Raw genomic sequence first — 72,089 nt, 5'->3', positions numbered from 1 at the left:
CAACAATCAAACGCAAAAGAGCACAACATTTAATAAATATTAGAGAGGAACGCTCAACAATCGTCATTTAAATTTGAAAACTTAAATGTTTGAAGTTGATTTCAGATACAATTTTAAAGATACTAGATACACATTCATACATACATACTTGCATTTGGTAATAAATACTTAGAAATATACATATTTGCTTGTTCATAGAGTAAGTAGTTGTTATTGCTGTTTTGCATCATGCATGTATTTTATGCCCTGCGTCGCAAATATTACTTTTAAGCAAATACAACAAACTATTTGTGTGTTTTTTAAGTCAGTCCCTCTATCCCCCTGTCTGTGTCTATCTATCTATTGCCTCATTGCAAAACTGCTTCATATTTATACACTTCGCTCAAGCACAAGTAAGTACTCGTCGTATGAGTATTCAAATCAATTCGCATAAATAATAATTATTTCCACTGTTGCTGAATATTTCGGCATAAAAAGCAGCAAGCAGCTCGAAATCCCAGACACATGTTGTAGTCGGTTGGTTGGTGTTTTTGTGCATTATTATTTTTATTTTATTAGTAACTAGCGTTTGCATTTCAATGCCATTTTTATTTATATTTGTTTTTAGCGGTTTATTTAATTAATCAACTACAAACTACATAAATATGTATCTACATACATATATACGGTTGTTTTTTTATGGAATTAAACTGAAAGTTACATAAAATGCTTATAAAGCAAGCGCCTACTGAATTGAACAAATATTTAAAAAAAAAACAATAATTTCGGAGTGTGTGTATAATCGGAGCTCAACATTGATTTGGTGGTAAATTATTTACAAAAAAGAAATCATTAAATTAAAAATGGTTTTAAGTTTATTAAGAAAACTTAATAAATATATTAAAAAAGGTTGTATTGTACACATTATAGATCAGTTATTTTTAATTCAGAATATCCACAATAAAAACTTGACATTACCAACTAATGGCTCACTGTTTCTAAAGTAACATTTTAACTCATTATTTGAACACTGTGATGTCATTGGAAACAAAATCTTACCACAAATACTTAGAAATAGTATTTACTTTGCAACTCAGTATAATTGTAGGATTTAGTGCAATAATTTGTTGGTAACAAATTCAAAATATTCCAAACTTTTTCTTACAACATTATTCTACACTGAAAAGTAATGCATTAAAAACAAAAAAAAAAAAAATTAATGCATAAAATCAGTTTTTGAAAACTTGTGACTTATTATGTTTTTGCAATAAATTTTCAAAGTTTTAATAAACAATTACGCAAGGCAACAAAATCGGAAAAAAACTAAAGGCTTTTTTAACCACTACACATTTGTGGTTCCAGTAGTACAAATATGGTCCAAATTTTAAATTCTATGTAAAGGTTTTTTATTAAAAAATGTTTAAGTATAATTTTTTTCATACGTTTCTCCACATAATTAATGATAAATCGGTAAGGGTTAGTCCGATGTTATTAAAATAAATTTAGAAAAGTTCAGATTTATACAACCTTTAATCCGTTTATATATTGCGTTTTAGTTTCGAAGTTATAATAACAAATTAAAGCAGAAAACATATTTTTTACGTGAAAATAGCTAATTTTTTTGTTTTAAAAAAATCATAAAAAATCGAAAACGGCAAAAAATTTCAAATTTATTACTTTTTCGAAAATCCACATGTAATAGGAACAATATAAATTATAGATCATAAAAATCGATGGATTCTTTTTGAATTTATTCATAATTAAGTGAATTCGCTCATTTTCACAAAATTTTAGTTTTTTGTTTGTTAAACATAATATTGAGTAGTTAATGTTCTTCTTTCGATTGATTGATTTTTGAAAACATTTTCCCCATGCTATGTACAAATTTTCACATATATATTACGTTTCCATCGGTTCAGTAGTTTCGGAGTTATAATAAAAAATTGTAGCAAAAAATATATTTTTTATGTGAAAATAGCAAATTTTTTTGTTTTAAAAAAATCATGAAAAATCTAAAACGGCATCTGTTCAGATTTATTGCTTTATCGCAAAGCCACATGTAATAGGAACAAAATAAGATATCGATCATAAAAATCGATTGATTCTTTTCCAATTTATTCACAATTAAGTGAATTCGCTCATTTTCACAAAATTTTAGTTTTTTGTTTGTTATACATAACATTGAGTAGTTATTGTTCTTCGTACGAGATTTTTTGATATTTTGTTTTTTGCATATACAACGATCAGCAACGTATAGAAGATTAAATTGGATTTAAAAGAGGATCACACAGTTAATGTTTATATTTCGTTAATCCCTTAGATATTTTTGCTTAAATCAATGGCCTTCATAGGTACAAGTTAGTCATCCTTCGATCCTTTAAGACACGTTTTTTATCATTTAAGTTCTCTGGATTCTGAAAGAAAAAAGTGCCAAAACATTCAAGCCAATTCCGCAATGAGGTGTATTTACAGAGAAAATCAAGGGTGTTCTCCTCTTCCCCTACACATATCCTGTAATTATATCTACATGCATTCTCAATTCATGTTTACTCATGCCTAGTATTGTCTTCAGAGTCCTGTTGCCCATGGACTTTCACAAGAATTTCGTCCGCATACAGAGAATTATTTTCAAGTTTAGCAGCTGCTACCGACATAATAGCAAATACCGTTACATAAATAATCCAAATTGGCGTATTCATTACCTTTTAACCGATTAGAATCGGTAGCCAAACTTTATTATTTCTGAATGTTTCTGCACCGAGCTTGAATATCTTCAAAACAGATATCTAATCCAGATACGCTCCGACTCATGCTAATTAAGTTTCAGGACCTCCAATATTATTGTGACCTGGTACCCAGCAAATCAGATGTTGCGTTTTCCGGAGAAATAATTTTCAATTTGACTCGTTTTTCTTAAAGTAACCATCGAGAATATCTTTAAAACGTTATTAAATATCTACGATTTACCAGAAACATGAGAATAGGGAACATGATGAATAGGTTGCCATAGAATATTTTAGGTCTGTTTCACGATGTCGAAAATAAAATGATTCGAACAAATTTGTATGAAAACTATTGGAAAGAATTTTAAAAACTGAGTGTTTTTCATACAAATTTGTTCGACTCATTTTTCTTTCGACATCGTGGAACAGACAGTCATAGTTTTTGCCGAAATTTGAAATTAATTATGAAAATTTGTATCCCATTATTTCAAGTATAGTTTTGGCTGATTTAATTTGTTTACATTTTACCGAATATTTCAAATACAATACTTGATAATTTAACAAACAATTATAGAATCTGTTATCAAAATTATATTGGAAACGCCATTTTTAAATAAAACTATTGCGCATATAAAACTAATTTCAACACTTAAACAGATATGGACTTGTAAATGTGTGCAATTGCACTCTCATAAAAAGCTTTTTTTATTTTTAGTTAAACTACTCGTACCAATAAACTACTCTGCATATGTATGTAAAATATATTGCCATTCTTCTCTAACTTAGTGCATTTAGCTAAATTTCCAATTAGTAACTGCACGAATGGATCGTACCAATGATCTTGTTGGTTGCTAATGATCGTTTCCTTAGTTAAACCCAACGAACGAAACTTGTTTGTGAAAAGCTTTAAACGAATGCATGCATTTTTTGCAAACTAAATAACTTCGTTGGAACGAATGATTACAATCGATCGTGTCGTTTTTTATTTAGCGAATCATTTAATTTGTGGTAATTTGTTGTTGTTGTTTTAATGCACACATGTGCATTTTAGTAGAAACAAAAAGAAAACAACAACCAACCAACCAATCAGATTAAGAGAATAAAAATATGTACAAGGTAAAGCAAAAAAAATAAAAAAAGATTAGTACAGTACAAACAAACAAAAATTGACCATAGAAGACCAAATGCTTATTTTATTTTAAATAAAAATTAAATTTAAAAAAATATATAAACACAAATGTTGCATTTTTTGTTACAACCCTTTTGGTACAAGTTTTAAACACTCTAATTAGTAGATGTTACAAATCTAAAGTGTCATTCTGAAAATGCATCTTCAAGCTGTGTCAATCATTTCTTTTTTTTCCAGTTCCTTTACAATTTTCAATCATTGTAATATTTTGTTTATGCAGTTTTAACAGAGATTTACAAAAACCCCAAATTGCAACCCCTTAAAAAAGGTTTTGAGGATTTTCACTTGCACATTGAGTATGCATAACTCACCCTTTACAACAAAATCCAAAATTTAAGGAGTGTGAGTCCAACCAATATTTAAAGAAAAGAAATTGGTTGCAGTTACATTTAAGGGTGAATTCATATTTTGGTTTTTAATGAAAACAAGTATAAATTAAGTTCTTTTCATAATCGAATGTGCATCAGCGTTTAAAAACGAGCACGTGCTGGGCGATAAAAGCGGCTGAGTGACAGAATGACTGACTGAGTGTGCGACGTAAACTGCTGTGCATTTTTCCATATAGAAAATTGCATTTAACTGGATATTGTTGTTGTAACAATATTTTCTATACAGTTCTTTTTTTTCTGGTTTGGTTTGGTTTTTTAAAAAGGTGTTTTCTATTTCTTTTTTAGAATTGTAAGTTTTTGAAAACTGTAATGATGAGGGGTTTCTCTGTTGTTATATAGGGGTTGAAATTTGGTTACATATTTTTTTTTTTTCTTTCAATTATTTGTTTGTTGTCACCGCCTTTGTTTTGCGGTCTTTCCCAAATACTAGTGTGTGTAAACTCTTATTTATACAGTGGCGCTTGTAACTTTAATCTTGGGTTTTTTTCAGTGTTTAAAATCTCTATTTAAAAATGAAATGCATCATGTGACTTTTAGACTAATTAAAATCCTTTTTTTTAGAATACAATGTGTTACATCTTGTTTTTTTGTCGTTGTTGTTGTTTGTAACAAGGGTTCTTTTTAGATTATTTTTTAAGATCTTTAAATAAACCAGTTTTGCTTTGTCAAATTAGTTACGTACGTTGCTGTTGTTGTTTTGAAAATTAAAACATAAAACATTTTACATGATTGGGTGACAATTTTTAAAATATTGGAAGGAACCTTGTTAAAAAAAATAGTGAAACAAATTAAGGATATTGTTTCAAATATAATTTCTAATACTATTTCTTTTCGACCTTATTTATTTTATCAATTAAGTGAAACAGTAGCAAATATTAAGGAATAATTCTTGGAAACTATTTCTCAACTCTAAATTTTTTTTTTTTTATTAAATTAATTAAATATGGTGAAATTTTCTATTAACACACAAATTTAGACAATTTTGCTGCTTCTTTGAAACCCAAATGTAAAAGTACTGTTAAGTCATCATGAAAATTCCCTTGTAATGCTAAAGATTCGAATAATGTTGCTTCCAAACTGTTTGCTGTTACTCAATCTGTAACTCAAATTCCAACTGTGGTTTCTCCAAATCCAACTCCATCACCATCCTCATCCTTGAATATTTTCAATTCTTCATCAAATTTCAACATAGCTCTTGGCTCATTCACCGTCTACTACCCGAACGTCTGTAAATCCATTTACGATAGTCGTAAGAACCGATCCAAAAATTATTCCTCCACGAAAAACTCTATTTGCATCCCGTTTTGGATAATATAAAGACAAATCTTTGCATGGAGTTCTACAACGATATAATAATCTATACACAGAGAAAACTGATCCATATTATCAACCGAATGACCGAATTTTACAGTTGCGGCTACGAAATTTTAGAAGGGGTAACAAAAGTTTGATTGCTTCAACCGAAATTCTTCTCTCTGTTTTCTCTGTGTAATAATAATGCCCGATGATAATGTAACTCTTCTAAATTCTTAGTATTCTAATCCAAAAAACTAATTGAATTATCCCTTAAATTTTAAATGTAGTCTGAATGAATATTAATATATTTCATTAATCTATATCTGTTATCAAAATGTTAGCGTTATGAATACAAAGTGAAAGTAATTTTATCTGCTAAATTTTGACATCATAGTCCTTACTAAAACATGGCTCCGAGATAAACCTGAGAAGAGGATTCCCAATTCTGAAATAATATGATACAGTAGAAATGGAAGATGTCGTATTTTTGATTGCAGTCAAATTTCTCTAAAAAAAAATTTCCATATTTTATATTAAGAAATGAAAACAAAATAGAGGGTGAAATGAAAAATGAAATGAAAAGAAATGCCCCCTTCCAAAACCGAAAAGTATTAATATAAACATGAAAAAAAGAAAAATGTAAAATTAATTTTACCTTAGAACCACCTCCCCTCCCGTGTCTGAGCTTAATTTGAGATCAGTCTCAAGACAAGAGAGTCCCTGAGATAGATCCTTAAGAGTCTCTTTAGAGCTATTATTGATGAATAATTCTTGAATACTATTTCTCAATCATATTTGAGTTTACAGGTTAATATTATGTAGAATACGACCGTAGCGGGCCAGCAAAAGGATTGCACTCAGCTATGTGTCTCCACTCTTTACATTATTCATTACAAACTAGTAATTATTATAAAACTTATGATACTTTAAAACACTTTCATTTCACTACAAAAGCAAAATAATTTCCTTATTTTCTGTTAAGAAGTTATAACAAAATAGTATGATTTGAGATCAGTTTTAAGGCCAGAGGGACTCTCTGAGATTGATCCTTAAAAGCTATTAATAACATGTAGCTTATTTCCTGCTAAAATTCTACTAAATGTTATAGAAAGCCGGAAAACCAACATCATCATCGTATGATTGAAGAAAATAGGTCACTTGGAATGTAAAATTTAATGATCTTTAAATCATTGGCAGTACAAGACTTCCGATTATTGCATATTATATTTTAAAATAAGATCAGGACTCTCTGAGATTGATCCTTAATAGTTATTTTAAGAGCTTTTTAAACAATTTTTAATTAAGTTGTTAATATTTGTTATCTATATTTAGTTTTTTTTTATATTATACTATTGTATAAGCCTAAAACTTATTGATTTATTTAATTCAATTAAATTTTACTTTTACTCTGCCTTCGTTCGTTCCGTATTTCTCTTCATCTTTCAAAACAAAAATTCTCACTTTTTATGCATTTCTTTTTCACTTGATACCTACACCCTGTGTGTATCCGAAAAATACATGTTTTACTTATATATTCCTTATTTACTTCATTTCTTTTCATAGCACAGCACAACCATTCATCCCACTCCAATTTTAACCTAAATTTTCCTTATCCTTCCTCCCTGCACTAACAACAAAAGGAAAAATACACAAAAAAGCTTTATATACTTGGAAAATGAGAAAGAAAAAAACAGCATTTATATGCACGCACTCACACTTAAACGCACATCCATACATATACAATAACAACAACAACAATGGGCCTCAAAAGTGTGTGTATGTGCGTAAACCCCCGAAAATGTAACTGGAGTATTTCTATTTGGAAGTGTGTGTGTTTGTGTGCGTTTGTGTATGTATATGAACAAAAGTGCGTTTAAATACAAAAAAAAGTAAAAATTGATTTTTCTCTATTGTTTTTGTTTTTTCCTTTGCATTTCTTAGTTGTTGTTGTTCCAGTGAGGTTTCGGGTGTAGAGGGTGTTTGTTGTTTCATTTTCATTGTGCGTGTGCGTTTTATGTGCAAAAAAATGTCATTATAGAATATTTCGTTTTGTTGTTTTTCCTTTTCTTCTATTGCTTTCGGAGTGTGTTAAATGTTTGAAAAACAGAGTTGGGTGGTGGGTTTAACTTCTTTAGGCTTAATAATACATTTTTGGAAATTAAATTTGTACAAGTTTTAAAACTTTAAAGGCTTCTTTGTTAAGTTTATGAGTATATTTAATGTTAGCTTGGACCACATATCATTCAAATTTGTGCCAATTTTATTTTAAACTATTGAAATTTTTTAAAAATCTGTTTTATTTCAAACGTTTTAATTACTTTTCCTTCAAATTGTAAACTTAACTAGAAAAATATTGAATCCTTATATTATTTTTATTCATCTAAGATAAAAAATGGTGTTATACATTTCATAAATGCCAAAGTTATTAACATTTTTGTGAAACTATCTCATAATTAATATTAATCATACGTCTGCAATATAAAATAGTGAAATTTAAATGGTTATTTAATTAAATGTTCTACAATTTAAAACAATTTATAGTTTTTTTTATTTAATAAGCTTTAAATGACTCTTTAAATGAACTTAATGATGATTTTTTTTTAAATCTTGGTACACAATGTTATTCAATTTCTAAATTTCTTCGTGAAAAACGAGACATATTTAAATTTTTTAAAATGTATTGTATTTAAATTATAATTTACTAATTTATTTCCCTTTTCTTTATCTTTGCAGGTAAATATTTGCTAAATCAACTAACTTATTGCATAAATTAAAGGTAAATTATCATTATATTCATAGATTTTGAAATCTCTAGTTCCCAAAAATTGGTATATTGGTTAATAATTTTCCTCCTAAAAATGGCCAGATACATTTGATATTCTTTTACGCTTTTAAAAGTCTTTAAATAGTACAAATCATTTTAAATTTGTCAAAGTTATTCAAGTTTTTGTAAAATTACACATATGTAAATTAATATTAATCATACGTACAGCAGAGCAATTTTTAATTTTTGATTAAATTTTATTAAAAATAATGAAAACTTTTAGAATAAAATATTAAATTTTACTACCCTGTTGAGCCTATAAAAAATCTGATGAATTCCCGGATTTGTTCATATATTTGGTAAAATGAGAGCAGAATAAAAACAGCAGCATATCAATAGTACTAAAATATTTTAAAACGAAAATGTGAAGTTACTAATCATTTCAAACAACATGCTGTTTTTTCTTATTAAAATGTTACCAATGTTTGAGAAATTCTGGATATAAATACAAGTAACATAACATTTTAAAAGAGTAAAAGAACAAACAATTCTTCTGGAATGTAAAATGTTCAATTGGGTTATGATTTTCTAAATCCCTATGATAAGAATTTAACTGGAATTCTTTTTCAGTCGATTTATTTGTCTAAATTAACAGAATATTTTACTGATACATCTCTACAATCTATTTCTTAGATTGTCTTTTAATAGCGGCTTCTATTTATATTTCAAAATGTTTAAATTTCTCACATTTGTCTAAATTTTTTCCATTTAACAAAAAAATTTTAATACGTTTTATACAACAAATTTAATTTTTCAATAATTTTTATAAATTCCCCTTTAAATTTTAATGTTATCTTGAAATCTATTAAATCGTTAATAAATTCACTTTAAAATTACCTAACAATTTTCTTATAAACTTCACAAATGACAAAGTTATTTAACATTTTATAAAACTATTCCACAATTAATATTAATCATACGCCTTTAAAAGAAAATATTTAAATTTTAATGGAAATGTGATTAAACCAAAACCTTAACAAAATAAATAAGTAAAATTGCTGGCTTAATAAAATATGGCCAAATAAAAAATAAATAAATAAAAACTCTGACGTTAAACCCTGCTAATGAACTTGATCGAAAACAAAATATTTTGTTAAAAAAGCAATTGTAAAATGAAATAAAACTGTAAAAAAATGGGCAAGGAATGTATTGATATATAAAAAAATATAAAAACTGTATATAGAATAAAAAAAAGCAGGAGGTTGGAATTTTTGTTTGAATGTTATTGCAAAATGCCTCACAAACATGCAATTAAGTCGTTAATACTTCATCGATTTAATACCCTAAACATTTTTTTTTTTGGCTTTCTTCATCAAATTTTGTATTTTTTTTATTTTGTTAATTTTTGCCTGTATTTATCTGTTTGGCAAAAAGGAGTTGGACGTTTAGCTGTTGTTGCTTTCCACCTTCATACAGCTACACACATGCAAAAGGATTAAAGTATTAACGCGTGCGGACGCAATGGATGAAACAAGTCACTGAAGCTTGACGAATACGTTGATACAAGTTTGATATGATCCTTTACAAAAAAAAAGGAATACAAATGAAAATTAAACTGAATAAATGGGTGTGGGAAAACTGCCAGGTTATTGATGACTGTGTTGTTGTTTACATTTGTAAAAATTACTCAGAGAAAAAAAGATACACAAACAGTTTTACTAGATACATAGATATGATAGCAATCCATCAAATAAATAATAAAATGTTTAAATAACAGTTAAAAAGTCACAATTTTAAACAAGTTACAAGTTGTTTAAGGTTATTTAGTTCTTTATCATTCCCACAGGAAACGGAAATGGTAACAAATGTTTAGTTAAACTATTATGATGGCAGACACTTGATTAGTTTATTTGAATTTGTTTTACTTACATTTCATTTTGCAATTATTTTCTAGACTTTGTTGTACAAATACCAGCCAGTTACGCATCAATTGTTTAAAATAGAGTTAAACTTCTATGTTAGCCCCTTTTTAGTAGAACAAACAAGAAAGCTTAGAATCGTATAAAAGGGCAGGCAGGAGCAAAGAAAGCAATGTTGTTGATTAAAAACGCAAACATCAAATCTATGTGTTCTTTACTTTCCTTGTTGTCCTTATCATTGCCCGCCTTTACAACAAACAAATCTCAATAGTCCCATTCTATTTGTTAAAAGCAGACAAAAGTTCCTTTCGGTGAGTGAGTGAGTGTTAGTTAGAGGAAAGAGTAGCTGCTTTTTCAAATCTAATGAAATCATAACTGATTTATAATATTTTTATTTTTTGTTTCTACCTTCTACGCACATATTGAACTAACGACTAAAACACCAGGTATTGTTTTTATTTTGTAGAAAAAAATTAAAAAAAAATATATGTATATAAGCCTTCATGAATACTTGCATGTGTTTGTCCTTTTAAGGATTGTTGAGTAAGTGTGTATGTGTGTGAGCAAGTTTGTTTGCAAAATTTTAAAAGGTAAAAAAACCAATCAAGACCATCAATAAAAGGCACGTCAATCATCACAGCCAAACCTCTACTCTATGCCATCTTTAGTTTAGCATACAACCGCCATAATGTGTTGCCATAACACCCTCACCAACTCCATCAAGTTGTAACTCCTTGAATTGAACTCCGCCATATATATTCATCATCGTTCAATAATATGATTGCTACAAATGCCAACTACTTACTCTTGTCATCAAATTGTTTGGTCAAGTTTGTTTTGTTCAACACTCCGCATTGTTTTCCCATACGTTTCCCTGCTTTACCTATCCCTCAGTTAGTTAGTTGCTCGCTCGTAGCTGTCGTATGTGTATGAATTGTCCTTATGCTCTCACTTCCGTTTGAGGTTTTTTGTGTTGCTGGCTTGTATTGTTAGCGGGAGACATCAGCATTTGTAACTAAAATTAAGTTTTGAAGTCTAGGTTTAATTTTTTTTTTTTTTTTGGTAGTGATGCGTAAAAAATAATATTTCCCTTGTATATTGTGGCCAGAAGCAGGGGTAAATGTCTAGTCTTTAAAACAACGTTTTTTCTGCTAACAATATATTTTGTAAATATTTGAAATTTAATTAAAATAACTATGCAAATTGATCGGTATTTGAATGTCCATGTTAAACAATACTTAACATAAAATATGGGTTAAATGTTAGTATGCAGTAAACATTTTAGTAAACAATACAAAAAAATCCTTTAAAAATTAAAACAAACAAGACCTTCAGCTCATTTCCATAATACTAGGTTCTTTGCTCCGACACGATCCAAGTCTCACTCGGCAAAGAGTGTCAACTCAACAATTATATATCAATAAAAGTCTTCCTTAAGAAATTGCAAACAAATATTTACTAAACACGCCTGAGGTAACCCCAGGCCAAACAGGAGTCACAACTTGTTTCCACAATAATTTGATCTTTACTCTGGTACAATCATAGCCTCACTCTGCAAAGAGCTTCAACCTCAAGGCCACCTTTCTACTTAGCAGATCATTAAGAACAAGTTTTCCCTCTTAAATATGAAGTGAATGCAGGAGATTTTCTGCAACTCTTTCATGAACTTGTAGAATTCCTGTTGATGGACAAATAATTTTCGTTGACTATCATTGTTCAAGTTTGCTGTCGAGGAATGATGACTCATTTTATGTTATAATTTTAATTTCTTCTACTTTAAACTTAGAAATAAAATTAAAAAGAACATAAATTTATTTTACAAATTTTCGAAATCTTTTCTTCAAATTTTGAAAGATATATATTAAAATATTAATATATATTATTATCCAAATTTGTCTTCTATTTGCAAGATTTTAAATTTTTAGAATCGCTTTATTTTTGTGGAAGATATTAAAGTTTTTTTAAATTTTGACATAAATTAATATTAATTATACGTCCAGGAGAACAATTTTTAGTTTTGCTACAAATTTGTGTGACAAATAATCAGCTATGTTTACGTAATTGTCGGTTGATCATATTTATATTAGAAACTAATATACTATAAAAGAAATTTGGAAATTGGGTAAGTGTTTTCTACTCTAGACTTCCTAAATGTATCAAATATATTATCTGTATGATATTGTCAAACAAAAGTCGTTGGAATTGTAGTTGTTAAATTGGAATATTGCTTTCAGATTTACTTTTACTAAATTCATACCAAAAGCAACGATTTCCAATTGTTGATCTTGGATTGCAACTGTTCTTTTACACAACGATTGATTATGAACTAATCCAATTTCTACTTAAAGCTCTAACATTAGATCTTGAGGTTTTTATTCCTGGATCTGTTCCTGTTATAGTTGATCATTTTTGTCGAAAATGAGTCGAAAACACACAGTTTTTAAAATTCTTTCTAATAGTTTTCATATAAATTTGTTCGACTCATTTTTATCATTTTTACTTTATTGAAGGCGAATTATTTAATATTTATTTAGAAACTAGAGTAACGTAAACTGTTTACAATATGTTTCTTATTTATACATTATCATTTCCCTAGATTTTCAAATAGTTTTCACTGTAACTGAAATTTAATTTTAAATTAATATGATACGAATATCCGAATCCTTCATAGAGATCATTAAAAAGAAATCATCTTATAACAAATCCCAATTTTGTTACAAAAAACTTAAAAACTAAAAATTACTTTTTAATTTTTTCACTTTCATTTCTATTTTACAATAAAAAACAATGATTTATAAAGAAAGTTTATCCTTAGACATTATTTTCTGAAGTATTTTCTTTGCAATACATTTAAAATTTTAAAAATTATGTTTATAAACAAAATTTTCAATGAGTTTTATATAAAATCTAACTAATTAATATTAATCATACGCCCTCGGTTAAAATAATTTTAATATATAATTTGTATAAAGCAAATTTTAATTTCTGGTTATATTTTTTTAATTTCTATTTATTAAAATAATAAATATCCCCAATTTTAATAAAAATCTAAATTACAAAGAAAGAAACAAAAAAAAAACAAATCGTTAAAACATCAAATTAAGCTTCATCAGCGAAAACAAATGAAAATCATACTTTATATTTGCACAAAATCAAATGCAAAATTAAAAAAAATAAATGAAATAAGAAATAAGTCTAGTCCATATATCACAGTTGCCAGTTGACTGATTTGACTTTGGTGCTTCACATAGTAGTAGACCATGTAGAGGAGGCCACAGCAAAAAAAAAGGAACACAAAACAACGCAACTAAAAAAAAAACAAAACCCTCATACAATAATTTTGTATACAAAGCTGACATCATGAGATTTTTGCTGCTATTCTTTATAACAGAAAATGAAAATTGAACATGTTTAAAAATACACAAAAATTTATTGTTGTTTTCTTTATTATTTTATTTCTGTGTTTTTTATTTTTTTGCAATCTAAAACTGCATACGGGAATGTGTGATAATATTTAGACATTGTGACATTTGTTTGATTTTGTTTTAACTAACTGGATTCAACATCCAACACCTCTTTTTTTCTACACTCCTCTCTTTATACATAAATGTATGACATTCAATTCTGTAGGCTTTAGCTTTTATAGAGAAATGTATGCGTATGTTAGAATATTGGGCTATATAAAATTTATATTCACGGAATTGTAAGTTATGCACTTGACTGATTTTTGTTTTAGTACATTGTTTTATATTCAAGCCTTCTCTATCCCCTTCTTTCCCAGTATTTCCACGCAATGCTAACGCTTGTCTACTGTCTTGTTTGTCATTCATACTTTACAAACACTAATTCAAACCCATCTACATCAAATCAAAATCCAATCCAATCCTGTATTTCTATCGATTGCAAAATGATGTTATTTTGTTGTCGATTTCGTTTTTTTTTTCTTTTAACGCAATATTGGCTGTAAAGCATAAAACGTTTTCAGTTTTACATTTCAATCTTAATTTAGTTTTAGAAATAACATTTACTTTTGCATTTTTTACGATTTTTTTCATATTTTAGTAAAGTGCTTTTTCAGCCTTAAAATTAAAGGCTTCATTCATGTTGTTGGTAGGGTGGATGAAAGTGAGACTAAAATATTTACATTTGCTAAAACAAACAGGAATTTATGATTGTTGAGTAAACAAGGATTTCAGAATAAAAAAAATTATAAATTTGATAAAAAAAAACAAAAAAAGTTCCTGTTTTATTTAATATTTAGTTAAAAGTTATAGCATTTTAAAGTTTACGTTTAAACAATGTTATTGCAGGAATTAATATCAATCATACGCCACCTGTTTTTTTTGAAAGAATAATTGAGTTTAATTAAAAATTTTAATTTATTTGACAACAAAGTTATAGCTATTTATGTGAAGTTATCCTTTAATTAATATCAATCATACGCCACCTGGTTTTTTTTAAAAGAATATTTAAGTTTAATTGTTTTATAAGGAAAATTAAACATTTTAACTATAAGCTAATGATTTAATTAGAAAGCATATATTTTTTATGAAACTAAGCTATTTTGGCTTAAAATAAAACCGTTTTTTTTTTTTGTAGAAAAAATTTATAGTTTTTGATGTTATTATTTTACTTTGTTTATTATTAATAATGTAATAACATAATAGTTTGTATATATATACTTTGAAAGATAATTTTGTCTAATTTTAATTTCAATTTGTTTGAACAAATTCATGTCAACGATAACAAAGTTATTGCTAATTAAGTAAAGTTAACCTTAAGTTAATATCAATCATACGCCTCCATGTTTTTAAAAATAATATTTGAGTTTAATTGAAAATTATAAGAAAAATTAAACATTTTAACTAAAAGCAAATTAGAAAGCATATATGTTTTATGAAACTATGCAATTTTGGCTTAAAATAAAATCAATTTTTTTGTTAGACAAATTTATAGTTTTTGATGTTATATTTTACTTTGTCTATTATTATTAATTATCGCCATAATAATAGTTTGTTTATATACATATGATTTTAAAGATAATTTTGTCTAGTTTTAATTTTAATTTATTTGAATAAATTCCTGCCAATGACAACAAAGTTATTGATAATTAAGTAAAGTTAACAATAAATTAAAATCAATCATACGCCACCTGGTTTTTTAAAAGAATATTTGAGTTTAATTGAAAATTATAAGCAAAATTTAACGTTTTAACTATAAGTAATTAGAAAACTTATATTTTGTATTTTGGCTTAAAAACAAATCCATTTTTTGATGTTATTATCTTACTTTGTCTATTATTATTCATTTTTGCCATAATAATATGTTTGTTTATAAATACTTTTAAAAATAATTGAGCCTAGTTTTAAGTTCAATTTATTTGAACAAATTCCTGTCAACGATAACAAAGTTATTGCTAATTAAGTAAAGTTAACCTTAAATTAATATCAATCATACGCCTCAGAGGTTTATTACACAATAAATCAACAAAACTATATATATTTTGTATCAAAATAGTTATAAAATATAGAAAATATATACTATTATGTTGTTTTCATTACAAAAAAAAGGAATATTTTATTTTCACAAATCTTTGATTTTCCATTTCCCTTAACATTGCATGCTTGTTATAATTTTATTATAAACGTGTCTTTTTGTTATATTTAGAGATTTTTATGCTCTATAAAGCTGTGTTCTGTCAATCACATGATAAATAAGAATTATAGAAAAAAAATCTTTCAGATAACAAGAAAATTCACAAATGATTGCATATTGCTACATATGTATTATCAAATACACATACATTTTTTTTTGTTACAAATAAAAATAAATTTTCTGATTGCATAAAAATCCTTTAAATAAAGCAGAGATTTTTCGAAAATTTTATAACAAAAATTATGTGTAATTATTTTATTTTTATATCGTTATAATTTAAAAATATTTCTTTTAAAATTTTTAAATCATAAGCCTGTATTTTAAGAGATTTTCTTTAAATTTCCATAATTAATATTAATCATACGCCTAGTATAACTTATTTTATAATTTTCACGTTTTATAGCCTTTAAATCCCCAAAACAAATGTAAAGAGCCTAGTTTCATGTGTTTTAAATAATTACTTGTAACAATATCTTGCCATTAACTGACTTATCTCTAGTTTTAAAACTTACTCGATTTCATTTCTTTTGTTTGGCACAAGTTTTTAAAAGAAAAACTTCAAAGTTTAATTTAGTAATGAACATTTTGACATTTTTCAATCATAAATGATTAAAAATGACAGTCTTAATTGTCAACAAATGATAACCTAACCTCACCACCACCATCACTCAGTCACTCAACTTCAAACTTCTCTCTAACCCTCCCTGCTGCTGTCCTAAATGGCAAAACGAAACAACAAGATTTTCTAATAAAAATTGACAATGTTTTTTTTTTTTTGTTTTATTTCTGTTCTGTGTAACAAAATGAATACGTTTTATTTTGCCGTTTTTTACTTAAAATTTTTAACAAAAGTTTATAGTCTGCGTGTACCACGTATGCTGAGAATAGAAGAATATTGGCACAAAACTTTCAAATGAATGTATGTAAGTCTGTTTTATTTGTATTTTTGTTCATTCTATATAGCCTGTGAAAATTGTAACATTACAACATGTCTGTTACCTTTTTGACATTTGATTGAGATTTGTTATCGGCGCGTATTCATCAATGATACATGCATCAAAGCCAGACTATATATGAATGTGGATATGAGAACAAGTCAAGACAAAACAAAACATTCAGGCATATATTGACCAAAATAACGCACATACTCTCTTGATTGCTAAACAGTCTGTCTGTCGTGGTGGTGGTGGAGCTGTGGGTAGAGGGATGTTTGGCCAAAGTATTGTACATGTTTTCAATACTTTAGTAATACGTTATTTTTTTTCTAATTTCATGTTTCCTGGCTGAAAACCTGCATTTATGTTTTTTTTTTGTTCGTTCCTAGCATCTGTTGTTGTAATCTATAGCTTTACACTCTACTGGTCTACAACGAACGATTGCAAATGAAAAAAAGTCTAAAAAAATACCTACAATAATTTTGTGTTTTATATAACTTTTTTTCAAATTGTTTGACATTTCTACACACACTTTACATTTACAGCAAGTTGTTTTTTTTTGTGCTTTATATGAATACAAAAACAAACGCAATTGGTTTTGGTAGATACGTTTTTGTTTAAAAGCAAAACTCATTGACTTTAACGAAACTAAAACGGGGAAAAAAAAGTTAGAGAAATTTAATTCTCTTACAACTACCTACTACATGTTGCCACATCATCATCCTCATCGTTGTGTATTCCAACTGATAAGGAATAAAAACACTCGCTTAACTTCAGCCAGCTACTGGCAGTTGTACACAGAAAGTCCATTGACTAAACAACCGTTTTAGTTTTTAACTACCGGCCACATACAGCAGCACTTCATCAGAGATATTTATGAAAAGTAGCCCTTAAATAAGGGTTAAGAGCCGTAGGTAGAGTTGGTTGTAGTCAGGTATTTTAATAGTGGCATTTTTGCAGTCAATTTTTAATTGAATAAAAACGTTTTAGGTAATAGGACAATCAAATTATTGCAAAAAAACTGAAAGCAACAAGAAAACTTCGTAAAATAATGCCAATGAAAATATTGCTTCAATATCTTGATATTAAAGTAGCAAAAGCTTTTAAAAAAATCAAAAAACTTTCTTGAATTCCAAAGTTAATAACAAAAATGTTAATAAATATAATAATTAATATTAATCATACGTTTAGCAGCACTATATTATTTAAGCTTAAATAATTCTTTAGCAAAACTAAGTACCGTGTTAAAAATTCATAAAACTGCTATTATCTTTACAAATTTATTTTAACTAAATAAGGTTTGATCATTTTAAATTCCTTTAAAAATGTTTTGAAAATTTCTCCTTTTCTTTCTAGTTATATTTATTCAACTTTTATTTTTCTCTATAACAGTTTCATAGTTTCAGCAAACTTTTTCTAAGATTTAAAACTTTCTGTTTTCTATTTTTGTATTTATGTGCCAAAAACCCTTACATATTAGCTGTTTTAGAGTAAGTAGCAAAAAAATATAGTGACAATGTCAAGTCATGACTTTCATAATACTTTTAACAAAAGCTGCATAAGAAAAAAAAAAAATTACACGAAAACAAAAGGAAATCTATAAAATATATTTTTCAAACTAAACTAAACTTATTGCTACATAGTTGTGTTGAATTTTATTTACAATTTATAAAAATAAGTTGTGTTGTATGAGAAGGGATGATTTTTAGATTTTCCCAGCCAGCCAGTCAGCCAGTATACATACAAATAAATTTTCTTTTTACAATTTGTTCAGTGATAAAGTGGTGGATTTTCTGGAGCCCTATCTAGCAACTATCTAAAGTTAAGTGGAAAATATTTTTCATGTTAAAAATAAAAGTGGAGGATGTTTTTTGTTAGCGGGTATAACACAAGTTGTTTGAGAATCCTTTGTAGGGCTTAAAATAAGTAGCATACATTTAGGCTGCAGTTTATAGTAAAAGTATGAAATGTTGAATAACTGGTTTGTGTGTTTTAAAATTTGTTTAAAAACCAGTTTAATAAATATAAAATGGTTGAGTAAGCTATTGAGAATAAAATTACCTCCAATTATTGATAATTTTTGGACTAGAATTGTGTATTTTGTGGAAAATACTACTTCTGCATAAAATAGATATCAGATCAGACATTGGAAATGAGACTTTTTTTAAACATTTCGTTAAAAAATTCTATATTATCTTTTCACTGGCATTTGTGTAACATAATTACAATTTATTCAGATTATGAAATAGCAGCAAATATATAATGATTGTGGTAATAGCAATGAATTATATGTCTATCGCAATCATTTACATTATTACAGTTTATCATAGTCTTTATTAACTCCTTATTCAATGTGGATTTATAATATGTATTTCTTTGTTTTATTGAAATAGTTTATCTATCTATATATATATAAATGAAATGCTCCATGTATGTAATGGCATCACGTGAGAACAGCTGAAGCGATTTGGCTAATTTTTTTTATTCGATTCGAAATTTCAACTGTCAACTGTAATAAAAAAGCTCCCTAAAGTATGCAGTACAAATTTAAATATTTTATTTGCGAATAAATAAGAACAGGCAGGTGTATGTGGGTTGGAGAAACTTGAAGAACTAACATTAGTAAATGCTACCAGTCGAAGCCGGGGCGGTCAACTATTAAATTCATAAAACCGATGACAACTTGGAGAAAATTTATAAGTTTGGTAGTATTACTCCAACATACAGGTTTTAATATATTGATATTTGGAGCAAGGACTTGAAAGTGTCGTCAATTTTGTGTCTAGTCAGATACCCAGTAAAATCTTGAAAATGTCATGACATTAATGCTTAACATAATTTGTTGTGACTCATATACACTTTATACATTACCTAGAAGTAGTTTAGTAATGTCTGGCTTATAATCTGGTACATGAATATATTAATTTATTATTCGATTCTCTACTCACAATAACAAATACGACTTTAAATTTTCACTGGTAACAACTGTTGTAAGTCCTTACTGATAGCTGGTATAGTCCTTACTGCAAGTCCTTACTGAGAGTTGTTATAGTCCTTCATGCAATTAGCTATTTTAGTGGCATCAAGGTAATGAATTTAAAGTAACTTATTGGAAATTAAAGTTGTTGCTTTCATTTTATTGCTCGAAAGTTTGCTTCCACAACCGCTTATATTCACTTAAAATAAGGGGTGTGACCAACAAATAGATAAAGTGAAATGAAATATTTTGATAAGCAGTAGATCTGAAATGATTACAGAATGTTGAAATTTGTTTATTTTTTCTTATTATCTAAATACTTATATTTATAAACTTAAAAAAGAAAACGTGTATGGGGGGTATATTAATAAAAGTTAATTTATCTTAGTTTTTGATGTTAATTGTACCAAATTAAATGCTTAATACAACTCAGGAGTAAATTTGTACTTAAGGAAAATCTGATAATACTTTTTGACTTCACCATACATTTAGTAAAATGTCAGGAGAGCAGAAATATATATCTGATTTAATCCTGGTAACCTTGGACCAAATGCATGAGAAGCTTAGGACAATTCACATTCTGTATATTCCAATTCACATTCTGTATAATTTTCATATTATTTTAAGTGTAAAATTTTAGTAGCTATTGTTTTTAGACTTAACTTTTTGTTACTATCTTATCACATAAAACTACAATATATATTTTTGTTTTGATAATTATTGTAATAAAAACTACAACAAAAAATTGTGCAAATGGGCTGATAATTTAGGCACTGAAAAACGGACATTTTACAATAATCTCATGTTGTTTAAATTTTGAATTATTTCGTGGAAGCTTTTAACAACAATGTTTAATATTAAAATATCAAAATAACAATTTCTTGGAAAAGTATATACATAAATCAAATTGAGTGTTTAGAAACCAAAAAAAAAACTATTAAGAATTATTACTAATTTTCATTTGAATTTTAAACTGAGTTTTGTATTAATTTGAAATGAAATCTTTTTCATATTAAACATATAAATATGTAGTTATTTATAATATTTTTATCTATGTTTTTTATTATATTATTTTCCATCTATGTCTGCCTACTTGTCTAATCATCCGTCATCATGATTAAATTCCGTAGTTATTATTTGAATGCATTTTGTTTATTAACATTATTTTTGTGTTTTTATTTATTATTATGGTTATTATTAGTTTGTTTTGATTTGGTTTATTATTTCCTATTTTTTCCAAAAAAAAAAATACAACGTATAAACAAAATATTTATCAAATTAACCTTGTTTTTTATAGTTTCTGCTTTTTGGCTGTATGTCTACGAAATTGTTTTTTATGCGTTTCATTTGACTGAATTACTGACTCGTGTTAATAATGCATTAATTTTTACGTTGTTGTTGTTGTTTTTCAGAATACTAGAGACATCTTCTTTGTCACTAGCAATATTTGTATTTATATACTCTGACGTTTATTATATGTATTTAACTAAATTGTTTATTTGCTATATTTATATGCATATGTATGCATATAAATGTAGCTGTCATCAGCAAAATCTTTTAATATCTGTCATCATAAAGTAATTAAAGTTTTTTTTTACATAAAAATATTTAATTTGTGAATAAACAAAAATTTCAATTCTAAAGAATTAATTTAATAAATTTCAAAAAACATTTTGAAATATTGCATAATGCTGAGAAATTTTTTGAAAATATCCACAATCAAAATTAAGCAATTATGAAATTAATTAAGAGCCTAAGATTTTAATTAATTTCATAATTGCTTAATTTTGATTTAAAATATTAGCTTTCTGTTTTTATATGTATAACACTTTTCAGTGAAGCGCCTAAAAATATGCCTGATATTTTTTTTGTAAGAAAATATAAACAAAAAACCTAACCTATGTATGAACTGTGAAATTTCGCCTGAAAAGGGCATTATATAATACTTTAAATTTTTAAAAAACACCCTTAAAATATTTATTTATTCTGAAAATTTCACTATTTTTTTTTTTGGAAAATTTAAAAAAAAAAATTGTTTTAATTTTTCTTCGTCTGTACTTATCTACACCTAACTCAGTTATTTTATTACTAATTTTTAAACAACATTGGAAAGGATGGGAATTCTGCTTTCCAATCGGTATATATTTCATTATGACTATATCAAAATTTTCCAAATAATATCAACATTGTCTTCTTTTCTGTTATTTTTTCTATTAAAGCAAATATATTTGTGCATATTTACATTTTAAGGCCAAATTTAGTTTTGAATACAGAAATATTTTACTTTTTGGAATCTCCATACAATTTTCATATCAACACCTAAAACTATACTATTATTTCAAACAGAAAATCAAAGATAATTTGTGGTGCATATGTTTTTGAACAATTTATGTTAAGTTTTAGAAAATGTAACCGATTTTATTCAAAACACAATAATATTTAAAAATGTGAAAAACAAATAATTTTCCTTTATAGAAGTGAATAGAAAAGAAGACATCAGAGTTAAAATATCGATAACTTATTAAAAATATAAAGTAACTTCACACTAATTGCGAATTTAAAATTGTTTAATATGAAACTTGTTTTATTAGAACAGTTTGAAAGTGTTTTAGATACTAAGTTACTCGTCCTTTAGTACTTGGATAAACGTTAGACACTGAAAAACATTACAAAATATTTTCAAACGAATTCCTTTCCTAAAATATAATAAATATTTTTTAAATTGTAACTGTTATACAATTTATTAATACAGATGCGCCTACTAAAAGAAACAAAGTATCCTGCTGAAAATCTTGCTGTTAAATAACACTTTAATTTTAAATAAATTCATATTTATAAACAGGGAATACATATTATTAAATATTACAAATGTTTAAAAATTTAGCTAGAATATTCGAACACTGCAACTGACATGTAAATAAATATGTATGTATATAGCAACTACATATTGACTCTAAAATCTTAACATTTCATCACATAGTATATTACAGATGTTGTCCTTTGAGAGTTTCATAACAGTGGCCATATGATTTGTATTTTTTTTTTAAATAAATTTGTAAAATAATTTCTAAAATTTTATGCTGGAAATAGATTTATAACAAAACTTATGCATGGCAGAGAAAATCAGCGGGATATACATATAACATACAAACATCCTTTGGTATTTATTGCAAAACCATATGAGATCTACTGAGAACAGATGAAGGATGAAGACTGTACCAGCAAAAAATAAAAACAGCAATGTTTTGAGACAAAATTGCATAAGGTGGCAGGAATATGAAAAACAAACACAGCAACAATACATATCAGCCAAAATTATACAATGTTTGTTTGTCAACAAGTCTTGTTGTCTTGTTTACATTGTTTTTGATTGTATTTGTTATGCAGTTAATAGTTCAGTGCAGTAGAAAATGCTTCACTTCACTCGTATGGAAATTCTAAAAATACATACAAATTCAATACATACAGTATTTGTTGTTTTGTTTTTATTTTAAATACAGTAAATACTATAAATGTAAATACTCGTAATGTGTGTATTTTTATTAAAGGTCTGTCTCCTGTTTCTAAAAAAAAAGTTCTTTATATAGAGATTTCACTGTGCAAATGATCATGTAATCAGGTAAACAATAAGAACAAGCATGTACTTTTTTTACATATGTATTTATTCTGATTTTCCATATAATGTAACATGTAATTGTGGTTTGAAATGAATGAATGAGTGAATGAATGTATGAAATGTATGAATAATATTTATGAAATATTTATTACAAATATTTCATAATTGTTTGACTGAATCTAACGGTATCTATTGTTATTGTTTAGCTATTTGCAACCAGTTGACTCTAGTGTCTCACCGATAATAGTGCATTGTTAAACAATATTATAAATATTTATAAGAATTCTCATTTCCTAAATATTACATTATTATTACAATAATATGTATGTGTATCTGGAATGTAATCAAGATTAAACGTGTTTGGAAAATTTCAAATAAAGTGAGGAAATAAAAATATCCAAAACATTGGAAAACAAAAAGTGGCATAATAAAAAATATATTAAAAAGGTATATATTGATTACACTGTGCTACCAAATAGTGCTTTTAGTACATGTTATTTAGCCCATTTTACAACAGTGTTTAAAATTTCATATTTCTTTTCGAAATTTTGATTGTTTTTAATTTATAAAGATAAATTTTAAAATAAATTGAAATTAGTGGTGTTTTTGACTTTGATAAGTGTTTTTTCTAACTTTTTCTTTAAAAGCATACAATTTTCTTAAATATGTTTAAAGCCTATTTAATAGTTAATAAAACAAGCCATATTTTATTAAAATCTGTGAAAAATTATAAAAGTTATTAAACTTTTTCTAAAGCTTAACATAAATTTCTGTTATCCATATGCTCCTCAAAATATGTTTGATTTTTTTGAATAATTTAATAGTATGATTTTAGGCGCCGATATAAAAATTTTAGAATAAAGCCGTTAAGTAAAATTTGGATAAATTCTGTAATTTTCACTCGATTTCTAAAAATAAAATATTGTTGTATTCAGAACAAAAATTATTTTCGATTTATATATGCTTTAATGTAAAAATTAATAACCGGAGTTTTTTTATACTAAATTAAGCGAAAACCAGTAAAATTTATAAATAATTTTAAGAGATCCGACAAAGTTAAATCTGGAAAAATACGTAATCCATTTCGAAAGAGAAATTTTCAAATTTAAACCAGTATTGTTGATATCGTTAGAGGTTTTAGTATTAAGCATCTTAATAATGCCTTTAAGAATATAAAATTTCAATTTGTGGTTAATCGACCTACTGGAAAAATTAACATTCCTGGTTCAAAATTAAAAATTATAAATGGGATGATGAAAATTCTTCTATTTAAATCTTAGTTCTTCTGTGTCAACTGATTTTCTGTTAGTGTCGAAAAATCTATAAATATGTATAATCGAATCATTTGATTGTCTACAAATCCCTGGAATTCTCGGGAAATTTTTCCCGATTAGGAATCCTAGTAGAGAAATTAAAATTTGAAAATATGGAAAAAAATAAAAATTTTAAATAATGTTGAAAACCATTTATTGGCAATCTATTGACGTGCCTTCGATTGACACTACCAGTGTTTATGTAAAACTTTTTGAATATTTATTCCTACTATATACAACACTCTATGTATGTAAATCTGTTTCATTATTTTTTTGCATATTCTTCAAAATGGGGGAGCTTATTTAGCATTATTTCTTATTTTTTGCTTAAGCGGCGTTTCATATTTTTTTTTCTTAATTATTGATTCATATACTGTCGTCGTCATCACCGTTGTCATGTGTGCATTTTTGTGGTAATTTTATATTTAAGCAATAATGTTCCTTATTTGTTTGTTGCTGTGTTTTAAACAATAAATAATATTTTTTTCTTCAAAAAAAAAATATATATATAAAAAATGAAACAGTTTAAATGCAGTCCAATGAAGACAAGTACCACACAACTATAAAGAAGGGAGAAAAAAATCTCCATTTCATTAGAAGGCGAATTAAAAAAAAATCAAGAATATGTAGCTTTTTGTGGGCTCTTCTTGAAAGGTATACAATTTAATTCCAGGAATTTTAAAATACACAACTTAAACTAAATCAAATCAAATACTTTGCCGACTTAACCTTGAATAAAAAAAAAATTAAAAAAATAAATAAAAAAAAGTAACCAATAAAGAACAAGCTGAAGAAGAAACCCAAAATGAAGCCAACCAGCAGTTACAGTAACAAAGAAATGTTTAAGGCAAATGCATCTTTGTTAAATACATAATGTTGTTCACTGGGTTGGCTGTTAGTGTTGCTCCTAGTAACCTTGATACTGGCAACACACATACATACATGGCTTGTATGAGTATGTTAGATTTCTTGGCCTTATTTCTTAGAAACTGCAGGTGATTTTTTTCTCTCTTCTTTTTCGATATTGTTGTTGTTAATATTTCAAAATTTTGTTAGTTGGTCTCTTTTTCATCTCTTCTTCTGGTTTATTTAGTGAAGAGCATTTAATGTTTGAATTGTTGTAGAAGCTTGTGTGTGGATGCGTTTTTGGGTTTCCGCGAATTTGTTTAATCGCTAGAACAAAAATTTGTTTGCCAAATAAAAGAACAAATAATAAAACTTTAAAATCATTGAATCTATATAAATTCAAACTCAGTCATTTACTTACGAACACAAACAAAAATATTGGGCATTTTTAAAGTCATTCAGTCAATTACTCATTCAGTCATTTCGAACTGTTGCATATAAATACGTGTTTAACCCAGCAAAACTAAAATCAAAATGCTTTATTTTCGGGCCGCAAAATAAGAGCTAGTGTTTTGAAGGCCTGAAGGTCTTCTTGCACTTCCTCAAGAGTTTTTTATTACATATTTCAAAAAAAAAATATTTTAAAATTGGTTCGGGCTCTGAAGTCTTTAAAGCTCTCTAAGCTAGAAGACTTTATGTTTTCAATTTCTTTTATAAAGTAAAAGAATATATGTAGATTTTCAACTGTATGTTAATTGTATATGAACTTTGAAATTAGTGAAGATTTTCTTAATATTTTTGTTTTGTTTTCCTTTTATTTTTCAATTTTTGAATTTAAAGTTCATTTTTTTTAATTTCTTCTTTGAAACGAAATATAGTTGTTTATATATCTTTAAAAACGATTGTGTTTTTAATAAAACAAGCCATTTTTTATTAAAATCGGTTAATAATTGTAAAAGTTATTAAACTTTTTCGTAAGCATATCATATATTGTTCATACGCATACATCTTTGATTTTCTTATTTAAATCATGGCATATTTTTAGGTGTCAATATGAAAATAGTGTGGAAAATTAAAGTAACTGGCTGTAATAAAGTTGTATAAGTTCTACCATTTTCACGCGATTTAAGAAAATGATATATTATTGTATTGAAAACTAAATTTTCTTTTAAACTTGGTATAAAAATATAGTTTCTTCAATAAAAAAAAGCTAGGAAAAAAAGCCAAAGTAAAAAAAACACTGGAAAAAATATTGAATTTGTGAAATTGTTTGAAAAATTATTTCCAATATGGGATGTAAACCTAATAAAATGTATACATTTGGAAAGCTCAGTATTTCTTTTGTCTAAAACTGTATAAACAATAATAATCAATGAGGAAATTACTGCTTGAGGGGTACTATTATAAGAACCTTCCAGAAAATGTTGATTCTTTCTTTTTAGAAAAAAACCCAACATTTTAAGTGTTTCTGAATTTTTTAATATATGTAAACAAATTGATTTTCTTGCTTTGTTGAATATGCAATTACAATGAATTTTAAATATTTTTTTTTTTGAATTTTTCCAAAAAAGTAATGAATGAATAGGTTATACATTAATAAGTTTGTTATTACGTGAGTAACTCAGAAAAATTTTCATCTACTAAGACCCCAAAAAGTATATTATTCTTGATCTGTATGAAATTATAACTTAATGAGATTCCCCAACAATGCTTATCATTGTCCTAAGAAGTTTCATATTGGAAATAACCAAACAGTAAGACAACCTCGAAAAATTTTTAAGTATTTTCGCAATCATCATTACGATAAACAAACTTTGAAAGACGAGAGTGTACTTCAAGTTCTAAGTGGCGGATTTCCACTTTGTTTGAAATAAAGCTTTTTAAATTAAATTTAGAAAATGTTTGGCTGGGTTACTATTTTATATGTTTGTTATTCAATATGCATTTATTTTGATATTGACTTCATTTCGTTTTTTTGTTGTTTTCTTTGTATTTAACAGCAAAACGGTTTATTTTTGTTGCTGCTTTTTTATAATGTTCCTTTTCAAATTCTTAAGAATTTCATGTTCAAACAGACATTCTTTTGGTTTAGAGACAAACGAAGAATAAAACGCCTTAAGGGCTACTTTTTTTCCTGCCTGGCTGTTTGTACTCTTTGATTGTGTGTTTGATGTATAATATGTTCAAGGATTTGCCATAAAATAAGGTGGGTTTTCTTAAAATGTATTCTGTGCAGTATTTAAAGTACCGTTAAATAACGCCTACATACATCTTGAGTGGAATAAAAGGAGAATAAAAATGCATATTGACTGTATGGAATTAAATTTATATCTTAAATATAATGGTTTATTTTAAGTTACTGTATTTTTTTTAAATAATTTGGCCAACAATTATTAGCTTGTTTTTATGGTAATTTCTGGTTAATGCGTTTGTCTCAACAATATTTCTGTTACAGCAAACAAAAATTGCAGCCTTGAATATTACGATAGGTAACATAACACATAAACACATGACAGCAAATAAAGTCGTCAAATCTCAGATATCAAATGTTTTGTAGTTTAAAAAAAGTTATTGAATGTAATGAAATTGCATTTGATTTTGCCAAACTTCTGTTATTTCAAATAATTTTTGGATATAACAAAGTTAAAAATGGTTCCAAAACAATTTAATTTAAGTAATTTAATATTATAAAGTTTTGCCTTATTAATTAAAAATTTAGCTTTGTTTCTATAGTTAAATTTTATTTTATAGCAAATTGAATTAACTAAAGTTATGGGCCTTAGATTGGCCTTATGGTTTAATATACCTATACATCTAAATAATGATTTAAAATTCCTGGAAAATTTGATTATTTTTCTCCAATGCATTTTGAATATTATTTTTTTTCCATCAAACATGTTGTTGTTTTTGTTTTTTAAAGAAATGTAATTTGAAACCACTTTATTTTAAATACATAAATGTCATAATTTTGTCAATATAAAAACTCCATGTACATGTATTCGTTTTATCTCCACAAATATTTTCTTATTAACTGTTGTGCATTGATATCTTATTCTTATTTAAATAAATAATTCTTGTTTTCTGATTTTCATTGCAGCACACTTAACGCTTCATAAATTGACAAATAAAAACAAAAGAAACTATCAGCAACATCTTGAAAATTAAAGAAAACAAAAACTAAAGAACTTCCTGTATTTCAACGATTTTTTATTCAACAAACAAATACAAAAAGGATTCATTTTGCAACAACAAAACAAATTATAAAAATAAATGCTAAAAACGCATTTAATTGGGATTATAAAAATTCAAAAAAATTCTGTTTGGCATCAGCATCATTCTTATTATCGAGAAAATCTCTTACAGGCGACAACGACGACTTCCACAGCAGTAGCACGGAGTTCAGCAATAACGTTAAAGAAATTTACGAAAAACTGTCGCTGTTTAAGAAAAAGACGAAAAATTCATATAAGAAAAATTCAAAATTTATGGTTTGGCTCTAACGTTTACCACAACAACAACAAATAATCCCAATTGCAACAACACCAACATCAAATTTACATCAAAAACAAAATTCATTAAATTTTGTTTGTCATAGTTTTTGTTTTTTTTTGCAAAAAGTTAAACAAAATTCAAAATTTTTTTTTGTTTAAAAAGAAAAACAAACTAAAAGGAGAAGAATTATTATCAATTTGGCTGTTTTTTTAAGCATCAATTTCTTAACAAATTTGGTTTTGAAATCGTATTTGGATTCAACATATTTTATTTCTTGGCGTTAATTATTTTTATTATAACACAACATGGATCCTCAACAACAGTTTTGTTTAAAATGGAACTCGTATTCATCAAATTTGGCCATTACGTTTTCAAATCTCTTCAAATCCGATTTATTAGCAGATGTAACATTGTCATGTGATGGTAAGTTGAGAAATTTTGTTTTTAATAAATTTAAGGAACTTGTAAAGAATACTTAAGTCTTGAGTCAATTGCAATTAGAAATTTAAGAAACTTGTGAACACATTTAAAGCCAAATGTAATTTGTGATATTATTCAGTCATGAAAATATTGGAATTTAAACAACTTAAACCGGGACTGAAAGAAGTCTACTGCATATGAAGTTTACGAACTTAAACCATTATTTCAGGGGAATAGCTTATAACAAGATTCGAAGATAAAAATATTCAAATCTTTATGTTGATTATATAATTCAAATAGTTTTCTTTCCAAACCGAATAAGGGAATACGAATATTTTCGAATGGAAAAAAACACAATAGCCCTCCGAAGAGTTTAGATAGTTACTCCGTAATTCGATTCGAACGAAAGCAATTTCGAATAACAAAATATTTAGCATTTTGTTTAAATCCTTAAATTTACTTTTTCGAATCGGCTCCCCTGGGTGTCCGTAAACTCCCTGGGGCACAATTAATAGTCAGCAGGGAGATGGAATTTTCTATCTAAAATTAAAAATGTTTGGAAGTTTTTTAAAGCTAATTCTTTTCAAATTCAAAAGCTGTTAATGCCTTAAAATTTTCAAGATTATTTAGCCATCTTTAAAATCCCTTAAAAAATAAGCACGCAAATCTTTAAACAAACCATAAAAGTTCAAGAAAAACCTGACCTAAGATAATTTGCGAATTTTACATTAAAAAATAAGGCACAACAACAAATATTTGTAACCTTTTAAAACATAAATATTTACATATATAGAAATTTAGTATGTAAAAACATTTAGAATGAACAACACATACCGTGTATTAGGTTTAACGCACATTTTATTTTGTCTTCAATTTAATAAAATTCTCATAAAAATGATAATAAAAAAAAAATGAAGAAGACACTCAGCAAAAGAAAAGGACTTTTCTTTAAATCAATGCTGTTTAAAATAAACTGAGAAAAAATAAACAAACAAGCAAATAATTTAACCCCAGACAGACGGATGGACGGACAGACAAACTGTTAGATATCTGTATAAAAATGTTTTCAAAAGGCAAAAAATATTGATTAAAACGATAGAAAGAAAACTGAACTTAACAAAACAAAATAAAACATAAACATGCTTTGACAAGGATATTTCTGTAAATGAATTACTTTTCTTAACAGCAGAGACAAATTACAAACAAACCAAAAAAAAAGAAGGAAAATCACGTCTACATTGTTAACTTAATAAACAGTCATTAGTTAAAGACACGTTTGTAACAACATAAATTGTGAAAACTCCAGTTCTTTGACACAGATACCTAACTATAGGCTGTCGTTTAAAGTCTGTTAAATGTTTGGAAATTTATTTAAATATTTTTATTAAACAATTGCTTTAAATGAAGATATATGCAATAGATGTAAATTTGTTGTTCCGTATGTAATATTGAAAGTTTTTCCTGTAACATCCTATAACAAATATTTCTAAATTCTTGATTTCAAATTCAAAATTCCAAGTCGATTATGCTTTATTTTGTTTGTCTGTATAAATAATGTTCACGTTCAAAATATAAAATCGAAATGAATGAGATTCTTTCAGAAGGTATATCAATGTTCTAAGCTTTTTGTTATTGAAAATTATCTAAATCGGTTTAATATTAAAATAGTTGTTATCCAAAATGTGAGACAACCTCATAACAAAAATTATGTTTTTAAGGAAAATACTGTTCATTGTTATAACCTTTGTTTATTTTGTTGTAATCAGTACATAAGTTAAATGTTTATAAGTAAAATTATTCAATTTTCAAAATGTATAATTCCATACTTGTCCTAGATTAATCCTTATTAGAGTCATAAACCTAAATTAACCCTTTTAAAAATAATACTCATATTTTTTATACAGGCTCTAAAATATTATTTACAACCATGACACTAGTCTAAAAACACTGCGTCTAAATTTGTCCTTTTTGTAAAAAAATCTTCAATCAGCGACATTTTTGGAACCAACTAAAGATGTATAAACCTTTTGCAAACTGCAGCCAATATAAGCTTAACCAGTTTTGTTAGTTTCCAAATATATTTGTTTCCTATATTCCCTTAATGGAATAATACCTTTAAAATTTCAACTCTAAAGCCTTGAATTACTCATCATTTCATTTACTTTAAATGCGCCTCAAAGTAGACAATACTTTTTAAACCAAATTCTTATATTTGGCAAAATAGTAGTAAGTATGTGTTATTTTTTTAACACAAAACAATAACAACATCATATTCTCAATTGCCTCAAGGAAATCATATGGTAAACCAACACAATAATATTACAACAATATTAAAAAAAAATATAAACTCAAAACAACAAACCAAAATTACACTTTCATTACAAGGGGATTTTAAAGCCATTCCTATTGTTTGGCAGACACACATGATATTTTAAATATCACCAGAAAGAAATATTTATAGGAATATTAATCTAAAAGCAAATATGAATGTTTTATTTTTTTTTATTCAACACCCTGATACAAGAAATGCAGTCAGCTCCCTTTTGGTTAACGCTTCATTGCTGGCTTAAATCAAAAGGAAGCCTACTGTAGCAGGACATCACAAACAGCAGCAGTATTGCTAACATCGCCATCATCATCAAACAAATATAGATGACAACGTTATGAATACATTTGATTTGTTTTGTTGTTGTGTTTATGATGATTTTTTATGGCGATATTAAAAAACCACAATTTGTCTCCCCAAAAAATATTTAAAATTTATATTTTTTTTTTCATGCATGTGTGTAAAAATAGTTAAAAGGAAGAGTAAGTAATTCATACTTATTTTTTTTTTTTGCTTTGCTTTATGTGTGGTTTTATTAAAAGGATTTTCAAGGGAGTCCAGCTGTGTCCTCCTTTCAGTAGATTTGTATTTATATATGATTGTTGTTATTTGTTGGTGGGTAACAAATTTTAATCAAAAATAGTACTTTTTTGTTGATTGATTTCAACAAATATGAATATACTATTTTGTTATGTATGGTCATTTCCAGCCAAAATAAGAGTTAGATACAAACAAAATGTCTTTCTTTGGGGTTAGAGTGGGATTTTTTAGCCGCAGTATTAAGCTAAAGGTGTATTAAATTTTTTATACGAATTTATCAAATTGTAAATTGTAAACAATTGTTAATACATATTAGCTACTGAATATATTTTGTATATTTAGCCTTAACTTTAGGGCCATAAATAAAACTTGTTACAAAGATCTGTAATATTTACTTTAAACCATAAAAAAACTAATACATTTTATTTTGGCGCCTAAAAGTAGGCAACAAAGAAGCAATTTGACTCAAAACAAATCAAGTAATAACAAAATCTAAAATTTATTAAAGATTTATCAAACAAAATTTTGTTAGAGATAATTATTATAACAATTTTATACACAAACTTAGATTTCAATTTAATACAAAAGTAGTGAAATTGTTTCTTAATACTTTCTGCAAAATTAAAGCAATATTTATAATTTTGCCTACACTTAGGCACTTAAAGGAAATATATTTAATGTAAATAATTTAAAGCATACATTTAGGATTTCTTTTATGAACTTTTTAAAGTGCTTATTTAAAACTTCATTTAGGGCTACAAGCATTATTTATTACCCCAAAGTTAAGGCTAATTTTAAAGGACTTTACAACCACTACCTCTTAAAAACATTCATATGTATGTATGAGTATATGCGTACGTTGAATGGTCAATACTCCTCAAAATATGCTTCATAAAAATGCCAACTTTTGAATTTTGAATTAAAACTAAAAAAAAAGAAATGGCTATGCGTGTGTTACCTTAGATATCACTTGCTGTATGATGTATGGCTACATAAACACAAATAATCGTATACACTTGTACATCCATACAGTTGAAGCAAATAGATTTTTTATTACTCTTATTTCTTCTAAAGAACACTGAAGTTTTTTTCCTGGTTTGCTGATATTTGCCCGTTTGTTATGATATTGAAAATCATACAGTACGCCAGGATTTCAATATCCTTTTTTTTTGGTTTACTGGCTCTTGGCCAAATACCCGAGCACAATGTTGAAATAAAAAAATGTGTGTAAACACTTCATATTCACCCAACAATGTATAAAAACTTCTTAATACTTTTTTAGTCGCGTTTTTCTACGCATCATATGAATTTTTTTCTTTTGCCACGTTAAATCGATTTTTTTCCATACATATTATTTTATTAAAACAAAAAAAAAATATTCCTGTATTTCCGTAAATTTTTTAGTTCCGGGCAGACATGTTTTTTTTTTAAATATATTTAAATTCATTGTTTTTCCATACGCCAGACTTACAATAACTACTCCTGCCATTATTTTGTTTAAATATAAGTGAAATGGTTATATTCCCTGAATTTTAAGACTTTTTCATATTCATTTATATTTATTTTCATATTTTTTGGTGGACCATCCGGTCTCTAAGGTTTGGGTTTTGTGTAAGCTTTTGCTAACGATGTTTGTGTATTGTCTTCTGATATGTTTTTTTTTATTATTTTTGGTAGAAAACAAAGTTGTTGTTTTATATTAATATTTACGTGCTATCAACAAATGACTAAACTCATATGTATGGGTAAGTGTTGGGAGTGTTTTACAAAATTTTTATTATTATTCAAACTTGAAAATTTTGTTTAAAAATTGTATAAAGAAACAATACTGTATTTCCTTAATATTACACTTTTTTCGCGTTCGTCCATTGGAAAAATTTTCAGATTTCTGCGAAAGACTTTTATTTCTATATTTTTACAAAATCAAATTGTATTCTAGTCAATTAAACAATTACTGAGAGAATAAAATTTCAATAATTTAAAGAATTTTGACAAGAAATATTGATAATACTATGGGAATTCTGCACCATCAATTTCAATGGTAGAAAAGTGATTTATTAAATCTCAGTGTGGCCGTACAAGCGTAGAAGTTAAGGTATCTATACCCACGATATGGTGTTGGCCGATCGGAGATTGTGGAAGCCATAATCATCTAACATCAGTGGTTTAAATTTTGAATAATCACTTGGGTATAAAAAAGCTTTCTGCAAGATGGCTGCCGCGTTTGCTCACAATCGGATGCAGTTTTCATAGCAAAAATTCATGAATTAAGTTACGAAATACTCACTCTTCCGCCCTATTTTCTGGTTTTAGCCACGAGTGACTATTTCTTCTTTCCAAACCAGGAGACTTATGTTAAAAAATAAAATAATTTGTTATCCAAAAATCTGTGTTATTTGCTCGTAAAGTTTTTACAAGATTAAATTAATATTTATTTATATATTTCTTTAGTGAAAACAATATATATAACTTTATAACTTTCTAAATTTTTTACTTCTAACGCCTAAAATTACCCTTTATTTCATATGATTTAAATACACCACAAAGTATGCAATACTTTTAAAACAAAGTTATTACATATTTGGTCAATTCACAAGGTCTCTTATAAGTCATATTGTCATAATGTCTTAATAGATCTCGACTCGGCAGCTCGGCTTAACAGACACTTAGGCATTCGGCGAAGGTCTCTACTGGTTGGTTACGATAACACAATAAACATAGCATACAGAGTACTATTATTTTAGGACATTTTTTACTTGAAAAACAATAAAAACCATTGTGAAATATTAGGACATTATGACAATATGGTCTCTTATTAACCTTGTGAATTGACCAATTATATTATGCAAAAGCAACAACAAAAAGTGTTTGTTTTTATAAACACCCTTTTCATATTTTTTTTTAATATTAAAGCGTTTTTAAAATAAGTATTCATTAATCCTCAGTGTTAACTTTGGATGCAATGATTACATTTGAGTTTGACAAATAAATAAATGATCAGATGGTCTAATAAAAAAATAATTGAAAAAATCTTTTCTATTCTTAACTTTGGCATCCTGTAGCTTACCCTGTATTCAAAAAGTATAATTTCATGTTTAATTTCAGAAACACTTATGTAGATCTACCTCTATAATTTTTTTGAGTGACAATCGCAAATTTATAAAAAAAAAATTATCATTTTCAATATATTTTCCAATATGTAATTTAAAACTCGTTTTATAACAACTAAAGGCCGGCCTTATTCACAAAATTTTTTTTTTGTTTTATAAACCTTTGATAAATTAATAGGTATACATTAAAACAAAATTTTCCAAAATTTTTAACGGTTTTTATTAAATTTACATATAAAAACAAGCAAAATAAAATGATAATTTGTTCTCTCTGTCATACGAAACTCTCCCTCACACTTTATTCTTGCATAAAATGCGGAAATGCTTTTACGCTTAGAATAATAACAAAACCACGAAAAAACGCAATATTAATAAACAAATAAATATAGAAATACAACAAAAATATAAATAAATAAATAAAACAAATAAAAAATATTGGTTGTTGTTGTTGACAATCATATTCTCATACTTTTGCTTGCACACATACATGAATACATTTGCACAAAAAAAAAATAAACGATTGTGCTGATGTATTTTTTTTGCACATTCGTAGAATTTCGGCATAATGTTTACATTTTGTTTAGCTTCTTCTTCTTTCTTAATCAAAATGACGTTTGCTGCGACTGCAAAACGAAATGAATTAACAAATTCTTTATTGTTGTTGTTTTATTTTGTTTTGGTTCATTTTATTCTTCGGGGTGTTTGTTGGTATTTTCGTTAACCGGCTGGTTGGTTGTGTTTTAAAATTGAACGAAATTGTACTACGAAATTGAACTAAATTTTCGGAAGTTTTGCGCGTGTATTGCATACCCCTTGTGTCTCCTACAGATAGTGATGACAGAGGAGATTCTAATGTTGATATTGAAACTGAAATAATAAAAAAAAAAACAAAACGGGAAAAATAAATAGGTCGGGGTATGCATATATACAAACATACTAAAGTTTTTTTTACGTTTTAACTAATAGTGGTATTAGTTGTAGGTATTTTATTTTATTTATTAATATTATACTCAGTTTTGTTATTGTATATGAAACGCCAAAAAACAACCATTTCAAATTCAAAGACGCAAGTGCAGTTTTTTTTATTTTGATAATTTTATTTTTTCAGTTTTTTTTTTATTTATATACATACGTATAAAAAACACTTGATAAAATAACAAAAATAAAATATTAAATTGGGTCACTGTTAAAAAAGTAACAACAAATATATAAAAATGTACTGGGAGCCTATTTTTTATATGTGTATTCGCAATCCCCTGATGCCTTTCACTCCTCTTAGTTTGTTTTGCATTAGAGTTGTTTAAGTTAAATTAACTCAACTAATTTTGCATATTTACTATGTCAATTTTGGTTTAAAATTCTTTGAACTTTTATGAATCATCATAGCTGTGTATAGTATATAAAGGTTGTACTTAAAAATATTTAAAGGAATCATATAATACAAATGCAGTCATATAAATATTGAAATAATCTCATACGATTTGGTGGTATGCATGAACATTTTTCATAGAAATCATTATGCAATTTTTTATATTGAGTAATAAAAAATTATTTACTTTTGAATATTTTCTCAATGTTTAAGATATTTTGAAAATTTAGAAATGCTTTTTCTGCTTTAAATATTTTTTTATTATACATATTGTTGCTGTCCATGTTTTCCAAATATATCTGTTGCTCTGAATATGTCTGTCTATAATATAATCTTATAAAATTTGGCCGTATCTTTTTAAGTTATATTGAAAAATGTAAAATTTTCTTTAACAAATTCATAATTTTTAACAGTAGGGTTCTTTTCAAATGCCTTTTATAATTGTTTTATTAAAAATTTTAGTTGCCTTTTTGTTAGATATACTACATATACCAAAAATATATAGTTTTAATACCAAATCTTCAAGAACACTTTTATTTTATCATTTCAAAATATTTTTGAGTTTAAAAAAATGTGGACCAAAGAGCTCACACTTGAAAGAAAAATTAAAAAATGTTTTATCACAAAACTTATTTCCAATAAAACAAAAAAAAATAATGGATAAAATCAACATTTCTAAACGATCTTTCAAACTCCCTGTGATGAACTTTGAATTTGAAACCCTGTAGATCACTTTGTTGACAAATATGATTTTGACAGCTGAGTTTCCTCTCTAGGTCTTTCTCAATCACAAAATATTAAAATCTATTTATAACAAAACATACATATTTGCATCGAAGTAAGATAAAGAACCAAATTTCACATTTCCAAAGTCGATGTGATCAACTTTGACAACCTGTAATTCGCTTCATTTACAAGACTTCCTGTATAATTTTGTCTTTTTTTAAACCAATTTCATTTAAATGAAATTTGTGCTTTCCAAAGTGTTTGCTGGGTGGACGCAAAATCATTTCTAAAGTAAACTTGCATATCATTTGAATAAACCAAAAACAAGAAAGCATTTCAAATTATTAAAAAATAATTTGTTCCAATTTCAGTTAAATATATTCACATTATTATTTGTTGGTTTGTTTGTTTGTTTTTGCAACTCGTGCAGTAGTTATGAAATAAATTCTTATCAGTTGTATGAATGAGTATAATTTCCAAGCAGCAGTGTGAAGAAATATTAATTTATGAATTAATTGAGGTTTTACGTTCTTGATTTAAAATATTTGAGAGTTCAATGCTAAATGTTAATGAAATGTTGGATTATGATTTTGGTTCTTTTTTTTTTCATTTTATATTTTAAAACTAAAAATGATGATAATTATAGCAAAGTAAATTTTTTAGAATTTTTAGTAAATTTCTTATAAAATTCGGGATAAAATTATGAATATTTTGTTTTTTTTTTTTATCGGAAAGGTGAAACATGGCAACAAAATGCTAGCATATATTTAGGCTGTAGTTTAAATTATTAGTTGGTATATGCTTACTAGGGTACGTATAAAGTATTAAGAAAATAATTTAAACATATTATTCAGAGATCTGCATTTAACATTTAATTTTGCGTGTACTTTGATGTGCGGCAAATAACTTTGACGCCGGTTAACTAAAGGAAACGCACAAAAAAATCACAACCATTAAAAAAAGCCAACTAATGAAAAACATGAAAAATAAGGACATCCACAATAACAAAATGAAATATATATGTTAAATATGTATATGCTAAAAAGTAATAATAAGAAAATAAAGAAAAATTGAAAGTTATCCTTAGAAAAAGACCTTGAACCCATAAAAAATCATGTCATATAATAAATATGTGTATGTATGTATATACTTACATACATACAAACTTATATATGTACATAGATATGTATATAAGTACTTTGTATATATTAAATATATAGAATATAAATAACATTACACTGTTAAGTATGTATACAAAAACAGACACACAAACTCAAATACAGTATTATAGAAAAAAGGAAAATAAAAACAAACAAATAAACAAAAATAAGGCCAACTGTAGTACTACTATATATACATATGTATGTATATACTCATATACATACGTATATATAACAAAAACAATAATTTCCTTGGTCTTGAATCAACAAAAAACATTTTCTCCCCAAACACGAAATTCATTTCAAATAATAACAAAGACAACAATGAGAAAAAGACGAAGACGAAATCATCGTAAACGCGCCAAATCGTTTAACGACTTCAAAAGGAGTGCAACTTATACATACTCTTCTAAACACAGCGAACCAACCCCCAACCACCCACCTACACACTCACTCACTACTGACTACAATAGTAGTGTTGGAGGAAAATTATCGACATTTTCTTGTGAATGGTTTTTGCTTTTGAACTTTTGGTCCATAAAAACATCTTAAGGAAACACGCAGCTGGAGGGTGATATTTTATTTATTTTGTTTTTCATGTCTATATACTTTGCCATTCAAAAAGAGTGGGTACTATTTATTCATCTCTGACAGGTATAGAGTAGATGAAATGAAATAAATAAACACAACCAACAACCGGCAAAAGAAAATATCTTAAAACTGTAAAAATGCACGCAATGTTAAGTTTAGGAAAATAATGTACCAACAACAAAACGAAAATAAAGTACCAACAGCAAAAAGTTTACGAAAAAGGACAATTTATAAGGTTTTTGGGACTTATTTATTCTATGCTTTAGTAATAAATTATTGTCAGAAAGACATTCAACAAAAAATCAACTGGAAGATAACTTTAACAGATGCAATTCTGGAGAAATGTCATATATGTAGAACTAGAATTCTTTTGAATATTTAACACCGACATTTTTATTTAAATTGACCAACGGACTCTATTGTTATACTTTTGTAGGGGCAATATTATTAGGCCAAGCAAGGACATTTGTTAGATTTCAATAGATTAAAGAAGTCCTAAGCTGAACCACCTAAATAATCTTTTGTGCAGCCCTACGTTTCACTGTAACAGGTTGAATTCTCAAATTCAGCACAAAATCCCTTGGGACAACATGCCACCTCCATGATATTTCGTACTACATGACTAGAGTTTTGGAAATTCCGCAAAAATTTTCAATTCCGAAATCCCGGGAAATTGTGCAAGAATTCCCGGGAATTATTTTCCTTAGTTTTATGTGATGTTTTTTGAACTTGACTTTTTCTAAAAGTTGAGTAAAGCTCCAAAACAAATGCAGAAGATTAATACAACAAAAAATATTTAACCGAAAACGACAAATAACAAGTTCATTAGACCCTATCATCCCAAAGAATACTTATATTCATTATTTAGAGAGTACTAGCGATAACAGAAACCACAATGTCCTGTAAACAATACCGTTAGTATCCTAGGTCGTCCTTACCATAGCTTCTGGGCATTGCTCTTCAATGGCGAACAAGCTCCGATTCAATCTAGGATACAGACGTTTCTCTGACATATCATATTCCAATGAAGTAAGGGTTCAGTAAGTAGAAATTTAAATGTTCGAAAATTCTCCTTTTTGTTTCAACCATAGAGAAAACACATAGAGGGGAAACTCTCCTGCCAAAGACCTAACTCAATTGTCAAAAACCTAAGTGGTGAGAATGTATTAGTAAAAAAAACTATTGTGCTGTTTTTCTATAGCGAATGAGCGTTTTGAGTAGACGTTTTATATGTATTTTGTTTTTGTTACAATAATAAAACACATGTTAAATTTCCACTCAAAGTACTCGTTCGCTATAGAAAAACAGCACATATGTGAAAACAAAAACAACACTCGTATGTGTAACTTTTTTGAGTAATTTTTTTGTTTGAGTTTTTTTCGAGTTTCCGCTCTATGTTCTCTATGGTTTCAACTATAGAACCCTAGTACAAAGCATAAGTTTAACCTATTCTGTGAACCAACTTGATCAGCTACTTCGTATCACCAAGTCCCCTTGAACCACTATACAATATTGGTATACGAAAAGTTCTAGGCAATACAACTCTCTTATACATATTTCCAAAAATCTTGAAATTTTGTTAAAATGAATAACAAAAAGGTACAATTCCTTCGTTCCATTGGTACGAATTTCATTGCGCATCCCTGGGAAATCAACTTATTTCACGCATAACACGAGAGGAGGAGTAGTAAAAGAACAAATTTCATGCTTATATAATAATTTACCAACAAAAATAATGTTTTCTTGTTTGGCAACTTTTTTGCGCTTTGTTTATGGGGCACTTGTTGTATTTTTTCTTGAAACTTTCTACTTAAGAAAATTTGAAATGACAGGTCGACAGTTGTCAACACACACACACACAAACAGTCAAATAATGTTACTACCTAACAGCCAAATAAAAAAACTCTATGATTTACAGATCTATTGCTTGATTTTTTTGTCGTTAAAGAAAAACTAAACTAAACTGAAGAATATGTAAGTGAAAGTGTATTGGAAAACACAAAAACAATTTTTGGAGCAAGAAAAATCCTTTGGGGAAAATGTGGGAAAATTGAACAGCTGTCAACTGTGTGCGTGCTAGTACACTTACACACACAGCACACTTATATACACATACATAAATATCCTGCTGTTAGAGTAATTGTTTTTGAATTTTTCAACAATTCACAGGCTTACCCTCCTCCCTATGTGCAGCAGTTTTGAGAAAAAGTACTTGTTTTTACATTTTTTTCTTTAAAGTTGTTAAGAAAGGTTTCTATGACAGCTTAGGATTATACATATTTAACCAGAAATAGGCGTTTTAAAAGCAATACATACAAGAATATAAACATAAAGCATAATTTTAGATTCTTTTAAATAGAACAAATTTTAAGAATCCTGCTGTAAACTGAAAGTTATACCAAATATTTTTAATTTTTTTTTCCAGGCACAGTTTTTAAGGCTCACAAATTAATATTGGCAGCATGCTCGAAAAAGTTTGCCGATCTCTTCGAGACCACACCCACAAATGGCCAATGTGTGGTTATATTAGAGGCTACATCGTCCGATAACATGGCTGCTTTGCTGGAGTTTATGTACAAAGGTGAAGTGCATGTATCACAAGAGGCTCTCAACAGTTTTCTGAAATCTGCCGAAAATTTACAGGTTAGTTAAACAGCAATTAAGCTTGAAATCAAATTTCTACATGAAAGGATTTGTTGTGTGTTTTATTTAGGTAAAAGGTTTATCAACAGAAACAGGCCGTTTGGCAGCACAACAAGCCCAACAACACATTGAGTCTTCGGCTCTGGAATCGCCCAATGGTCGCCGTAGCATACGCAACAGCATAAGCGGCGGCAATGGCAATCTTAGTGGTTCCGGCCTTGGTGCTGGCAATATGAACAGTCCCGCTGGTGGCATTAATGCCCCGGGCGGCGGTGGAGGCGGCGGTATAGGTATGCCGGATCGCTGTCCTAGTACTGGTGGCATTGTCACAGGTCCCCCCGGCGCCGTAAATTTTGGTAGCAACAACAATATAGGTGGTGGTTCTGCCGCTGGTCTAGGTAGTGGTGCTGGCGCCGCTCACCATCTCGGTGGTTCTACCAATAGTTTGAAACAAGAATGCGATTCCCTTATGCACCCGAGCAGCTCAACGGTGGGAGCTATGCCTTCATATGTGCCGCCCATGTATCATCGTCCCATGTCCTATGAACCACTGCGCAAGCGTGCCCTCCGTAGCCCCTATGCCGAACAGGAAGTCCGTGGTAGTGTGCTACGCGATGGCTCCAAAAATCCTTCAGAATGTCCCAGTCCCATAAGCAAACCTCCCTACCACAGGCCATCGTCGAGCGCCTCTTCAAACGCACCTACCGAAGCAGACACCATGCACTCGGAGAGAGCATCACCGCAGTCAAGGTGACTTTTTGTGATATTTGAGATGAAAATAAAAGAATGTAATTTTAAGTAAAATGAATATTTTGGAATATATTTACAGCCGTTTTGATAATCACAGTCCCAGCACTACGGGCGGCAATGGTAATGTGCCCAGCAGTTTGGATAGATCTGTGAAATCGGAGCGTAACAATGGCAGTACAAAAGAGGCTAATAACGATGATGATCATGACGATTTGGACGAATCAAGAGAAGTAAGTTTGTCTTTGCTAATTAATGAAACAGAATAAAAATTAATTTTGTTTAATGTTTGTTTGTATTTTGTAGAATTGTGCTGAAGATTTAAGAGTGAAATTGGAAAATTCAAATTACTCACCTCCACCACCACCCACCTCAATTACCTCACCCACCACACCTAGCGCTTTGTTGGAGAGTCTAAAGAATGCTGATGGTACATTACCCGGCAGTTTAGCGGCTTCAATAGCTCCCGCCGATATGTTAAATGTCTGGAATGCCACTAAATTGAATAATAAAAACAGTGGCATGGTGAATACAGCTGATGGTGAGTAATAAATGCAAATAAAGCATCCTAACAAATGCAAAAACTGAAACTTAAATGTAGTAAACAATTGGCTAAAACGTATTTTTCAAAATTTTCCTCTTTTTTTTGGGTAAACTTAACTTTAAAGGCAAAAAACTCAAATGCTTGTATTGCGATCGTTTGTATGGTTACGAAACAAATCTAAGAGCCCACATACGACAACGCCATCAAGGCATACGAGTTCCCTGTCCATTCTGTTCGCGCACCTTCACCCGTAACAACACCGTACGCCGTCACATTGCTCGCGAGCATAAACAAGAGATCGGTTTAAGTGCTGGCGCCACCATTGCACCAGCATCGGTAGCTGCCGCTGCAGCAGCGGCCGCGAATCATTCACAATAGGATGCGGCCGCAACAGCGGCGGCAGCAGTAGTTATGAGTGCACAAAAGGAAGAGGCTAAACAACGTAAACGTAAATCATTGAAAATGGCATTGGAGAAATGCATGCAGAGGCGGGAAGCGGCAACCACAACAACAAACAACACCACCACAACAACTACACATACAAATATGATGAACACATCTTTAGCAATGTCCACATTTACTTCGTCCTTATCATCTACAGTTACCACAACAGTGGCTAATCTATCTACAACAACATCAAGAGATATGTTAAGTCCAGAGGTTTCGTTCAATCTTCTAGCTAACAAAGGCCCCGAAGTGACCTCCACCCCTCAGAAATTGGCAAAAGATTATTCCACCCATGAAATGGAAATTTTAGAAACCACCGAAACCGAAACATCCCTGGATACATCCGCCGAGGTTAATGCCTCAGATATGTGTGAATCCAGGGAAGAAGAGGACTTGGAATCAGAAACTTCCATTAATAGTACAACTGCCAAAGAAACCACACAACAACAACAACAGGAGGACAAAATCATGGAGCAGTACGATGACAAACCTCTTGATTTTACTAAATCACCCACAAAAAAACTTCAAAATGATGATAACGAAGCTAAAGATGTTGAAGAATATTTAAAATCAACTGCCGTTATTAAAGAAATTAAAACGCCCTCGAAAGATAATGATAATGAACAGGTTAAGGATAATGACCTGAAAAATGCCGCCTCTTTAAAAGAAAACTAATTGCACTCGTCAAACAAAAATTTAAAACTACTGTTGCAACTGCTGTTGCTGGGTAAAAAAACTAAAACTGAAACCTAACAAACTCAACAAATAAGTTTGTAGGGCGTTAATAGCATATGAAAAACGCCAAAATGATAAAATGTTCTAAATCTAAACTAAAGCCTAAAAGCATTTTATATTTTAATTTTCTGTTTGTAAAAATAATAGTGTTTTCTTTATTAGTTTATATAAAAAAGAAAACCAACCATTTAAATACTTTTCGTTTTCTAAACAAATTTTTATGTTTATTGTTGTTTCAAACTAATTAAATAATAATTTTTAAAAAAATATGAAATCGTTAAAAGAATTATAGTCAAAGAAAGTAATAATACTATAAAACAAAAACAAAACAAAGAAAAAATAAGTGAATCCGACTGAAAAATCGTTTTCAGGGTGCTAATTTTTTTTTAAATGGAAATAAAAAATAACTTATGTATTTTTTATACAAATTGAAAAAGGAATAATACGAAACAAATGCAAAAGATATTAAAGTGAACTTCTTTTTTTTTAAACAAAAAACATGAATTTACATATTGAAATTAAAGTAAAAAACAAATTGATTAAAACAAAAGCCTTACGAGAGAAACAAAACAAACATACAAACAAAACGCAGAAGAAAATAGTTTAAAAAAATTGAGTAACTTAATTAAACAAAAAAAAAAAACAAAGTTTGAACGTTTTTGGATTGATTATGATTATAATTTTTAGTTCTTTACATTATTTTGTTAAACGAAAACTATATAGAAAAAAACAAAACAAGAAAATCAAATGCAATAATTTTCCTTTAAATTAATGAAAAAACAAAACATACAAAACTTCAACTTAAAGAAAACACTTACATACTTACATACAAACAAATACACAGCAACATTACAAAAGTACCTTAAAAGCGCAACTGGAAATAATCAAAGCAACAATTAACAAACAAAAACTAAACTAAACAAACAAACAAAAAATAGCAATTTGCAATAGTCTTTTATAAACCAAACTGCAATAGAAACAATAATAGCTAATAATACATTAAAACAATTTACAATTTTTCTTATTATTATTTTTTTAAATAATGTAAAAAAGTAACAACAAACAATGCTTCCATAAATTCAAATTACACACAGTACAACTTCTTTTGTTTTAAGAAAAACAAGAGCAATTGTTATAAACATTGAAAGATTTTTCTTTTCTTTTTTTTTCTTTTAACACAGCAACCTTAAAAGTATTTTATTTTTATTTTTCATTTTTATTTAATTCTATTTTTTTTTAGTTTTAAAACACTCTCACACTTCACCACAAGTGTCATTATTACCTACATACATACAACATACAATACATAATTATTAATTACAACATACAATAGCTTCATTATTTTTATTATTATTATTTAAAAAAAATAGAGCAACAAACAAACAAGCAAAGAAAATAGTTATAAACAATTTAAACAAAAGTAATAGTAACCACAAGTACCTGCAATAACTTAATATGAATACAATATTTTCGTTAATTTATTTTAATTTAAAAAACAAAAAACATACACCTACAAAACTAACAAACAAATAGTCAGAGCTTAGAAAGAAGTTTCCTTCATCATTCTTATACTATTCTTATACTTCGTTTGTATATATGGTAAATATAAAAATAATCTAAGTTACTTCCCAGCTCTGTAGGCGACATTACAAAACACAAACCGTTAGAATTCTATTTTGTTTTCTGTTTTATTATTATACAAGAAAACATACCTCCCCTCCCCCTATATCTTTTGGCCAACTCAAAAATCGTTTATAAAAAAAACAGCAAATCTTTTCAATACTTTTTTCTGGATTTTATTTTTATAAAAATTAAATATTGGAGTAGTAAACCTATGCTTTGTTTGAAGAAAATCAGGGAAATCTGATTAGAATCTGTCAAAATCACTTCAATTCGATTGTGTGGTCTTCATGTTCGAAACGGATTTGAAACTTTCAAACATTTTGTTTCAATTTAAGATACCATGAAGCATTAAAGATTTAAAATTCAAGAAGAATTTCTATAACGATATATTTGTTTCGATTACTACGGCTGGTTAATTCATAATTTGATTCGAAACATACACTTTTGAATTGTAGTGTATTTAACCTACTAATTTGAACATTTTCATTTTCGAATCGAGTTTCAAATCATTCAAAATAACATGGTAACATGGATATAAATTAAATTTTATGGGGATTTGAAAATAAACCATTTGAAAATTTAAATTCGAAAACCAAAAAATTTCGTTTCGAAATTGATTTGGTAATTCCATTATAAAATTAAAATATTGGAATTTGGAATGGTATCGAATTGCCGAGCAATGCTCAATGCTTTTGAATCGCCCCTGTATAGGAATTTCAATAAACAATATTGATTATTTCGATTTGAATGATCAAATTTACAAATTTTATGAAAAGTTCGAAAAAGGTTCTATAATTCAATTTGAAATTCGAACATTTAGAATTTATATTATCAATATATTATAATGCTGTATTGATTTCGTAAAGAATTACTATTAAAAATTCATTCATGCAATTAGAGAGTAATCTCCGTGTTTCAAATCAACATCCCTTAGCTCTCTAAAAATCGTAAGAAAACTTTAAGGCAATCGATTCGGAAACTGTTCCAAATGAAAATTTGATTAAGGACAAATCGTTAGACAAATTTTAGGGATTTTTCTTAAAAATCTGCAATAATGCTTATTAGAGATTAATTAGGAAAAAAAGAAAAGCAGAGGCAGTAAAAGTAGGTGTTAAAACTCCTATTCACAATAAGATTTCCCTAATTTTGCTTAGTTTTACTACTCTACATTACATTTTGACTCTAACAGCAAAATTTCCAACAACTTTGGCATTCAAAATTCAACGAAAACTCAAAATAAAAAAATAACCTGGTAAAAGTGAAAATATAAAACTATAATTTTCTATTATTTCCAAAACAAACAACAACAACACAACAAACTATTAAAACAAGAATTGGTAAATTGGGTGCCTCTATAATTATATATAAAAAATATTTAAAAAAAAGTAGTTAAATTTTTTTATTAAATAAAATATTAAATAATAAACAAACTTAAGAAAATATTTAAATAAAAAAAAAATAACCACCATTAAACATTAAATAATAAAAAAGAAAACGCAGATATAGTTAACAAGAATAAAATACAATTCAAAAACGTTCATGGAAACTTGTTAAAAATTTAAACAAAAAGAGAAAAACATAATTAAATTAAACAAAAATTAATATTAGTTTATTTTTTTTTAATTGAACAGGAAAAAATCAAAACAAAATCCCCTTTGGCACAAACACACCCTTTGGAAAACATTTTTCACAAAAAACAAAACAAAAACAAAAAAACAATTTAAAACTTTTATAGATTTTTTAAATTTATAAAAATTTTAAATATTTCTAACAACTACAACTTTACCAACAAAAACAAAATTCAAAATTGCATTTTTCGGCTTAAAAAATAAATTAAATTGATTTTTTTAAATAATTTTTTTTCTTTTTCAAAAAAGCAATATTTTTTTTAAAAAATTAGAAGAAAAATATGTAAATTACGCTTTTCATTATTTACGATTTTTCTTTCATTTTTTTTTTTTTTTTGGAAAAATATTAATTATAAAACTTACTTAAATATATTAAAACAAAATAATAGTAATATAATTTTCTTTTAACAAAAAAATACAAACATACATGTATAATAATATAACAATTATATAGTAATTTATAAAAAATATATACATACATACATATATATATAAATAAACAAAAATATTTTATAAAATATATTCAAATATATATAGTATATCCAACGTTATGTTTCTGTGAACCTTAAAGAAGCCTTTAAAGAAAAAACAAATAACTTCAACAACAAAATCAGTTAAAAATTCATCACTCAATAGCCAAATATAATGTTTTTATTTTTGTTTCTTTTTTACCTTTATAAGACAAATATTTAAATGTTTAAAAAAAGAGTTTAAAATTTTTAACAATTTAATTTTTAAAAGAGTTCAATGGATAACTGAGAGTATATCGTTAAATAATCGATCCATAATGGACCATAACTCTAGCAATGTTCGTTTGTCTCGAAAAAAGTAAAAAAGAAATGACATCATTTAAAATAACAAAAATAAAACAATATTTCATTACATTGTCTATATACAGGGTATTAGCACAAATAATATAATAATAATAATTAAAAGATCCTTTGTAAAGCAACAAAAAATCTTTTAATTTCTTATTAAACGCAATAGTTTCAATGCAAAAATAGTTTTCAAACCAAAAATCTTCCCAAAAGGTCCAAATCATTTTTCAAAACATCCAAGAAATCGATGAAATCAAAAAAAGAATTTAAATTTATTCTTCTTTGGATCTTTATTAAGGGTTTATTTGACAGTAAAACTACTTATCATCAACTTGAAATCAAACTTAATTAAATTTCATTTTTTGTTTTATTAATTATTGAAACATAAACATATACAATTTCTATAAATTAAAATAAATATGTAATAATAATGATAAATATAAAAAAAAAACTATAAACCATTTGTTCTGTGATCAGCAAACATAAATTCAATAATAAAAATCATAAACCTTATAAAGTTTCTAATTTTTATTATTGAATGTAATTTGCATATTATTATTTTTAATCCTTAATATTAAACATTTATATAATAATTATTTTCCTTTGTTTTTTTGTTAAGTAATATAATTTGTAATTATATACACAATTTTTTTTTATAAATAATTTGCTCGAATTAAATGAAAAACGAAAATAATTGAAAACAGTAAACAGCAATATTTCAAAACAAAAAAACCAAGCAAACCACAAATAAAACACTAAAAGTTTGTATTCATTGTTTAAACAATATTAGCAACAACAATAAACAAAAAAAACAACAACAACCGTTAAATTACCTCAATTAATTATTTAAGTTAATTTTAAAAAACTTTATTATTTTTTTTTAATAAATTTTCAAAACTTTATGGAAAAAATCATTTGTTTTTAGCCAACTAGTTTCTACACAAATATTTGTTTTATAAAATATTAAAACATTACTTTAACGTTCTCAAGGAGTCTGAATTTTTTATTATTTTATAAGGATACGCTAGAGTGATTTTATAATATTGTATAATTCTTTAATTTTCCAGAAATTTAGTTTTGTATAAACAAATGATTTGTTTTTGTTTCTATAAAGTTTTTGAATTCAATATTTTTGTTAATTATTATTACTTTTTATTTTTGTGTTTATTTTAGTTTTTAAGCTAATTTAGAGTTAAATTTTAATTTTAGTTTATTTTGTTTTCAAAACAAAACGCACAGGAACTCATATACCTCAGAATTGTTGTAAATTATTATTATAATTATAATTTGTTTATGTTTAATATTAATAACTAATGCATTAATTTCTTTCATTTTATGTTATTTTATAGTTTATAAAAATAACCACTCCCCCCATAAACATACAACTTCGGAATTAAAGAGTAAAGCTGGCTTTGAATAATTTTCAAAATTAAATTCTATTTTCATTAAATAGAAATTTATTTAATAGAGACTACTTTCGTTAAATTACCAAAAATTTCAGAAAATGCTAAAAGTTTAATTGTTATATAATAATTTGATTGCAGACCTGTCATATATTTCGTTCGGAATGGTTTCAATGCCATAATTATTATTCCGCTGGCTTTTATTTAGCTTCTTTAGAATCCCTTTGATATTTATTAATTCTGCGGAGGAGTTATCATGTAATTCTATTCAAAAGAAAACATTTTCGAAATACAGATACGAAACAATCGCACAGTTTTAAGATTTAAATTTTGGCAACAAATTCAAACGATTTTTTTTTTTAAAGAAATTTACAAATGTGAGAACAGAGCTTCGAATTAATTAATTCATTCAATTTCAGCTCAATTCACTAAAATCTTAATTCGGAATTAAAAATTGTCAGCTAAATCATTTCATAAATCCATTCCCAACATCTTTCTCTGCATCATTTAAATGGAATTCATTCATTGTTGACCACTTTTGAGTGATAAATTTTTTTGTTAATTTAAATCTTTTTTTCTTCATTTAATTTTGTTTTTGTTTTGCTATTAATCATTAGCAAAATGAATGAAACAAATTGACTTATAATAGATTTGAATTAAAGAAAAATTTAATCAATCAATAAATTGTTAAAATTGTAATGGATTTTAATTCAAGAAAATTTTAATGATTCAATAACGAATTACTTCTATAAAGAATGAATTAACCAATGAAAGAATTCAATATATTTGAAATGCAAGGAAATTAAGCCTATGAATTAATTCATAATGAATTCATTAACGTAATGGTTAAGATATAAAATTTGTTTTAATTTCGAAAATCGATTAAGAATAAATTCTTTATAAAAATGTGTAAGTTAAAAACATTTTAATTCGAAAGTGGTTTCTTTCGAATCGAATTACAAAGTATCCCCCAGTTTTTCAAGTGGAATTGATATATGCTTGTTAGAACATTTTTCATTTTCGAATCGTGTTACGGAGTAGAACGCTGAAAGGAGGTTCATTCCGAAAAATATCGTTTCTTTTTCTAAAAAAGCAATATACAGAATTAATAACAATTTCGATGTGAATCGAATTCTGTGACAGGGAGTATCGAGTAAGTCTGTCTCTTGATATAACAAAATTTAAAGCTTTAACAAAGCAAAGTCATTTCTATAACAAATTCACAATTAAATTAATTATGTCCCTGCCAGCTTTAAACACTTCTTCTGAATATCATCCACCAACATTTTTTTTCTCACTCTCACTTTCTCAATAAAAAAACAAACAATGAATATAATTCAAACTGAAACAATAAAACAGCAATTTTAAAACTAAGAAAAATCGAAACCTAAAGACAGACATAAAACAAACTCAAAAACTGCAATAGTAACTGAACTACCTCAAAATAAAAACTGCAATAGATGAGACTAATTAACATAAAAGAAAAAAACAATAACAATTAAAAAACATAAATGTTAAATAACAATAAATTTAATTTTCCTTTTTATTTTTTCTTTTAAAACATAATTATTTTAATATCTTCAATAAAAATTAAAAAAAAAACATAAAAAACTTTTCTAAGTAAAGTGGTGACTAATCAATCATAAATTATATTTTTTGGCCCTTAAAACAAAAATGCAAATTTTGAATTATTAATTTCTAAAACAAAACAAAAACAAAACTTTTAGGCTTGACATTAACAACAATATTTACAAAGAACTTATGTAAAAAATCGCTAAAACAAAAACACAACTTTGGATTTTAAACAAAATTATTAAAAACAAAAAAAACATTTTGGCTATAATTATAAAAAAAAACATAAATACTTTTTAAAAATTATAAAATATTTAGGCATTAATTAAAAAAACAAAACAAAAAATCTATTTCATTAAACAAAATTATGATTAATACAAACAAAACATAAAAGATTTGGATGTAAAATTTAAAAAAAAAAAAACAAAAACAAAATACTTTTGGCTAAATATTAAAAATATAAATTTTAAACACAAGCAAGCGTTTTATTTAGATAGGTTTTTGTAAATATTTTTGGCAAAATTATTACTATTTTCAATTATTATTTTCACATACTACTATTAAGCATATAAAATATAAAATTAATGAAGAATAAATATTAAACTAACTGTAGAAGAAAAAGAAAACAACATTTTCGCAAAATACAAAGAAATTATTTAAGCATACAAAATTCTTAACAAAAAAAAAAACATGTAAAAAATATTTTATGTTTTAAATAAATAAAAACAAAACAAAATAATAAACAAGTATACTATATATAAATAAAAAATTAAAATCTAAATTTAAACCTTTTTTTATATACCTACATATATAAAAAAAGAAAAAAATTATTTTTGGCAAAATGAAAAAAAAAACAAAAACCAAAATTAAGGTTAAAAATCTACAACCATAGAAAAATTTTTATTAAAAAAAAACAAAAATCTTACCCCAAATGTTTGGCTTTATGAATTTTATAAACTTCTTTCAGGTCTTTTCGAAAATTCTAAAGGAGTTTATAACAAAATTTTTATTAAAACAAAAGTAAATAAAAGAAAATAGTTAAAATCTTAAAATAATTTAATTGTTTAGGCTCTAAACCTTAGAAAACAAGAAAAATACAACCCTCAAGGTTAAAAAAAATCTAAAAATTATTAAGAAAATTCTTTATATAAAAATAATTAATTATTAATAATTAAAAAAAACAAAACAGAAAAAAACTTACAAAAATATACGTATAATCCTTACAAAAAGTAAAAAATTTATAAATTTAGGCATTAAATGTAAAATTAAAATTTTAAGAAAAAAAAACAAACCAACAACCTCCCCTACTTTTGAATTGAAAAAGCTTTTCTTAACCAAGAGAACTAAGCTTAAAAATAATTTCTTTGTAAACTTTCAAAAAAATCATAAAAACAATCTTAAAAAAGAAATGTCGCCATTTTGCAAATAAACCCTTCAACAATTAATAATAATAATTTACCTTTACCGTTAACTGCAAACATTGGTATTTTTTTTTAAAAAAAACTATATTTAAAAAATAATAAACCCTAAACCCACCCTTTATTATTTAAATTCTACAAAAAAAACTAAATTATAAATAACTAATTTTAACCCTCAACCAAACAAACTAAATAACAATAAAAATCATTTCTTTTTATTATTATTATTAATTAAATACATAATTAATATAAACCTATAACTATATATTTTGTAAATTGTATAATTTTTTTCTTTCTTTCTATTATATTTTCAAAATTTTGTTTATATGTTGTAAAAATTAGTTTTTAATATTATTTTTTTTATAATTTTTAAGGAAATTTTGTTAAAAATAAAAAAAAAACATAAAATACGTACAAAAATAAAATCTATAAAAAAGCAAATAAAATTTAAATTAAATTTAAAAAAAAAACACACACACATTTTGTTAAATCAATTATTTTTGTTAAAAACTTTTAATTTCTTTTGTTTATTTTTTAATAAAAATAGAAGAAAAAAAATCATAGAAAAAAATAAAATACAAAATTACTTTTTGATTACTTTTTTTAAAAAAAGTCTGTTAATAACAGTCTTGTCCGTAGAATCTGTCTATAACATTTATTTCATTCAAATAAACATTTGTAGTGATGGGCAAAATAATAGTACAACAGGGTGAATTTGACAAGTATTTGATAAAAATTACAGTAGTTTTGGATTAATTGATTTTCCAAAAAATCTCAGGTTTTGATGCAATTATCCGATAAATTATTAGAAACTTTATAACATTGTTAAGAAACTTAACAAAATCGAATAAAATGAACTAGAATTTAATTAACTTCGCATACAAATATGAAAAGTAAAATTACCATAAAGTCTCCTAATATATTTGCATAATTTCAAGATTCTGGTTCATATTATAGAAAATTTAAAAAATAAAATTAGATCTTGTATGTCGGTAAATGAAATACTTTATTTAAAATACATATTAAAAAATTATCTCTTGAACACCCGTCTTGGAAATTTCAAAATACTCAATTTTGCCAGATATATGTCTCAAACTATTCAAATCAGTGTTCATGTGCTCAAGAAAAAAAATGTTTAAAAAAAGCACCAAACTATTTACTCGAATTTTGGTCGAATTCCAAATAACTCACTGTTAGTTAATTTTTGTATGACTGGAGGAAGCAAATTTTTAGTACCTTTTGTTCTCCATTGAGATAATAAAAATTTTAGTACCATAGTCAACTTATGGGATTAATAAAAAAACTACCAAAAATAAATAAAAAAATACGAAATTTATATTTGGTTCTTTTTGATAAGTAAATAAGACGATTTAAAATTAATTTCTTTGTTTATTGGCTTAAAAGATAAATAGGATGCCAATTACTAAAAATTGCCAAAATTACAGTTTTTAAACGTTCTCTTTACTAAAAGGTACGAATTTCGAAAACACATGTCTGCTACTTTTATACCCACCATCAAAAAAGATGATTTTTTCATTCCGTTTGTAACATATCGAAATATTGGTAGTAGAACCAAAAAGTATATATATTCTACGTCCTCATAAGATTCTAAGACGATCTTGCTATGTCCGTCCGTCTGTTGAAAATACGATGGAGCACAAACAAAAAGAGCTAGCCCAATGAAAATTTCCACAAATACTCCTTGTTGATAAGACTTGTTTGATATTGAAAATGGGCAATATAGTCCCCATAAAAATGTCTCCCCGGAATACAGTTTGACCAGTGATAAATATGTTGATTATGCGGCAATCCTGATCAAATATTGCACAAATTAGTTGTAAGTAGTCCGAAATTATACTGTAAATTATGATGGAAATTATCCGATTTTGTCCCTAGTCTACAACAAGGTCATCCTCAGAAAACGGCTTGAACATTCATAATTGTCTTAAAATAATTAATATCGCGATGAAATTGGATATAAACTAGTTTTATATAAACCTTGATCTTTCTAACAACGTTTGTGAGGATCAGTCCATAATTGATCCTATCCCCTATATCAGAAAAATATTTTATTGTTGCTTATTGATAGTGGGTATAAGATTCGGCAAAAACCGAATATAACACTTTTCCTAGTTTTAATATCGTTACCTTAATATAGAAAGGCCCTAACTCGAGTTTTTTTTTTGGAAGCCCAGATTTTCGTTTATTTGATAAATGGTCCGCTCATATATCATATTTATCCAAAAAATCACGACTTAAAAAACATGAGTTAGGGTCTTTCTGTATTAAGGTGACGATATGTAGTAGCTTTTATTAGACATAATTGTTTCAAACGAAGAATATTGTGAATAAATTCCCGGTTCAAAAATCGTGTTTTTCATTGTACTTATAATAAAATAACTAGTTTGTTTTCCAGTTCAAAATGTTTAATTTTTCTGCTAAAAATAGTTTAAAAAAATTCGATAAACGAAGAATAATTTTGGGTTTCGCTTTTGAGCTATGAAAAATAGGAGTTTCGGTTAAAACCGAACACAAAACTATACTATATCAATTGCAAATAGATTGGGTACCAAAGTATTTAATATTACAAACTTTTTTGTGAGACTTTGTATTAAAAATATATTTTCAATAAAATTAAGCCTTTTTAGAAAGTTTTTTTTTATTTACTACGCTACCCCATATTAATATAAAAAAAGGTAACGTACTGTCGGCTATTAGGTTTCGGATCGGATCGACATTTCGTTAATATTTGGTGTTTGAGATATATGTATGTGGTCGAATATCGAAACTTTTTTAAAAAAAGATTTTGTAAAATGAAACAATGCAGTAGAACTATAGATAAATTTAGAAGTTCTAAAAGTACTATCACGTTTCAAATTTTTAGCAAATGTTTATTATAATTCCCGAGTTCTATATGGGGGTTATTGTGTCAAATATTTTAACAATGTACATGAACCTTACTTTAGTCCCTTTAAAAAATACTATTCTCTTTTACATATGTACATACATATATGTAGAAATAAAATGGAATTGATGTCCACTATGTAAAGGTGCCTTTGCCTGGCCCTGAAAAAGATCCAGAATCGAGCTCTAAAAACTTTAAATTAATTCGGCAATTAATTATTTACTTAATCACCCATTTCGCGAATCAATATTTCACATGAAATATGTTCACTTTTCCCATTTTTCATTCGTAAATTTTGTTCACGTGGAAAAATTTCCCATATTGTGAAATTTTTTTATGAAATTTTGTAAACCATGAACAGCTGTTGTGAACAAAATCAACTATTGTGAATGAAAAGTTCAGGGGAATATCACTATAGCAATTTTCCCTTCGATGGAAACGGATATTTCATGGGAACATGAATTCCACATGTTTTTCACGATAGGGGTGAATATTTGGCTCTGTTTAGGTCGGGCTCCTTTCTTGCCGAAAAACGTTGTATTTATTTTATATAGAAACAAAATATTACTTTGCGTGCATGTTCAATTCGTTGTTTTAGTGCTGGAGACCATTTGCTTCGAAATAATTAATATCCAAACAAATTCTGTTGGATAGAGCACTTCTTGAAACCCATTTATTTTGCTTGTGTTTGGTTTTCCATCCATATTTATTCACCTGGATAGAGCACTTCTTGAAACCCATTTATTTAGCTTGTGTTTGGTTTTCCATCCATATTTATTCACCTGTCTCGATTTATTTTAAACCGTTAATTTGTTAATTTTCTTCAACATCATTTATGATTTGAATCGACTATTCTGTCTGTTTCAATTCTGTTCAGATTTCTGACCGAAATTGTCGGAATTTGTCAAGAATGCTAAAAATTCTTGGTAAACCCTGAAAATCAGAGATACTACCGGATTCGTAATAGAATGATAAATAATTTCGATAGCGAAATTATAATAAAATGTATGTAATATATAAGAAAACTAGCTGTTTCGGACATAGCTCACACAAATTTTGAATACTCCCACTATAATAGTACTCCAGATATGCAATAATAAATTTCTACTTCGTATGGGAGGTGCCACGCCCATTGTATCTATATATGATTGCTTGTAGATTAGGATAGGATTGCTATTAGACAAAATTAATGTCAATTAAATTGTTTATCTTGTCACTCAAATCTTAAACACAAGTACTGCAACTATATAAAATATGATCTGAAAAAATCTGTGCCTTGAGAAATAATAGGGCGACTTTGTCAATATCACTAAAGGCAATCGGGCCGTGGTCTAATATGTTGAATTTATGTCAAACAAAAAAACATATTTTATTTAGTACTTTAGTCCCTTATTGAAATGGTTATCAGGACTAAAGCAATTGCTTCCAAAAAACCCGTTATATCTAAAAAAACGCAGGAAAACATTTTTGTACATATACTATTATTTTGCTCACATTTGTTTTAAATATTGGAATTGAAGGCCTATCACACATTCTGCTCGAAATGGTTTTGATTCCGTAGTTATTACTCCGATTTATTTTGTTTTAGCGGCTTTAGATTCCATTTGTTCTTTCTAATTCTAAACAAAAATTTAGTTTTTGGTAAAGAAGTTTATTTAAAGTTTATGAAAAACAACAAAATATCAATTTAACTTAGAAATCTTAAAGTGAAAACACATAATTATTATATCTTATGGGAATTAACAAAATCAAACGGAATCTGAAGAAGTTAAAAACAAATTCAATCTGAATAATATCTACATAATTGAAACCAATCCGAAAGAAATATAAGACATGCCTAATAATGACTTAAATAATTCAATTTCTTATTTAAAATTATTCGAATGGACTATTGTTCCGGACAAGACTGTTAAAATGGTAAATGACTCAAAAAGAAAAAAAGTAATAAATTCATAAATTTCAACTAGTTAAACAACAAAAATAAACTAAAGAAAATAAAATATTTGTAAAATAAAAGTAATAACTAAGAAATATCATATTAACCAACCCCTTGTCTATACTTGACAAATATTTATCATAACAATTAATGACATTGGTTGTCAAGACAAAGTTGTCTGAGCAAAAACATTAACAATTTTGTCATAACGAAGCAATGATAATAATAAATGGAGACTATATCTGATAATAGATTATCTTCACAGCCATTTTGACGTTTATCATGACAAAAATTTGTCAGGTATAGACATAGGGTAATGCATACAGACAAAATTACAACACTTCACCATACACAAACCTAGTCAGTCACACTTGCAAACAAATAAAGACATCAAAAAAAACAAAAAAAAAAACTATAAAATAAATAATTAATAAATCTTAAATATTAAAAACAACAACTCAGGTAACCCATAGATTAAACAAAAAGTAATATATAAAATATTTTATATTTAAGAAACAGAAAAACCCAATACGATTGTAATTTTTAACTAAATCTATTATTATTTATAATTACCTTTTTATTTGTGTAATTTGTTTTATATTATTTTAGTTATTTTAAATAACTATAAATATGTTTTTTGTAAATTATTTTATGCACTTCAAAACACTATACTTTCACCTACTACATTTAAATTAAAAATATCTGTGGAATAAAAAATATACATTTTAAAATTATTTATAGTTTAAAATTCATTTTTTATTTTATCAACAAGGTTTATAAGACAAAGTTTTTTATGAAAATTTTGTTTGATAAGCCTTTGATAAAATAAAAAGATCCTAAATCTGTTTTATTTTATTAATTTTTAGTTTATAAATGTATTTAAATGAAATTAGCGAGAAAAAAATAAAAAAAATCAATATTTACTTAAAAATTAATTGGCATTTATTTTACTTTTTCAAAATTACTTAGAAATAATTAAAGAAAATATGATTTAAATTTCTGATTCTGCATGATTATATATAATTTTTACTGATACTTAACTTTTATTGGGTGATATATATATCTATAATAAAGATTCTATATTAGTGGTGTTCGCGTACTTGATAATTTGTAATAATTTGTACAAATTATCACTGGAAGTTACGGGATTCCGTTCATTTACTTTTAAAAACTTGTAAGGAGAGAGCAAGAGAGTGTTAAATGTGACAGTTCGTAGATAGAGAACATGATATTTTTTACTGGACATTTTTTGTCCAGTAAAAAATATCAACATAAAAAGTATGTTTAAAACAAATGGTTGTAAATATAAACAAAACTAAAATGTTGAAAATGAATAGAATTTACAAGTTTGCAAAGAAAAGATGAAAAATAACACAAAACAAACGTTTTGAATTGATTTATAATAAAATACAACTTATTTTTACAAATTGTTGTTCGCGTACTTTTTTTGTAACTTTTCAGATTGAGAGTAATTTATTTTTACTCTCTCAAATATAGTTACTGGATATTTTTTACTGGAAAGTACGCGAACACACCTATTATCTCCTGTAATAGAGTTTCAGTCTAACTGTCACCCAAACCCACTTTTTAATACTCGCAATATTAAAAATATTTTCTTTTCCATCGATTTCATTTGAAAATACAAATAATAACATTTTTAGAAAAATCCCATAACATATCTGTTTGGAGTGCAATCTTTACTAGCAAGAATTTGCAATCATCTTGGTATGTCAAAGTTGTTTTTAATTTATCTAGCTAGTTTTCTATTTTTAATTACTTCTCAGATCTTTTAATATGAGGATTTTATCAAATCACGAACTAGCAACACATTGTCAATGGGGTTTGAGTTTTTACGTGGGAATATTTTTTTGCGCAGAATTTCCAGGATTATTTATTTTTTGGAAATCCTCTGGAAATCTACTATGTCCGAAATTTCATTATAAGTTTTCGATTTTATACAAATATTTAAACGATTTTGAACGAAAAGCATAGCAAACAAATGTTTGTTTAAATGGAATTTCTATATCGACAACTTTCCTTCGAATTGGATGGAAAACCTGTGATGGCTTTTTTTATCAAGACGTTTACGTTTTGCATTTTTGTAACAATTTCTTAAGATTTACAAATTGTTAATTTGTTACTTATTCTCAATAATTCGAAACGAATTACGCACTTGTCTAGACAGCAGACAATTTAGGGTTAGTAATAGTTTTGATTTTTTTTAAGCAAAATCATCCTATGCACTAAAGAACATTTTGACTTTATTAATCGTCAAATTTGGCTGCTACTTGTGCTAGATATCGCGACGGAATAATATATCCAGTTCTTCTTTTCTAAATTGGATAATATTGACATCTACAACATGTGCAGCCCGTAAAGTAATTTAATTATTGCATTAGACATTTCCATTTCCTTACTTCAATATTCAGAATTGTAAATTAAATTCCTTTGGATTTATTTTTAAGGGTTTATTTGAAGGCAAAGTTTAATAAATAAAGTTTGAGTTTCCATAGTTTTTTCTTCAGTTAACACAGAAAAATTACGATTTAAATAACTTAATTTTTGTCACACCAACTAAAATTGTTTAGCCACAACAGAAAAATTCGGTTATGTAGGCTGATTCATTTTATCAGCAATACATTTGTTTAATCAGTGTGACAAAAGCAGAAAATATTTAATTTAAAACAGGAAAATAACATTTCTAGTAGCAATAAAACTTCGAAACGAATTACGCACTTTTCACATAGATATATGCTGTTTCAATGAAAATGCTGTCAACAAATATAATAATGATCTAATATCGTGATATTTTCAAAACTGAAGCTTGTTAAATTAAATTAATATTTGTTCGTCAAATATTTCAACAATATTAACATTTCTAGTACCTATCTTTAGTAGAACCTCTTAAGTTTCTTAATAAATATGTATATATACCGATTATTTGAAAAATTGTACGTTTTTTTTGCTTGAATAAGTATTAGAAAATTCCTGGGATTGCACAGATTTTTATTAATATTTACCGGGAATGGAAAAAGTACGGGAAATTAAGTATCCTAGTTGAGACCAATGATTTTTATTTAAAACTAGTTGATCGCCCCACATACAGGTGTATATTTGGGCGGTCAACTGCCTGTTCTTATTTATTTGCAAATAAAATATCTAAATTTGTACTGCATACTTTAGGGGGATTTTTATTACAGTTGACTGGAGCCAAAAAAAAAATTTCCGAGTTTCAACCGGAATTTTTAATTTTTTCTTTACAAACCATTTCCTGAAAAGTTCAAATTGAATAATAAAAAATCAGCCAAATCGCTCCAGCCGTTCTCACGTGAGGCCATGTGAAAGGATTTTTTAAAAATTAATGATTAACACCGGATTTTCTTGAGTAGTGAAAATGAGGAAAATAGACTAGTACAAGCAAACACCTTCTTAAGAACCGTTCTAGAATCAGTTCTTTCATCAGTGATTTTTGTTTGAAATTGTCACGATAGGAACTAGTTCCTAGAAGAACCTTCAAACCTTGTTTCGGAACTAATAATTCATTTTTAGAACAAGTCGTGTATCACTAGTGCAAATAATTGGTTTCTAGAAATCTATATAGAAGCCCTTTAAAATCACAAAAGCAGAAAAGAATTTGGTACATCAATTGTTCTATGGCAGACATTAAAGGAATTTTAAACGGTTATGATTACATTCTTTCCAGAACAAGTTCTCAAAATATTACCGGGAATGTATGGTTTTAGTTTCATTAATTCCGATGAATTTAAACCCTTGCAAATATAATTGGGAAATCTAGCATTCTACTGAAACATTTCTTTTGGATTTCTTTGCAAAATCGCATTTTTTTAAAGTTTATACAAAAAAACTTACTCTGGAATATGTCATTTATAGCTAATATTGGTTTTCACCATGACACAACAATATAAGGTAAACTCAGTAGAAAATAAATTCTCAATTATACAATTCTTGTAACGTCAAACAAAAGAAAATATAAAAAATTTTTAAAAAATCAATGTTTGACGTTATAGGGCTAAATATTGAAAACTCTCCCTAGTGATTATACCTTCTACAATTATTGTATCATGGGTTTTCACATAAAACATGGTAGACAGATGTCAAAATATTGTTACTGAATGGATATATGAATAGAACTAGCAAAAAACATTTTTTTATTAATAATTGTTATTATTTATTCCTCATGAACATATTTTTTATTCTTATTTAAGATTTTCTTTTAATTTTGTACATAAGTAATAATAAAATAACCATAAATACTACAGTATACCAAATATGAATAAAATACAAAATTACACAAAACTTTTTGGCAATTAATATTACGAAGAGTTCAGAACAATTAGTATTAAACAAAATTAATAGTAAGTATTTTGTAAAATTAACAATTTGATGTAAAATTAAAACAATCTGAAAACAAACAAAAAAAAATTATATATAAATGTGTAAATCAAGTTGAATAAGAAGGTATATATATATTACATATATAAAAGCAAATATATTATATGAAAAAAGTACAAATTTTAATTTTTATTGGCTTAACATAATTTCTTTTTTACCTAATAATTATGTAATTTTATGTGTTTAATTTACAAGCAAATAAATAATGTCACACATTATCTAATTAATTACTTAATATTATTATAATGAAGATAAAAAAGCAGTACACAACTAAAACATTTCGGATCTAATGAGTACAAAATTTCAGGAAAACAAGAAAAAAAATTACAACATTAAAAAAAAATCTGTTTAATATTTTTTTATTATTTTTTGAGTGTTTGTAAATATAATTACAAAAATAAATTTAAAATTATTGAGTGTGACAAAATAAAACTTCCAAAATAAGTTGTATAAATATTTAATAGAATAAGATTCCGGTTTAGTTTTACATTATTCTAAATTGGTTTGATTATTGTTTTATTTTGGAGTTGTTCGAAATATGTATCTTTGATACTTTTTTCATTCAAACAAACTCAATAATTTCTCAACTAAAAGCGATTTTTTTCATTTTCCGAAATCTCAATATAATAATGACAGATTTGTTAGAGTTCATTGGTATATTAATTGCATCGTCACTATATATTTGTAACTTTGGAGCTAATTCTCGCATTCGTATACGATCGAATACTTATTCGGACGTGTGAGTTTTTTATTTTATTTTCGGGATTCCCTTATTCGATATCGAATAAAATGTATAGACATTTATATTGAAATGTTTCTGCCTCTTCTAAGGAAGAAACATTTTTCTTGGATAGTTAATAATGGCAGCCTTAATGGTAATTTGTTTCTCAAATAAGTGGAGGACTTGCTGATTAGGAGACCTTTTGTTCCTGGAAATGTTGCTAAAAGTGCACAAACGCCTGGTATATATAATAGACCTATTGTCTTTGGAGGCTTCAGAAAATTGATTTCAATATACAGACTGACAGACGGTCATGGGAATATCGACTCCGTTATCTATTATGATCCCGATTCTATATACTTTATTGGGTAGCACATTAAAAATTTTGAAATTACAAACGGAATGACAAATTTATCACTTATGGTGAAGGGTATAGCAAACAACTGAAAAAAAAATTGTATAACAGTTTATTCTATAGAAGATTTTGTATATAACAGTTTCTTCTATAAAAATTGTATGTATAAAAGTTTATTCTATAGAAGATTTTGTGTATAACAGTTTATTCTATAGAAAATTTAAAGTTTCTTCTACATATTTTGTATAACAGTCTATTCTATAGAAAAATTTGTTTAATAGTTTCTTCTATAGAAAATTGTGTGTATATCAGTATTTTATATAGAAATGTTGTATATATAGTTTCTTCTATAGAAAATTGTATTTATAACAGTATTTTATATAGAAATGTTGTATATAACAGTACACAAATGAGCGCAGATGTTTCTATTGCAATCAAACGAAAAAATACAGCAACGTATATTTCTGTGACTAATCTTTTTCAGACAATTCTATATTTAATACAATTGAGAGTTCTTAATTCATAATATGTTCATTTAATTTGTATTAGATATGAAATAACAAAAAATTAACAATTTAAATACTGAATGAATTTTGTTATGAATTAATTCATCAATGAGACTTCTATTCAAATTTATGGAATGAATTGCTAACATTTTTATAATTCTGAATTAAGATTTTAGTGAATTAAGCTTAAATTGAATGAATTAATTCGAATCTCTGACTAAATATAGATGTTCTTAAGTCCTCTAAAATCCGACTTAGAGATACTCACAAATAACACAGGAAGTAACAAAAAATTTAATTATTTTTTTTTAATTTATCAAAACAAACTTGAGTTACACATTTTTCAGTATACAAAGATAAATTCAATTTAAATTAAAATAAAAAATTTTGAAAGAATGTTCTGAACTGCTGAGTAAGCAAAATTATTTTTAAAATGTTGGCTTAATCTATGGTATGGTAAAAATAATGAGAAATGATAAATTAATTTCAATTTATTTTCAGTTTGTTTTATTTTTTAAACAAATATGAATAAAATTATATACACATAAATATAATCCAATATATTGAAAACTCAGGGCATATTAAAGACTCATAATAAAATAAAAGTAAAGTAAAACATAATAATTAAACGTTTACACATGCATTTATAAAACTAAACTTAAAATATTTTTAATAAAACTTTTTACTTTTTTAAAACAAATTTATGAGTTTACATTTTTAGTTAATTTTTTAAATTTTATTTGATTTAATCTTAAAACGAATATGAACTTCTCAGGTACTAATTAATAGACAAAAAACATAAAAAATTAAAAAAAAAAATAGAAATACAATTTCTATACCAAAAAAATATTAAAACAAAATTTTTTCGATAATTGTGCAATATAAAAAAAAGAAAAAATATACGTAATAGCAACTAAAGTTTATAAAAAAATCTCCAAAATTTAAAAAGAAAAAAGAAAGTTCATATGAAAAAAAAAACTAAAAATGAAGGCAAAAGCATGGTAAAATTAAAATTGTGAGTCGTAAGGTAGTGAGTTTTTGTTTTTAATTTCAAATTTAAACAAAATAATTTTGATTTAAATGAAAAATAAAAAAATACTTATATTAAGCTGTGATTTTTAAAAAAAAATGGAAATAGTAAAAAAATAATTTAATATTATTATAAAAACCACACAACACACACATACATCCTTACACTCTTACACATTTATACTAAATAAATAAATAAATTATTAACTAATAAAATGTAATTATTTTTTAAAAAACTTTAGTTTCTTCTTTAACATTTAAAGTCTGATTGTGAAAAAAAATTAATTGATATTTTATAATAATTTTCCATAAATATAATTTGAAATGAAACGGAAACTCTAAAATAAAATTGATTTTTATTTAAAAGAAACTTAAACTTTTATTAAAAATTAACAAAAGTCATACATAAATATTAAAAAAAAAAATAATAATACATTTTGTCTTATACACGATTTATGTATTTGGTATATTATATGTAAAATACAAACATTTAAATAAAAGAAATAAAAATTAAAACAAAATTTATATAAAACACTCTCCAAAAACTCACCACATACTGTATGGAAATATGATTAATGATTTAAAACAAAAATTATGTAATAAATGGTATTGAATGGATAAAATTAAAAAAAAATAAACTCTATTATGGAAACAAAAAGAAACTTCAATAAACTTGTTGCTATAAAAATAATTGAAAACTTGTTTTATTTATATACATACATCGCCGGATTTTAAGGATTAATCAGGTGAGTGCGTATAGGCAACAATTTATTTGACAATTAGTTGTCAAATAAGATATTTCACATGAAACAAACACTACCTAGCCTTTCTCAAACATATATGTTTCGTTCAATGAAGAAAAACAATATATATTTTTGTAAGCTTGTGTACTGTACATATTCACACCTAGGATTCATCAAAAAATTTCGAAAATAAAACTGTGCTAGTTGAAAAAACTGTCAAGCAGGGCACCCGGTGGGTTAAACTAATTCGGATACGCTCAATTCAGTGATTCCGACCGTTTTTTTTTTTCGAGATATACCGTTATATCGAAAATGAAGGAGGTTGCACAATATATATTTAAATTTTCTCAATATAAAATGGAAATTCTCAATTTCAATTGGAATTTTCTCAATTTAAAATGGATATTCTCAATTTCATTTGGAATTTTCTCAATTTCAATTGGAATTTTCTCAATTTAAAATGGAAATTCTCAATTTCATTTGGAATTTTCTCAATTTCAATGAAAAATTGTGTAGTTTACTCCACTTTTTGAGAAAATTGAGATAACACCAAAAATATAAAGTGCGTTTTTACTAGATTTAATATCACTCTGTCAGATCGATATTTTGATATAGTTTCTCATTTCAAAGTTATTTTCATGTAAAAACTTGCTAACTCCATCATGCATTTTTTGAAAAAACAAGGTAACTCCAAAGTTTCTTAAAAAACAGAAAAATTAGAAGTTTAAAACGACGTTGCACAGTGGGGGATCTGAAAAAAATTGGAAATAAATCTGTAACTTCTAAACAAATTGCCCGATTTTAATAAAATTTCCCGTGGCTATAGAGGAGGTGTTGATAAGTTTAAGTTTTGAATTTGGGCCGAGCCACAATGCCCCAAAATGATTCCAAATTTTTGTTTGCGATCCGATTTGAAAGATTTATATATATATATGGAATCTACTAGACGAGATCTACAAAAAACATTGCTTTAGCCATATATTATCTCTTATAGTTTACGAGTTATTCGCATTTGAAAAGTAAAATTTTATTTTATTTACCTACCTTGGACTGGTTTTTTGCTAATAAAGGGTCCAATTCTTTCCCGATTTTCTTGAAATATAATTTTTTGAATTAACAAGACATTTATTAATAATAGTATGAAAGAATTGTTTTAAAACATCTACTGAGTCAAAAGTTATGTGCATGCAAACTTAAAAAAAATAAAAACGTCGTTTTTTCGCCATTTTTTTTTCAAAAAAAGTACTTACATTAATTTTAAATTATACAGAAAATAAGAAAAAGATAAATAGTGTATTTATATTTTTCTGAAAGACAACATTTCGGGAAATATTATAAAAGCAAACTAATATCAAAATTCGTATTATTGCGTGGTCCAGAGCCTCCCGAAGTAGACCTATTTTTTATATAAATTTCAACTTTAGACAACATTTTCTCAAATCGCATAGCTTCTTTCAAAGACCTGTTTTGTATGTCCCAATATGTTCTTCAATATTGTGCAAAGGGATTTCATAGCCTCGAGCTTGGTGCCTTCAATAAATCAAAAAATCTAAAATATCCTAATTTTGGGATTTTTGGAAAGTTTTTTGGGAATTGTGGGATTGTCATTAACAATTCACAAATATCTCTTTTCACTTTTGGATTTGGATCGAAAGTTTCTATATAAGTGTAAAATTTCATTAAAAACGATTCATAAACAAAACTTTTATTGCATTTTAAAAATTAAAATTTTCCAAAAAAATCAGCTATAATATTTTATTCCCATATTTTTGAAAAGAGTCTTCTATAATTTTTTTAATTCTTAAAAATTGTGTACATTTTTGAAAAGAGGACATAATTTCCTACACGTATATCTTTTCTTTTCCCGTAGCATAATTAATGACTTTCAAATACATAACTCGCAGTAATTAGCTTTATCTTGTAGTTTTCTCCGATGGTTGGTAATGCAGTCGCCGGTTATGCAGTGCACTAAAATATACTACAAAACGGCAAGATTCTATAAATTTTCAGTTTGTTGTTGATTTGAAATCCATTAATAATGCTACGGGAAAAGATATACATATTATATATCAACGTGTAGGAAATTAGGTCCTCTTTTCAAAAATGTAGTTTATTTTTGATATGTATTTAAAAACAAGTAATAGTGCTATATTCGGCTGTGCCGAATCTTAAATACCCTTCACCAAATTATACTTCAAAATTTTAAATATTTTTAGGTAAACAAAATTTAATTTTTTTTACAGTTGTTTTTTGAATTTTTTGGAAAAAAAATTTTTTTTTTGTTTGTTATTTAAATTGAAAAATTTTTTTTTTAAATTTAAAATTTTTTTTTTTTTAAATTTAAATTTTTTTTTTTTTTAAATTTAAAATTTTTTTTTTTAAATTTAAAAATTTTTTTTTTTAAATTTTAAAATTTTTTTTTTAAAAATTTTTAAAAAATTTTTTTTGTTTTTTAATTATTTTTTTTTTGTTTTTTAATTATTTTTTTTTTAAAAAAAAAAAATCTGGTTCAAAATTTTTTCCCGATTTTGACCCATTGTAGGTCCAACTTTCTATGGTCTTATATACGTCGTTACAAATGTCTTTGAAATATCTATCATTAGATATCCATATTGTCTATATTAATGTCTTAGTAATCCAGATATAGCTAAAAAATAGGTCAAAAATCGAGGTTGTCTTGGTTTTTTCCTCATATCTCAGCCATTTGTGGACCGATTTTGCTGATTTTAAATAGCAAAATTCTCGAAAGCATGTCTGACAGAATTATTGAAGATTTGGATCCCGAAGATATCTGGGGTCTTCAGAAAACTGATTTCAACAGACAGACAGACAGACAGACGGACAGACAGACAGACAGACAGACGGACATGGCTTAATCGACTCCGCTATCTATAAGGATCCAGAATATATATACTTTATAGGGTCGGAAATGAAAAATGTAGAAATTACAAACGGAATGACAAACTTATATATACCCTTCTCACGAAGCTGAAGGGTATAATAAGTAAAAGGAAAAAATATTTTTTTTGAAAAACTAAGTACTCCATTTTTCGAAGAAAAAAAACAAGGTAACACATCGATTTTCGGTTTTAATGTCCAAAAATGAGTTCAATGGGACCAGAAATCTTTAACATTATTTAAAATTATGTTTTGTTTAATGCTTATGCATAATAACATAAATTCATATTAAATAATTAGTTTATAATATGTTTAACCCCCAGTAATACGAAGTCTGGTTATGTTTTAACTAATAGTTTTCATACAAAAATAATTTTAACCGACCGTATAACTATTAGTTAAGGCATAACCAACTTCGTGTTAATGGGGGTAAAACGTTTAGTGTGTTTTTCTCGTGTTTCCAAAAAATGGAGTTATATAGCCAATCAATATCTACCGAACGGACAGTGGAATGATTTGATACTACATATTTCAAAATGTAACGTATTTCTCCAACAACTTATTTTATACATTTAAACAATTGTTAGTATATTAGGGGTTTCATTTTGCCATGTTGTTCATTCACTTTCGCTTATCGCTTGTGCAACACCTAAAATATGGATTTGTTGGATCGGGTTCGACTGGAGTTTAAAAGCCTTTTTAAAACCTTCTATCCTGCCTTCTATTACGTGCCTACGGTTATCCATTCTTTGTTCCGTAATAACATTATTCAGTTTGGGTCAACAATGTGATCCAGTATTGTTTCCCTGTATAAAGGATATCAGTTCGCGTGTGTAGGAGTTTACGTGGTCATGATTTTTAGGTTTTCCTCATTAAACCATCTTCGGGAGATCTAATTGTTCTTCTTTATTCGAAGAGTGGCAATTACAAGCAATATCTTCCTCTCTTTTATTGCACACATTCAAAAACGAGGCTCTCAATTTTCTGTTGATAATGATATGTTCTATTTGATTTTCGGTTCGATTATCTGGAGATGGCACTTTATGAATCCTATATATGTTATTTCTTTCTTAGTGGACTGTATAATTTTAGTTTTAAAATAAAAACCAATAGACATTTTTGTATCCATACAATTTATTGGGCACGATCGTAAAATCTTTCCACATAAAACATTTTTTTTTTTTAAATTACAAAAACGTTTATATAACAGCGGTATTCATGATGTGGAGCTCTTGGCCTAGTAAAAAAGCGGAAGAGCTGTTTGTTGACAAACATTTCTATTTCTAATGTATTTTGTTTTTAGTTTGTCCTAATGTGCTATTTTACTACAGTACCAGTACCGCTATTAGACTTGCCACCTTTTGAAATTTCCAAAACGGGACACCACTAAATGATCAGAGAACGATAGGAAAATGACCTAGCGTGGGTTATAGGACTTGCTGAGTACATTACAAATTGTGTCAAAAAAATTTCAGAAAAACCTTCAAATTCAGAAGTTATTCTGAAAAAACCGTTTACAGTGATGTTTTTCAACTTATCGATCTGTAACTCAGTCAGTTTTTGTTCAATTTTTATTTTTTTTAACGTGTTGGGAAAGAAAATTATTACCAGGGAAACCGGAAATATGCTCTAAAAAAAGCGTGGGTTATAGGACTTGCTGAGTACATTACAAATTGTGTCAAAAAATTTCAGAAAAACCTTCAAATTCAGAAGTTATTCTGAAAAAACCGTTTACAGTGATGTTTTTCAACTTATCGATCTGTAACTCAGTAAGTTTTTGTTCAATTTTTATTTTTTTTAACGTGTTGGGAAAGAAAACTTATTACCAGGGAAACCGGAAATATGCTCTAAAAAAAGCGTTTTAGGCGCTTTAAATATGCAGTAAAAACTTTAAAATATGCTCTTAAAATTTAAAAAATATGCTCTTAAAAAAACAAACTTTTACATAATTTTTAACCAAAAAAAATTTACTTAAATTTTCAAATAAAAATCATTGTCTTGGATCTGAAAACATTTTTAAACATAGAAAATGTTCTTTCGACATCAACTGATGTTACAGGAGCAAATTTAAAAGACAATATTTCTTTAACACTTAGAGCCAGTTTTTGACTTCGTATTTAAATATGAATTATATTTAAGTTCTATTTAAATACGAAAATGAGTTTCTCAGTGCTTTTTTAAATGATATTTAAATGGCCAACGTTGGTCAACTACAATTCCGATGCGGGGCAATTGGAGCTTCTTTTATGCATTTTCCTACCAATAATTTTATTGTTTAATAAACTTTTATTTCTTATTGGGCAAAATGTATCAATTTTTGTTTTGGTTGAACAGCTGTTTTAAGCAAAACTATCGATAAATTTTTGATATTTAGTAGTGCTACCATACTTTTATCTTATTTAAATAAGACAAATTATGTAGTACTGAAAAACTCAAACTGTATTTAAATACAACTTAATTTTAAGTTAAAATTAACTAAATACGTATTTAAATAACAAGTCAAAAACTGGGCATTAGAGCCAGTTTTTGACTTCGTATTTAAATATGAATTATATATTAAAGTTCTATTTAAATGCGAAAATGAGTTTCTCAGTGCTTTTTTAAATGATACTTAAATGGCCGACGTTGGTCATTTAAATTCTATTTAAGTTTCATAAACTACCATATGTTTTTGACAGCTGACTTTTGTTGTTTGGTTTTTGTTCACTCTATTGTAGTAAAAAAAAAAACAAACAACAGCGTCTTGCTAAAAAAAGCGTCTTGCAAAAACTACAATTCCGATGCGGGGCAATTGGAGCTTCTTTTGTGCATTTTCCTACCAATAATTTTATTGTTTAATAAACTTTTATTTCTTATTGGGCAAAATGTATCAATTTTTGTTTTGGTTGAACAGCTGTTTTAAGCAAAACTATCGATAAATTTTTGATATTTAGTAGTGCTACCATACTTTAATCTTATTTAAATAAGACAAATTATGTAGCACTGAAAAACTCAAACTGTATTTAAATACAACTTAATTTTATATTAAAATTAACTAAATACGTATTTAAATAACAAGTCAAAAACTGGGCATTAGAACTGTTAAGTTTGAATTAGAACTAAAATTTGATATTTAGATGGAGCTATTATTAAAATAGTGCTTATTTTATATTAAAACAAGTAAGAGAGCTATATTCGGCTGTGCCGAATCTTAGCTCACCTTCACCTAATTATACTTCAAAATAAAAAATTTAAATATTTTTAGGTGAACAAAAATTTTTTTCAGTTTTTTAATTTTTTGGATAAAAAAAATTTTTGGAATTGTTATTTTAAATTAAAAAAAAAAATTTCTGTTTTTTAAATTTTTTTTTTTGATGAAAAGCCATCTATTTTTCAATTTTGAATTTTAAACAAAGGAAGTAAAAACCTGTAACACAACAGCGAAAAATAAGTAAGACAAAATTTGTTTTTGATAAACTCAAAATATGCTATTAAACAGTAAAATATGCTCTAAAAACGCAAAATATGACATAAATATGCTCTTAAAACAAATATATGCAAAATAGGTATTTAAGGGTAAAATATGCAAAAATATGCACTAACAAATCGATGCCAAAATTCTTAAATAGTTCTGAAACGTGTAAATATCTTATCCATGTGCACATTAGACTCACCGGAAAAAACATGCATT

General features: G+C 26.6%; 1 protein-coding gene across 1 annotated transcript; it reads left to right on the top strand.

Moving 5' to 3' along the window:
- The first annotated feature begins 29,200 nt into the window (after nucleotides 1-29,200).
- chinmo (Chronologically inappropriate morphogenesis) lies at nucleotides 29,201-44,949 on the top strand. The gene is given in 6 exon segments (XM_065501053.1): nucleotides 29,201-29,516; nucleotides 41,761-41,978; nucleotides 42,049-42,728; nucleotides 42,808-42,958; nucleotides 43,032-43,266; nucleotides 43,394-44,949. Coding segments are annotated over 6 exon segments (2,400 nt in total). The 5' UTR covers nucleotides 29,201-29,398; the 3' UTR covers nucleotides 44,392-44,949.
- The last annotated feature ends 27,140 nt before the right edge of the window (nucleotides 44,950-72,089 follow it).

The sequence above is a fragment of the Calliphora vicina genome, chromosome 2, assembly GCF_958450345.1.
Source record: "Calliphora vicina chromosome 2, idCalVici1.1, whole genome shotgun sequence".
Lineage (NCBI taxonomy): Eukaryota > Metazoa > Arthropoda > Insecta > Diptera > Calliphoridae > Calliphora > Calliphora vicina.
The sequence above is the reverse complement of the archived record's forward strand: the minus strand, read 5'-3'. Positions and strand labels throughout refer to the sequence as shown.